Source organism: Perca fluviatilis, chromosome 5 (genome assembly GCF_010015445.1).
Source record: "Perca fluviatilis chromosome 5, GENO_Pfluv_1.0, whole genome shotgun sequence".
NCBI classification, from domain to species: Eukaryota; Metazoa; Chordata; class Actinopteri; order Perciformes; family Percidae; genus Perca; species Perca fluviatilis.
In genome coordinates this window covers 27562020-27627564 of record NC_053116.1, presented here as the reverse complement: position 1 = coordinate 27627564, position 65545 = coordinate 27562020, and the positions used below count along the sequence as shown (strand labels likewise).

Genomic DNA, 65545 nt, shown 5'->3' with positions numbered 1-65545 from the left:
CTGCCACAGCCTAATATAGTTATGTTATTGTGTGCCAAGATGGTATTAACTGATCCACTACTCTGCCTGACCTTATGTGTTTGTGACCCAGTTTCACCTTCACACATGGAGTATGGGGAGGATTGCATCCTCAAGTGTTTATTCCAAAACAGGACAGGGAGGCACTTTCTGTTATAAAACCGCTCAATGAGCTGTAGAATGTTTGGAAACCGCTGTAAAATAGAATGTGTTCAGATAAAGTGGGACACATTTTGCATTTCTGAAAATCCACCAACCTCTTTCTAAATGACAGTCCAGAATACAGTATAGTTTTTGGAGATGCAGTATATTTGTAACTGCAAACTATTAAAATTAGGTCATATTGATACCACAGTTACAGGATCCATCATACACCGGTTTGTTTTTTAACCGTGGTGGAAAGTGACCAAGTACATATACTCAAATACTGTACGAAAGTACGATTTTTAGATTGAGTTTTTCCATTTACTGCTACCTTATACTTATTCTACACCAGGCTACATTTCCGAGGGAAATGTTGAACTGTTTACTCGTTGATTTAAAAAACATTAGTTATGTGGCCGGATTGGCTCAGTGGGTAGAGCAGGCGCACACTTGGAGGTTTATTCCTCGACGCAGAGGTCCAGGGTTTGAATCCGACGTGTGATGATTTACTGCATGCCTTCCTCCTCTCTCTCCCCTTTCTCACCTAGCTGTCATAACAAATAAATGCGTAAAAAAAAAAATACGATTAACTCATGAATAATGACGTATTATCATAGAATAAACTGTCCAGCAGTATAAAGTACTTGGGACATTCTACCAGAAACGTACATTATCTGTCCTGGAATTGTTACAGTGAATTTAACTTGTATAATCAAAAACTGACAGAAAATGACTAAATGGGTGATTTCTGTGAGTTGCGCTTTAAAGGAATATGTAATTTATTAGGTCCTTAGATGTTTTATTCTTAATTAAAAACACTTTTGAAAATTACAAATTCTGAAAAATGGTCTGTCCTCAGCCAATTTTGAACTACCTCCTCCAAAATTTTGTTATTCTGAAAACTGTTATTTAGAAAAAAAAAAACTATGAATTAAAAGTTTAAGTTGTTATCATTCACATTAACTGATTAAAAACATAAAATGCTACATAAATTCCACAAATAAATCGTATTTTACAACTGTCCCCATGTTTTCGGTCAGCCCTGTCACATTATATAAAAAAACGACATAAAAAGTGTGTAATACGCCTTTAAGGGTATGACTCAGAGGACGTGACATCATTTGACTGAGTTGATGCTGACACTGATGAAGGGTAAGTTTTTCTCAATGCATTTTATGATTTAAAGCTAGTTTTTGCATGTTTCCTTTGAGGAGGACGAGCTAAAGGGTCAGTCACTGTCACACTAAAATATCCTAGAATAGAATGAAAGTTTTGGAAAACCAAAACATGTCTAAAATGTTACTGAAATGCCTTGCTTATAAGCTAACAGTTTTTTATGCTTGGAAGCTAGCATGCTGAGTAATGGCAGTTAAAATGGCCGACTGTCAGGCCCCGTCACGTCAGGCCCTGTCACGGCTGGTCACGGCCCTGTGTGACAGGGCCTGACAGCCCTATGACAGGGCCTGACAAATTAATGATACTGTTTCTTTTTATTACCTTAATTGCATATAATATGTATTTAAAACATGCCGTAGTAAAACATTTTATAAATATATTACATTACAAACATACACTGTGAATGTATAGCTTTTTATGCTTTTATAACAAACGTTTTGAATATGTTCCCTCTTTAGGCCTATGACTGCTTTTGAGATTGCATTTTGTATATGAATAAAATTGCAATACATATATAATTCTAATAAGTAAAAGCTTTGAGTAATAATGACTGTAAATATTTCAATTTATACAGATTACAGTTAGATGGCTCCAGTTAGTGCAGCTGAGAGACAAAGCGCGAATCGCACGACAAAATGCAGATCCTGAGAGAAAGGAGAAACATCTTCAGAAAGAAAGGGAGCAATGGAGGCAGAAAAAGGATAGGAGGAAAAGAGTTCATGAGTTGAATAAGAGAGACCAAAGGCATAGGCGAAATTATGGAGAGAGCAACAGAGAAGTTCTAGGCTCAAGAGAGAGGCCACAGTTCCAGAGCCAGTTCCAGAGCAAGGTCCAGAGCCAGGGCTTTCAAGGTTAGAAACAACTACCCTCATGGTGCCACTTCATATTAACGTTTGGTAATAAAGGTAATACCATTGTAATATCTACATTATTACCAAGGATATGACATGCACATATGTCATTACCATATAATAATGTAAATATTAGCATGGTTATTACTAAGCTGTATTATGATGTGGTACCACAGTTACATTGTACACAGTTACATGTCTATTGATTAAATTTGCTGTATCATAGTAAATAGCCTAGCCTACCCTTTATACATTTTGAAGTCATATTTCCATTTCCAACTACACAGTAACTTAATAGAGTAGTGTTAGCTTTTAATGACTAAAAAAGGATTCCAAGCTGGGACGTGGAATTTTTTTGAGGCCAGCCACGGGAAAGGGGCGCCAGATGGGGTTGGAGGTGTTGTAAAGAGGTGTGCGGATCGCTTGGTGAGCCACGGACGCGACATCAAAAGTGCAATGGATCTGTTTGAGGCCTTGGTGCACACAGGCACCACTCTGAAACTGTTCTATGTAAGTGAAGTGTCCATTGACAGGGCAATGAAGGACATGCCAGACGGCATCCCCCAAGTCCCATCCACTATGAGGATACACCAGGTGGTCACTACCTCTCCTGGGCAGATGGTGTACCGCGATGTGAGCTGCATGTGCACTGTAGACAAGATTCTACAGTGCACATGCTATAACACCAAGGCCTTCAGCTTTGCCACAACAAGCTCACCACCAACAACAGAAGAAATTGAATGTGGTCCAGAAGTCATAGAAAAGTGGTGTGTAATAAAATATGACGAAGACCTCTACCCAGGCATCATTACTGCCATTGATGAGGTTCAGGTACAAGTAAGATGCATGCACCGTGTAGGAGTGAACCGCTTCTTCTGGCCCACTAGAGAGGACATGATCTGGTACTTATTTGAGCACTCATTCAGTTCATTCCACCTCCTGACCACCCGTCACCATGAGATCCAAAAGACATTTGGGCAAAGCTTGCGGAGTATAAAGATTAAAATGTGTGTGTGTGTGTGTGTGTGTGTGTGTGTGTGTGTGTGCAAGTGAGGAGCTCTACCAATAGCAATACATTGGCATTAGTTTCCAATACAACTCAGCTGGGCTGAAAGGAAATCACTAAAGTGGAGCTGCACCGCAAACTAGTGAAATCAATGACAGAGGCACAAAATCACCACTTCCGGCCCCAATGCAGTTTATTTATGAATGCATTTCTTTATGTAGTAATTTTGAAACAACTTCAACTCCTCACCCTACTTGTTTCAAATGCTTATGTCACATAACATTCTTGAAACAAGGTTGCGACTGTCGTTTTAAAACTAACCACTCTGAAGTTCCACCATGTTACATGTTACAAGTTACATGTTTAAGGAGACAAATGTGACTGATTCTCCCTCCGCAACAATGGCGTTCACATTTGGTGCCGGCGGCACGTGAAGTCACATACCACACACTTCACATTCCTACCACACTGACCCACCCAAATAGTGTGTGTGTGTGTGTGTGTGTGTGTGTGTGTGTGTGTTGTGTTGTGTGTGTGTGTGTGTGTGTGTGTGTGTGTGTGTGTGTGTGTGTGTTTGTGTGTTTGTGTGTGTGTGTGTGTGTGTGTGTCAACATAACATGTTTTTGTTTTTATGTAATACATTTATGGAATTCTAATTGTTCATTGTTATCATTAGTGTGTGTGTGTTGTGTATATACGTTATGAAATTAATGTTAAATGAAATTTCAGTGAATTGTTAAATGAACTGTTAAAGGAAATTCGATGAATTGTTAAATGAATTGTTAAATGAAATTTCGAAGAATTTTAAAGAAATTGTTAAATCATTTCTAAATGAAAGTTGTTATATTGAATATTCTTATTGAATTAAAATGTTTGGACTATATCAGTTATTAAATTAAAAAAGATGTTTCAACTATCAGTTGTTGGTCATGTTTTAATAAATTAGGTTTCATATTATGTTATATTGGCTGAACATGACCATATTAGTCTCATAACATTAACAATAAAATAATAATAATTTCAAATAGGAATACCATTTCCTGCATCAAGAAAATCCTGTCAAGTCAGTCCTGTCACGTCACGGTCAGTCCTGTCACGTCACGGTCAGTCCTGTCACACATCACATTATGATATAAAAGTTGACTATTTAAGAAATGATTCATGAATTAATCTCTTTAAATGTGTACACAAAGGCGGGGTATATATCCACTATTGCATATTTGTAAAAATCTGGGATGTAAAGGAAGATTTTTTACAATCTTATAGTAGCGTCGGTTATTCTGTGCTTAACCATCTATACAATTAACCAAAAGTCACTTGTATTTATTATAGGAGTTACAAAATCATGCCAGATACAATCAGGGACATGTGATCAATAAGAAAATGCTATTTCTATCAAAGAAAGTCATTAGGAAACCTTTCTGACATTTAGAGATTTGTCCGTGACAGGGCCTGACATTATAGGGGGTGAAATGCTGTTTAAATGTTTTTTATTCTGGCATAAAAACATGCTGAGAATGTACGATATGTGTTTCTCATAGTTTAACATGTCCTTCATATGGCTTAATGTTCAGATTTAAAAAAAAAACTTTTTACTTCAAAGATTTTTAGAAGTGGAAATGTACCTTTCTGGTAGAATGTCCCACTTAATGAGCTCCACCTTTACCCGCTACAACATAAATCAATAATTAATCAACCTTATAATAAAAGGAGCCATTCTGCTTTATAAGTACATTCACTTGTGATACTTAAAAATTGTGTTTTGATGCTAATTCTTGTGTAAGTAAATGATATTTTGAATGCAGGACTTTTATACCTGTTTTTTATTTTAATTTTTGGGCATTTCTGCCTTTATTGGATAGGAAAGCTGAGATATGAAAGGGGTAGGACTTGAACGCTGGACCTTCTGCATCGAGAAATAAACCTCTGCTTATGTGCGTCCGCTCTACCAACTGAGCTAACCGGCCACTCCGCACCTGATTTAGCCAAATAGCAGTACTATATGTACTGTGACGCAAAGCATGCAGGGATCTTGAGCTCTGTATGTTCCACTGAGGTGACTTTTCTTCAGATATGACTGTAAAATAGTAATTACTTCACATTTTCAATAACTTTAATATTGTATAATAATAAAAGCTTTGATCTCTCTGTAATGATAAAAAAATGTGGGGGTGAGTCGGCCGGACGTGACGTCAGGCTCGGAAACGCTGTCAGACGGGAATAATGCACGTGTCTGAGGAACTGTAGGAAGAGCAGCGCTCAGCTTTGGCTGGCATAGAGGCCTGAAAAGGCATACATACCGTCATACCGACATTTTTTGTTCAGTTCCCGGCCGTTAACAGAGAGTCCGGACAGAACTATTCCCGGCTGCTCAGAGGCGCACGGAGCAGGACGACGGGTGGGTAGCAGCACACGGGGCGAAAGAAGAAAGTTCTGGCTCTCTGTTCCCGGGCCTCTGTGTTGTCTGTCTGTGTATCCGCAGGAGCTTGTTAAATTCATTTCTTAATAGTTTAAAACTGAAGGACTGGCTAGGGCTTATTGGACGTCATGGCGGACTACCTGATCAGCGGGCAGACCGGTTACATCCCCGATGATGGGCTGTCGGGACAGCAGCTGTTCAACGGAGGAGACGGGCTCACTTACAAGTAAAGACCCCACGCTGAACCAATGTCTAGTTTTGTAACGTAACGTAGCTTTATGTGCTAACTAGCCCCCTGCCCTTGATGTGTTTTTCACTTACTGATGTAGAATGTTTGTCAGTTGTCCAGCAACTGGATCTGGTGTTACCAAAGCAAACCGTTATTTGGGGACAGCCGGTGACCGTTTAGTTATTAATGAATCGATCTGTTATTAATCGATCTGTTAATGGCTAAAAGAAACATTTACAACCATTTTAAATGGATAGAATCAAGCTCCAAAAACACTGGATGTTACATGTCCCATAATGCAAGCAATAGCATTTGTCCTCACATTATGACTTATTAAACATTAGAAAGCTCCGTCAGAGCCAGAGAAGACAATTATTATTATTATTATTATTATTATTATTATTATTATTATTATTGGTATACGTGCAGTTTAGTGTCCCAAATTCCCCCATACAATGTCATTAATTATGAACCTGCTAAACCACCTGTTTAACAGGTGTTAGGGTTAGGGCAACCTGTCTCAAATTAGACCCTCATCATTTGGGACACTCAGTTTTTGGAAAATTATTTGGGACACTAAACTGCACGTAAACCATTATTATTATTATTATTATTATTATTATTATTATTATTATTATTACTACTACTACTATAACTGTAATCACACGTTGAGTAAGTTAATACTTGTAGCAAGTAAACTGAACTTAATGTTTAAAATGGGTGGAAAATCCCTTTAAATGTCCAGAGTAATCACTAATTTACTTAAGAAGTCACCAGAGCCCAAACTGGTGGTTTAAAATTAAAAATCAAAAATATGCAATTTTATAACATGAAACTGTGGTGAGACAAAAAATCTTATTTTCTTTATAATATGAAACAGAAGCTACATTGTTAATCCACTGTCTAGTTTGGTTATAAGGACATCCTTTGATCACAGTTGACAGTTTTGGCCATCAGTGAAGTTTTATGACTGTTTTGAACTTTACCTTCAGACAGTTCATTGTTTTCACCTTTTTAAATGACACACTGCTAGCCAAAAATGATTGCTGATAAGTCCAGCTTTTCTTTTCTTTTTTTTTTCTTTTTAAACAAAACAAAAAAACAACAACACTTGTGTGGTCTCAATTACAGTGGGGGGGGGGACATTCCTTCTGTACACACACTGGTTCCAAATTTAGGTCCTGGCCTACACAGTCCTGTGTTGTAATTCTGGGCTGTGTGGACCTGACTATATTTAAAGCATCTGCTTGGTAGTCCTCCTATACAACAAAGCAAACATAGTAATGTCATGTACTAATTAGATGCTGTCATCTTTTCATGTCCAAAATCCTAGATTATATTTTTGACATTAATATTTTGCTATATGTACCAGTTCTACAAAGTGATTGCCACATTTTTCACTGTTTTCTGACATTTTATAGACCAAATGATTTATTGATAAATCAGAAAAAAAGGCCCCTCAGATCCTCCAACTTTTCTCTTTTAGCTGTTCCACAAAGCAGAACAAAAACCTCTGGCGATGCTGCTTTTAGCTACTATGCACCGAGATGTTGGAACAGCCTCCCTGAGGAGCTGAGAGGAGCTGGAAACATAAATACCTTTTTAAACAGAGACTAAAAACCTACTTATTCAGTCTGGCTTTCATTTAGTGTCTTATACTTTTAATTAATATTTTTATTATTTCATTGTTTTTTTTAGTGTTTATTTGTTTTAACTTGGTATAAAAAAAGCAGTTTTTATATTTGATATTATTAGTATATTTGATTCATTTTTTATTTTTCTTAGTGTGCATTGGTCTCTAAATCATTTATTTATTTTTCTTATTATTGCTTTGTCTTGTCTGTATTTTAATCATTGTTCAGCACTTGGAGAAAAAAATATAGAATTTAATAGAATGTGGAATAAACAATAAGTGTGTGAATACACTACATATATACAGTATTAACAATGGTATGAATAAGCTAAGATATACAGTAGAACATAGTAAGCAGCGCAGGTATAGTGCAGAAAGTACAAATTGTGCTTATAGTAAACATTATATACAGAATAACAGCTGGAGGTATGATATGAATATGTGTGGCCTATACACTATAGATCCAGTATGTACAATGTAGACAGTGGTATAAATACTCTATAGGTCTATATATGTACAGTATAAGCTTTAGTATTAAATGTACGGGTATGCAATAGAGCTGCAACGATTAGTAGACTAATCGATTAGTCGACTGACAGAAAAATAATTTGCCAATATTGTGATCGATTAATCACTAAAGTAATTCTTAATGTAGAAGTGGCAGAATATGCTGTTTTCAGCCTCTCAAATATGGAGGTTTCCTGCTTTTCTCTGTTTTATATCAAATTAAACTGGATATCTTTGGGTTTTGGATTGACAAAACAAGACCTCACCTTGGACCTTGAGAAACTGGGATGGACATTTTTCACTATTTTCTGACATTTGCTAGACCAATCGATTAATTGAGAAAATAATTTGCTGATTAAATGATAATGAAAATAATTGTTAGTTGCAGCCCTAGTATGTGAGAGTGTGTATGGTTCATTAAGTAAGTGAATATGTAGCTGGCAGTGTAGGATACGTAAGAGCCAGCAGCCAGTGAGGCACTGACCGTTCTAGGGCAAAAGTTAAGTGGTGGTGTGTCAGTTCAAAGTGGTTACTCATTGCTTTTGAAATTATAATCCATTTCATTTATATAGCGCTTTTTTTTTTTAGAACACTCACAGACACTTTACGGAGTCTAAAAAAAGAAAAGAAATCCACACTAAAAAATCCACACACATTAATCAAACATTGCAAAGCAAAGACTTTGTTTATTAAAGTATAGTTCGTTAATGACTGACAGTCACTCATGTCACATGCTAGAATCTGCTGCCCTGTCTCTTTTTGGTCTCATCTCCACATGTGCCTCGCGGCCACTCATATGCCACATGGATCGACATGCCTTGCATTTAAGAAGTTGTTTGCAAAACATTTCTCACACCCACACACTTGTACTGTAACATGACACCTTCTGAAGATTCCCAAGAAAGAAATGCCTGTCCTGTTTGGAGTAGTTAAGTCACATTTTCCTTGAATACCTTCTTGGTTTTCTATTTCTGAACTAGAAATATGTGTTAGGTGCATGTCTACTCATCACATTTTATTTGTTTACAATCTCTTAACTGTACAGTGAAGCCCCATCGGTCAAACGGAAAGAGTGTTTCTCTTAAGGTTTTAGTTCTCAGTTTTGGAATGTGAAGTTCCAGATTATGAATTAAATCTTTCATGTTTGATTGGCTGAAACACGTTTAAAGATGTTAGGATGGACAGGTCTTGTAAGGAGTTGCTCTAACCTCATCTTTCTCGTCTCTCCTTCAGTGACATCCTGATTCTGCCGGGCTACATCGACTTCACATCAGACCAAGTGGTGAGTCGTGATGAAGGAAAAATATTTACCAACATGTGAAATCCGATTAATGCTGCTGTTGTGGTATTAAACTAATCTGAATGTGGCATGATGTCCGGGATGGGAGCACATGAGGCGAGAGTAAGGATTACCAGCTGTGTACCTCCCATCACAAATATTCCCTGAAATAGGCTCACAATGCGTCCAGCCATTGCACTAAATCATGGCCTCCCACTGTGACATTTATGGGATAATGGTAAGTTCTTAAATGTTGTGTAACAGTAGCACAAGAAGATGAGTCATAAAGTGAAAAAACTTTACCAACATCAAGTACAATAGAAAAAAGGCCTTAAAGGTCCAATGGCCCTCATTTATCAACCTAACGTAGAAACCAGCGCAGAAATCATCTTACGACAGGCTTCACGTGGGATTCATGAAAAGTTCGTATCACACCAATCAGAGCGTAAGAATGGTCGTACATTGATAAATGCGGCGGCTGGAAACGATCGTCATTTAAATATCACGCTCCAATATATTCTCGGTTTTGAGGCCTCGCCCCTACAATTTACGACATGGCGAGACGTAATCCGGCTGAGAAGCGGAGCTTTTCATAGGTGGAGATTGAAACCCTGATATCTCCGTTTTTTTATTTGGCAGCCTGAAAACTGCTATTAAAGGCTGTAGAAAGAATGCGGGATGGAAGGAGATCACTGATGCGGTCAACAGTGTTGCCGTAGTAAATCGGCCTCCAGCTGAAGTTTAGCCTATTTAATTTATACATCCTTGACACATTTTTCTATAGTCCTAATAGTTATATACAGGCTTCTATTGCAATCTATTAGGCCTACATGTAGGTGTACCTATAATTAAATAAACACACGGTAGCGGAGTTTATGCAGTGTCTTTTATTTCACTGGTCAGAACGAGGCAAAAGCTGAGGGAGAGGCGCGTATCCCCCGTGCTGGACCACCACCTCGACCCTGTCTCCTGACAGCAGAGGGGCTGGAAAAACAAGCCGAAATAACTCGGTCAATGGCAGAAATAAATCATTCACTTGAAAGAGAAACAAAAACCTGAAGAATAAATAAAAATGTTGTGCATCGTCATGTTTCCTGTATTGAATATCATTGCCAAACGTAACACTATAGGCTACCTTTTAAAGTGAGGAATAATATCCTGTCTCCTTCGTATAGCCCCCAGTTGGGTCTGTTCTGGACACTTCTCTCTGGGCATCGGGTCATCTGGCTCCATCGTTACATTTATGGCACCGTGTTTTCCTGTGCGATGTTGTGCAGAACCCAACAGGCTAAAACAATGTTGCAGACCGGCGCATAGAGGTCTTCTAAAAGAGCCAGATCTGCCATTGCTGATACGTGATCAACTGATGACTTCTCCTTCTCCTGTTAAACTGATTATATGCTGCACCGCAAGTCCACACTGAATCGAAAACTTGCGTACACGAGTTCAGACCAGACGTGAGATTTGATCGCAGCCTACGCTCACGTCCAAATTGATAAATGCCGAGCTTTGTGTAGGAATTGGCGTACGCCTGTTTTAGGTCGTACGCACGTTTTATAAATGAGGGCCATTGTGTGGGAATTTCTCCCATCTATCGTTGAGCTCGTATATCGCAATCAACTCTCTCGCACCACGCAGTTCAAAGTACGTATTATTGCTACGGTAGCCTTCACGGTTCAAAAAGACGGTCTCTTGCTCTTTTCAATATCTTCAATATCTTTTTCTGGGCGAAGAAATTTGGATTATGAATACGTGTGGTCCTCCATGTTTCCTTCTTCAAACTTGCCGGGCCGGGAAGCTACGATACCCATTAGCAGCATTAGCAGCACCTGTGAGTTTATCATGTGACAGCGAAAACGTGAAAGGCGGAGCAGTATGTCCTGTATGTCCCTTACCGGCTAACGTATTTCAAGATGGCGCATGAATATGGCGCGTCTACCCCAGTTCATGCGAATGCAAATGTAAATTTTCAAGCCAAAAGGAATACTTGGAATTGATGGTGGTGGTAAATATTCATGAAAAAGGACAAGTTTGTGAACGGCCAAAACACAGATTTTGATAATGAACAACTAAACGCGTTACACACTGGACCTTTCAGCCTAACTATTATACATGTAGTATTCCAAAGTAAACCTCTTAAACAGTTTCCAGCTTTTCAGATGTTTGACTCTGATTCATCCGCTGTAACAAATTTTGCTTTGAATATCGTAATGATCGTAGAGTAGTTCATCAAGTGTCCATGTGTGCCTAATATCCTCCTGATGTCTTTTGTCCAGGACCTGACCTCAGCGCTCACCAAACAAATCACCATGAAAACTCCCTTAGTCTCCTCTCCCATGGACACGGTCTCAGAGGCCAACATGGCCATCGCTATGGCAGTAAGTAGGACACACAGACGCACGCTTTCCTTGGATTATCAGATTGTTTATTGTTCCTGCTGCTATCATGTTAGTACACTGCCACGCTCACTCACGCACACCTGATGTATTGTCTCCTCCCAGCTAACGGGTGGCATCGGCTTCATCCACCACAACTGCACTCCAGAGTTCCAGGCCAATGAAGTTCGCAAAGTCAAGGTAGTGATGATGACTGTCTGTACGGTTTTATTTTCTCTTTACACTCCTTCATCCCTTTTCCCGTTCTTTAATTTTATTCTTTTGCTCATCTTGTTTCTTCTTTTATTGAAAGTTTTTTTGCTCTTGCGTGATCATTTTCTTTCCTTTTTCTCTTCGTCGTTTTGAGGCTTATCTTTTTTCTGTCCTCTAACGTTGGCTTCTCTTTGTCTTTCTCTATTTTTATTTGCTGCTCTCAGTTTGAAAGCTGTAAAAGTATGTTATTTCCCTGCATCCCTTGCTCCTCTGCTCTCGAGTGTCGGCAGTGAAACGCTCACATATTCTTTATCCAACCCTCCTTATTGAATCCCTTACACCCTTTCCCCCGGCTGTTACTCTCCCTTTCTTTCCCATGCTGGCTCTTAAATCCACTTCCTTTTTTTTATTTTTATTTTTTTTTACACCATCCTTCTCCTGCCCCTCTTTATTCTTCCACACCCCTCCTTTTCCTCACCTCACCCCCCCCCCACCCCTCCCACACCCCACCCCACTCCAGCGTTATGAGCAGGGCTTCATCACAGACCCTGTAGTGATGAGCCCCAACGAGCGCGTTCGGGATGTCTTCCAGGCCAAGGCTCGCCACGGCTTCTGTGGAATCCCCATCACAGACGACGGCAAAATGGGCGGCAAGCTGGTGGGCATCATCTCTTCCAGAGACATCGACTTCCTGAAGGAGGAGGACCACAACTTGCCACTAAGCGAGGTGGGCGCATTAGTCATTAGTAACTCAAAGTACCATGGTGTTGGATGGGTTTGGAATGAATGAATCAAGATTTTATGATTCATATTGATATTCTAATGGAAATCGGTAGACTTATTCAATAGCTATGAATTTCAGTGGGGGCCTGATCCCTACCGAATCTTTGAGACTGCTATAGGAATGTTTTACTGCTGAGTAATAACATCACCTTTCACTGGAAAGTATTTTGAATAGCTAAAAATAACATAACATATAACAGTATGTTAACATTAAAACAATAATAAAATGGTAGCATAGACTTAAATGCATGCAGTGCGTCATATTAGCCAGGCTCAATTTCAAATAATTCATTCAAGAACTGCAACGATTAGTCGAATAATCAAGTAGTTCTAAGTATGTAAGAATGTGATAGAAACTATTTATAAACTATTTTGATAAGTAGTTAATTGTTTGTCATTTTTCAACCAAAAATACCAAACCGATTTTCTGCTTTCAGCTTCCCAAATGTTAACAAACCTGATTTTCTGCTTTTCTTTTGGTCATATATGATAGTAAACTGAATAACATTTATTTATTTATTTTTTTCAAATTTAGGACATATGGTAGACTAAAACAAGCTTAATACCATCTCGGGCTGTGAGAAATAACGGGCATTCACTATTTTCATTTGTGCCAGAGGGTGTTTCTAATTTGTTGATATCATCGGGTCCAGGGTCTACAATGTTAAAGTGTCACATTTTACTACTCCAAGAAATACTAAAAGTTTCTACATTCTCTGAAACCTCTGCATTGAGTGTTGATGCTTCCTTTTATTTATGTTCTGTGTCACCGCGTTGACAGGTGATGACAAAGAAAGAGGATCTCGTGGTCGCCCCTGCTGGAGTGACGCTGAAAGAAGCCAATGAAATCCTCCAGAGGAGTAAGAAAGGTGAGGAGGACATTAGATGTATTATTCATGATTTGCATGATTTTTACTTCCAGTGGAAAAAATATGGCATAAAACGGATTAACTTGCATCCAGGTGTGAACATCTGTACGTGTCTAACCTCTCTGATTCCCTGCTGCAGGTAAGCTGCCTATAGTGAATGAAGAGGGGTCCCTGGTGTCCATCATCGCCCGCACAGACCTGAAGAAGAACAGAGACTTCCCTCTGGCCTCCAAAGACTCGCGCAAACAGCTGCTGTGTGGCGCCGCCATCGGCACCCACAACGACGACAAGTACCGACTGGACCTGCTGGTGCAGAGCGGGGTGGATGTAGTTGTACTGGTAAGGAGGACTTCAGTACAGGTTTTAGAGGTGGAGACTCTTGTTTTCCATAGTGGGCCCTTTTCTACTGGGATCAGTTTCTGACTTTGTGGTGCAGATTAGAGAGCTTTATTACTGCGGAATTGGTACTGGCACTGTTGGTGGAGAGCAGACTGGAGGTCAGCTCTTTCACACATTTGTAACGGGTTAACTGGGTATACTGTGGTACTCGAGTGCACGACAGACAAAATCTATGGAGCAGACGGCAGAGGCGATCTTGTTGATGAAGTTACAGATGTGGGATGAAAACCTTGATCTCTCAACTGTGGGAGCACATTTTAGAATGTGCGGTTGATGTGCTCTGGATGAACTTCATTTGACTTTAGGCTGTCTAAAAGCTGTGAAGTGTACGAATTCAAAGTAATGATGCTCTGTAAATAACAATGTCCTGTGTTCCATCTGTACCTCCAGGACTCATCTCAGGGCAACTCGATCTTCCAGATCAACATGATCAAATATATCAAAGAAAAGCATCCAAGCCTACAGGTCATCGGAGGCAATGGTAATGACTCTTTTCTTTACCTAATAACCAAAAAAATATATATTTCCAATTGATCCCAGCTACCCATCCCAAGTGGTCATGTTGCCTCCAGTTAGAGATGCACACATTGAGAGAGCGTTGTCATTGTCCAGCTCTAACAGCCTCTCTCTCTCTCCCCCTCTCCACTGCAGTGGTGACTGCAGCTCAGGCTAAGAACCTGATAGATGCAGGAGTGGACGGACTTAGAGTGGGGATGGGCAGCGGCTCCATCTGCATCACACAGGAAGGTGAGTGACTGACCGGCAAACTCATCACACCCCATCTACCTCGCTAAATGCTCCCACCCAAAAAGCAGCCATCAGCCATTCTGGAGCCTCTAATGTGGTTAATGAATTTGCCAGTCAAAGGGGAGGGAAAGGGAAATCTTAGTGAAATTATGTGTAGTTTGTCTTTTTGTTGAACAATTTGATTGACTTTGGTTTGGCAGTAAAAAACCGTCCAAGTCTAAATGTCCGGTTTGCTTGATAACGTGGCATGAAAATAATGGTTTGGTTCAACAGTTTAGTTGTCTGTGTAGTGTGTCTAATTGGAAGACAACCAGTTGTGTGTCCAAGACTCCTCAGGAGGCTCAGATTGAAAAACGAGCATATTAGAATTATTTAGTCTTCTTTTGTATAGTCTTTGGCAGTGTGTATTGACATTTCTGACCCCGGGAGTCTGTCTCTGGCACCTCCTGCCTGATTACCTTTGCAAGTCATGGAGGTTGTTAAAAGTGCATGAGCTATGATTGGTCGTGGGTCAGTGTCTAATCTGACATTTCGCTCAACCAAGTCACGTCCGGTACGATGATCACCTGATCGGACATTGTGACCACCCAGAAAACTAAGTTTGGATTTTAAATCTAAGTTTTCATTGGGATACATTTAGGTGTGATTTCTGTGGCATAGTTATACGTTTACAGTAGATATTGTTTCTGTGCTTTTTGTTGTCTCCGTGTGGTCTCTCTTCATCTCATCTTAAGATTTCTCTCAAATCAGTATTTGTATTTTTTCTTTTGCTTACGGTCATCTTCATCTTGTTGTCTTCCTACCTGCCTCCTCCCCTTCTTTCTCTCTGCTTCCTCTCTCTTAAATTCTCTCCCCTACATCCCACTCTGATGTTTGTGTTTGTGTGTGTGTCCGTGTCCATGTCCAGCTCACACAGTTACAGGATACTCCAGTAAGTTTTCCCCGTCCCATTTGGTCTTCGACCGGGCTCCAATTTGCTCTACTATCAGTGTGCCCGCCCTTCCCACTTCACAGCCTGCTGCACTGATTGGTTAACAGCTTTGCATCAGTAGAAGTATTAGAGGTAGTTGTCGTAGGTTTTTCGTTTGTTTTGAGAGCTGGCCTTAGGTGTTTTGGGGTTTTGCTTGTTCCTGTGTCCTCACTAATCTGCCCATCATCTTGGGTGAATGTTCCTCTTCCTCCACCCTCTTTACTGACCTTTTAGTCTCTGGTCTTGATGAAGTCATCAGATTGAGACACTAGCCATTTGTGTCCTTGGGTTGCCTATGGATACCATTGATCAGATGGTGGCTGGTTTAAGGCCAAACTCTTTGTGTGCTGCCTCTGTGACAGGATTGTGATTTATTGACTCTTTCGCCATTGTATCAGTTAAAGATCACAGCTCTCATCCATTTTTAACACCCATTCCTAACCTATGGCATTCAAATGAGTAATGTAGTTTGCAGCCACAGGGTGTCTCTGTCTAGCTGAGGTGGTGAAGCTGCTGAATTGGGTGGGACCAGACAGGTTATATTTCAGCCGGCACCTTTGCGTCATAATTAATCATCACCGCCGAGGAGGCCTTGATGAGATATGTATCTTTGTTCAGCGGTTTGTTCCATATTCGGATTTCTGTGACTTACTTTCTAGTAGTCAACATATATATTCAAAGTCTGATAGTGCTCCCAACTGATTGTTTTACCTAAATTGACATACTTTTGAATAGTAGCGTGTGTGTGTGTGTGTGTGTGTGTGTGTGTGTGTGTGTGTGTGTGTGTGTGTGTGTGTGTGTGTGTGTGTGTGTGTGTGTGTGTGTGTGTGTGTGTGTGTGTGTGTGTGTGTGTGTGTGTGTGTGTGTGTGTGTGTGTGTGTGTGTTCTGAAATGATATACAGAACAGTAAAATACATGTCTTGTAGCTTGAACATATGGGGCTGCACAGTTTATGACATACACACTGTATATTCTAACACTTTTCCCTAAAGAAAGATAAAATAGCAGCACTCTCACCTCAAACAGCAATGTTCTAAATTATAATTTAGAAGTTAGGATTAGACAGGCTCTTCAGCTGCTGTGGTTCAAAATTAAAGTTACAATCTTTAGGATTTCTTTAGGAAGTCAAACCCATTTATTTTATAACTTTTTCCAACAATAGCCATTTAAAGCATTTACATTATATAAAACCTCCCAGTTGCTCCTCTGTTGTATTTCTGATAAAGTAGCTGCTAAAGGAGTGTTTGCTCCCTTCAGAATTCGCGGTCAGCGAGCTTGTTACGCCAGCAATCTCTTACCACAGTTCCAGTTAATCTTTTATTGTGTGTAATTATAATGTGTTGAGTTATTTAAACAAACTATTGGGGAAATAAACGCTGCTTGTCCGTCTCATCGATAGAGCCTGCGGCTGGATGTAGCTCTATCAATGAGAGCTAGTCTCTTAGAATTCCTCTGAAATTCACAAATATTCATTAACTTGAAATCGGACACCGTTGTAAGCTTTATAAGACATTTAGCTAGATGTTGTATACGTGGCGTGACGAAATTCAAACTGTAAATATACTCAAATTACGCCGAAAATAAAGCTGACTATCCGTGATTTGTAGCTACACAGGTAGCTAGGATTGAAGGGACAGTTGCAGCTAACGAAAGCCGTAATCTTCACAAATATTCATTAATTTGAAATCGGACACCGTTGTTAGCGTTATAAGACATTTGGCTAGATGTTGTATACGTGGCGTTACGAAATTCAAACTGTAAATATACTCGAATTATTTCGAAAATTAAGGTAACTATCTGTGATTTGTAGCTACGAATCACGGGCTACATCCAGCCGCAGGCTCAATCAATGAGACTCGCGGACAAGCAGTGTTTATTTCCCCAATCGTTTGTTTAAATAACTCAACACATTATAATTACACACATTAAACGATTAACTGGAACTGTGGTAAGAGATTGCTGGCGTAACAAGCTCGCTGACCGCGCTCTCGCTCACATACACGGGCCATTTAGCTAGCAGTAAGAGGGGAGCTGCAGGCCTTGGAGCTCTGTCAGGGCAGCAGCGTTTGGTTGTCCATTAGCGCAAAAAAACGGTGACTTTGCGCGGGTATGGAGTGCTGTGGGCTGCCGTCACGGAGCTCCAAGTACCTCATAGCAGGCCAGGGTCTATGAAGGAAGGAAGGCAGGCAGGCCGGGCGGCGAGGCAGCAACACAGGCAGCACCGGCCGCTGAACTCCGACACACACACGTGTAAGACACGTCTTACCAAATTTGCAATTGGCCATCAATTTTCGTAAAACGGCCCATATTTGAGCTTTATATAGTTGATTTCTCGCTAAAAAAAGTCTCAGAAGTGAATTTAATAAGGAAATAGCCCGATAAACAATGTATAACTTTGCAGTGTCTGAAATATGAGACCTGCTGTCGAGTCTCCCATGTGTTTCTATGTAGTTTGCTCAAACCAATCAGCGCGTAGCTCATTCTGAATATTAATATATAATATATATACCATATTTGGAAGAAAAGCTCTTGTTCCAAATACAGCCATATTCACAGGGTAGTTAAGGGCCTAATAAAATAGCATTCGGGCAATTTTCAATTAGGAGACCTTAAGGAACCGTGTAAAATATCCTATATAATCATTCTATCACCCCTTTAAATTGCATTAGCAGACAACCACCAGTACCCATTGGTGATTATAACTTTAAAGATCCCGATAACATGTACAAAGGGTCCTATGCAACATTTCGTCGCTTCAACATGGCCATCAATACATAGCAGGATAATTAAGACTACTAGTTTGGTAAGTACCATGCAGTCCTGAGTTCCCAGGAAGCAAAACAACCTTACTGGTAAAAAAGGATTTCTCTTTGGTGGTAAATTTGAACACCATTGCCCCTTACTTAATGGTGAGAAAGATTAGTGGTTGAAATCTTAGAGATGTAATTGAAATGTAGATCTGGTTGATGGAGGAAGGATATATTTTGAGAGATGGATTTAGAGTCTGGGATTTGTCTGCTGATGTGACAAGTTTAACTTCCTCATTCTCACTTATCTTTAACATGACAACAGAAAGCCTGTCTGCTCATTCACTGTTTGTTTTTTTAACATCACTTGGATCACTGGGAGTTTCCACTGTGCATGCCTATGAAAACTCAGTTGAACTCTCTGAGCTCAATTGGGAAGTTTTATTTATTTATTTATTTTGTTTATGTCAAGTTTATCAAATTATCAGTATAAGCCGACTGAGGATTCCTTTATACTGTATATGTTGAAGAAGAAAGAATAATTGTCTGGTAAAGATGACAATGTCAGCATTTTATTTTGTAGTTACGATGACTACATTCAACAGATGTACTAATTTTCTCACATCCTTTTATCCTTCTCTTTTTCCTCCCTTCAGTGCTGGCGTGCGGCAGACCCCAGGCGACGGCTGTCTATAAGGTATCGGAATACGCCAGGCGTTTTGGTGTGCCTGTCATCGCCGATGGTGGCATCCAGACTGTCGGGCACATTGCCAAAGCCCTGGCACTGGGAGCATCCACAGGTATGGCTAGATGGGCCTGAGTGCGAGAGTTCATAATTCAAATATTTAGATGATGGATGAGACACGCACCACATTGTAATAACTACTAGTAAACTATTTTATTGCAGAATTAGTAAATATTAAAGATCAGTTTTTTTTTGCTGTGGACATCCAACATGTTTTGTTTTTTTTATTTCAAGTTACAGAAAGGATTATAAACTGAACAGTAGATTTTCCGATTTAGATTATGGTGTTTACTTCCCTTGGTGTGAAATGGGATTTATGGTGGGGGGGAAGCAAAAACAACAGCCTTTTTCCCACTTTCACTTCATTTAAGCCTTTCAGTAGTCACCATTCATTTCTAGTCTTCAAACTTAACTTCTACTTACTAATCTCTCTCTAGTGATGATGGGCTCTCTGCTGGCTGCCACCAGCGAAGCTCCTGGTGAATATTTCTTCTCGGACGGCATCAGGCTGAAGAAATACCGCGGCATGGGCTCCCTGGATGCCATGGACAAAAACCTGGGCTCCCAGACCAGATACTTCAGGTACAGAAACAGTCAAACTTGGCTAACAGACTGTATCGTTCAAGTTGATAAGAGTTTATACTGTAGTTGGCGAACGTTAGTAGTGACTGTGTCTGCAGGTTGAATCGTAACGAAGCAATGGTCTAACCCTTACCCCAAAAGAGAACTCAATGAATGCACACTGTTCCCTTGTACACAGTATAGCCTCGTCTCACCACAATGTCATTCTAGACAATTCTTTGCCAGTTTTTCCCAGATGACAACACTTCTTCCTCATTCGATTTTCAGTGGTTTTCAGAACAAATTACTCACAGACATTACTCCCTTGTGGTGAAGAATGATGAGCCTACTAGAAAAGAACAGAGCGGCTGACATTTTACCCAATAATACTTAAATCTTTGTTTTGGTTGTAAAGTAAATGTCACAACACTCTCAAAAGGTAGAGTATTCAAAAGACAAACTACGTTATTCACCTTACTATGGATTTTTAGCCACAAGGTGGCAGTACACAGGTTGTACAAGATCATCTGCTTTAAATGTCATTGAGAGACGGGAGCTTCATAAGTGAAGAAGAAGACGCACTTTATTGATCCCTTTTTAAATTCAAAATTTAGCTACCACTCCGTATAATCGGTCAATACGGGGACTTGAACCGGTGACCCTCCGGTTCCCAAGCCAAGTCCCCACGGACTGAGCTTCTGCCACCCCTGTGTGTACTCTTTCTATGCCACTACCACCATCATATCACTCACTCCTTTTCTTCTTCCTCTCCCCTCACAGTGAGTGCGATAAGATTAAAGTTGCTCAGGGTGTTTCTGGAGCGGTGCAGGACAAAGGCTCCATCCACAAGTTTGTTCCCTACCTGCTGGCTGGCATTCAGCACTCGTGTCAGGACATCGGAGCCAAGAGCCTCACACAACTCAGGTAAAAACACACATCAGACAGATTATGTAAAACTGCCTTTGATTGAGTCCTCAAACGTCACAGAAGAAAGAATAATCGTTATGGAAATGTGTGCACACAGAATAGTAAAATATAAGTGGATTTTTCTCTGTGATGTAAGACCTTCTTCAGAATAGTGGGGAATTCTAATGTAATTAAGTATTGTTATACAACCTTCATGATACCGTGGACTAATAACTAGTGTCAGAAAAATGGTTAACATGCACTCAGTGTCCTTATTAGTACACCTGTACAATATACAACAGCCACAAATTCTACTTTAAATGATGTTTATAATGTTCACCTTTTGGTTAAATTGTTGTTAATGTTTATTATTGAGGTCGTAGTTAATGTTAAAGTTGTATGGGACTTCATTATTTTGAGCAGTATTGCTAATATTTTGTCCTCCCTATCTACTTACACGAGGGGGGGAATATTGCAAACACCTCTGAATATAACACAGTCCAGAAAAACACCACCACTAACTTTGATCCCAAATGGTAATACATATTTAACTAACATAAATGTAGACTTGGTAGAGAACAGTTGTATTGGAATTCATTAGATATTACAGGTGTACCAAATAAATTGGCCACTGAGTATGTTTCAATATACTGTTTGTATACTTGACATTAAGCAATATAACGTACACAAGCCAAAAGGGCTATTTCGACATAGTCATAGTATGCCATAAGTCAGTCATTTTACAGTATACCATAAATGTCATCAAAACATCATGGTATAGTATATCATAAAATGGGATAAAAGTTATAGTATAGAAAATGCCATGTCATTTTAAAATTCATAATATAATATGCCATAAACATATCATTACAACAAGTTAATTATTAATTTAAAACCGTGTACGAGGATTTTTGTGTGTACTTACTGCTAAAATAGTAAACTATGACGATTAGTATCAAGTACATGTACAATTAGTATGTAGTATAGATTTGGGACTTTAAAGTGATGGTTCGATAATTTCATACCAACGCCAAATATTTTCAATTATCTGTCGAACATTGGGGAGTTAGGGAGTAGAGTATCAGCTGAATAGCTAGTTAGGGGGGCTAATGGATTCGGTTATTAATTTCATTACCCACTAATGTTCGAATATATAATACGCGTCTACAGTAGTACAAATAGGTTATGCACTCATAAAACGATGGATTGTAAGTTTAAGTAGTACACCAGAAGTTTATGAACACTTGCCTGCTGGCTTCTGCTCTCTTCTGTTGTTATTGCTGCTCTAAGACGAGTGCTTAGGTCTACAAATTACAACACCGAAAAGAGATGCAACAAAAATATTTTTTAATTTTACTTATTTTTTAAAGTAAGTACTGTAGAATAACTAGCAGGAGACAAGTTATAATTGAGGTAAGTTTGGAGACATTACCTTATTTAATCATTAAATTAATAAATATTTTTGTTGCATCTCTTTTCGGTGTTGTAATTTGTAGACGGCCCTAAGCACTCTTACTGCCCGGTAGTAACAGCAGCAGCAGCAGAGAGCAGAAGCCAGCAGGCAAGTGTTCATAAACTTCTGGTGTACTTACAAACTTTACAATCCATCGTTTTTTGGGCATAACCTATTTGTACTACTGTAGACGTTTGGTATCATTTCGGGCATTATTAGTGGGGTAATGTTAAGAGACACTTCGGATCCATTAGCCCCTGCGCTAAGCTATTCAGCTGATAACGCTACTCTACGCTAACTCTCCCAATGTTCGACCCAGCTGAAAAAAGCTTCTGGGTGAGTGTTTGGCTCGAGGTCATGGTGCAAAGGACCCTAGGGTGAAATTACTCCGAACCATCACTTTAACCTTAGTACTTGCCCAGCATTTGTGTCGCACTATATTCTTTTCCTAGTGCTTGGGTTGTATTTCTTCCCCTTGATGTCTGGTGTGTGTAATGGAATTTCTTTCCGCCTGGCAGAGCCATGATGTACTCTGGAGATCTGAAATTTGAAAAGAGAACCACGTCAGCCCAAATGGAGGGTGGCGTCCACAGCCTTCACAGGTAAACAAGAGCAACACAAACTGGCCTTTCTTAGCACAGATCCACTCGACTAAGTAGATACAACTTTTGTTCCGTTTTCATATTCCATCATCTTAAAAAGTTTCATGTCTCGCTCCAACCACACAAACTTTCAGTTAAACTTCCTCTTTAGCGCCTCCAGTCTATGTTAAGAGGAAACCTCAGGGAGCATCATGGATCACGGTGTAATCTTTTCCTCACTGACTGACTCCTCCTCTTTCTCCCACAGTTATGAGAAACGTCTATTTTAAAAAGAAGACCAGCCGTTCAGCCTGCAGATGGAGAAACCTTCCAACTGACACATTATGCAAACACTACATGCCAGATCCTCTTAAATGTATTCTCCACACACACACACACACACACACACACACACACACACACACACACACACACACACACACACACACAACAGAAAAATACATACAAGCGTTCACCCACTCTACCCTTCCAAGGATTCATCAAGTCTTCCTGCCAGTGTCATCTATGCATTTTTCATGTTTAGTGTAGCTGTGTGTGTTTGTGTGTGAAGGAGGGGAACCAAGCATTTATCAATCAGTGCACGTGTGATTGAGTCCTCCAATGCCTTTTCATGTTGTGATTAAAATAAATGTCTGGCGTGTCCATTTTAAGGAAAAAAAGTTGTCCAATAATAAAGCTTATGTGTTTTTCCACGAGCTGCTGTAGTCTGAGTCTTTTTATATTTGTGTATATCTAGTATGAGACATTTGAATAACATTTACTGTTTTAGATAAAAATTCTACAGCGTTGATAATACAATGTGAAGACAATTTATCAACGGAACAAGCGCTGGATTCTCATTACCTGCAGAGGAGAAGCACATCCCAAGAAGACGTGCTGCAGCTTGTGGTCTCTGAGAAACTCCCCAACAAGAGATCTAGTTTCTGTTCATCTGATCCTTTACTTAAGTAAAACTACAAATACTTCATACAGGTAGAAGTCCTGAATTCCAAATGTTACTTAAGTGAAAGTACAGAAGCAAAATGTTCTTAAAGTATTAAAAGTACTCATTATGCAGTTATACATTCAGTTTATTTATCACTAACAGAATACTTGCAGGTCATCAATGTGGAGACCATTTCAGATACTTTGCATACTACTTGGTAGATTATATCAAAGTCATAGGATGGTATGTCGATAAAAGTCATAGTATAGAATGTTTCAAAAAATCATTATAGTATAGCTAAAAAAAACCATAGTATATCTAATAAAAATCATAGTATAGTATGTCGAAAAAAAATTGTGTATGTCGAAAGAAGTAAAGTCATGGTTTAGTATGTTAAAGTTATTAAACAAAAAACCATAGTATGTTGAAAAAAAAGTCATAGTATTTTAATCGAAAAAGTCATAGTATGTCTAAAAAAGTGATAAAGTCGTAGTATGTATGTCGAAAATATTCATAGTATAGTATGTTGATAAAAAGTGATGGTATGGTATGTCGAAAAAAGTCTCATTATAGTAATCGAAAAGTCATAGTAGTATGTCAAAAATAGTCATAGTATAGTATGTCAAAAAAAAAAACGTCATGAAAAGATCCACCCTGCATTGGGTATCAAACCTGGGTCAGAGTCTGCAATGACTACTTGCCAGTTGCCTGTTAGTAGCATTGATAACCACTGGGCCAGTGTACCACCACAGAATTTATGTTGAAAACACTAATAGCATAGTATGTCTTAAAAAGTCATAGTATGGTATGTCACAAAACAAATTATAGTCATAGTATAGTATGTTGAAAAAAGTCAAAGTGTAGTGTATTGAAAAAACTCATGGTATAGTATGTCAAAAAAAAAGTTATAATATTGTATATCAAAGTAAACGTCATGAAAAGGGCCAGCCTGGACTGGTTCTCAAACCTGGATCTGTAGTGAATACTGGCAGGTTGGTCTGTTGGCAGCCGTGCTAACCACTGAGCCAGCATGCCACTGAAGAATTTATATTGAAAACTTTAACAGTACAGAATGTGTCGAAAAAAGTCATAGTATGGTATGTCGAAAAAATCCTAGTATGGAATATTAAAAAAAAAATCCTAGTATAGTATATCAAAAAAAGTCATAGTATAGTATGTCAAAAAAGTCATAATATAGAATGTTTAAAGAAATCATAATATATCAAAAAAGTCATAGTATATATATATATATATATATATATATATATATATATATATGTCGAAAAAAGTCATAGTAAAGCATGTCGGGAAAAAGTGATTAAAAAAAGTCATAGTATAACATGTCGAAACAAACGTCATGAAAAGGGCCAGCCTGGACTGGGTATTAAACCTGAATCTGAGTCCACAGCTACTACTTGCTGGATGCCAGCCATGCCAACCACTGAGCCAGTGTGTCAGCAAAGAATTAATGTTAAAACAGTAATAGCATAGAATGCCGAAAAAAGCCATAAAAAAAGTCATAGTAAGGTATGTTGAAAAAAAGTTTTAAAAAAGTAATAGTATAGTATGTTGAAAAAAAGTGTTAAAAAGTAATAGTATAGCATGTCAAAAGAGGCATAGTGAATCATGTTGAAAAAAGTGATAAAAAAAAGTCATAGAATAGCATTTTGAAAAAAACGTCATGAAAAGGGCCAGCCTGGACTGGATATCAAACCTGTGTCAGTCTGCAGTGAATACTGGCTGGTTGGCCTGTTGGCAGCCGTGCTGGCACCAAAGAGTTAACTTTGAAAACAGTTATAGCATAATATGTCGAAAAAAGTCATTCAAAAGTCAAGTATAGTATTATGAAAAAAGTGATGAAAAAGTCAGTGTAGTATTTCAAAAAAGTCCTAGTATAGAATGTTTAAAAAAAAAGTCATAGTATGTCGAAATTTGTTTTAAGTTATAGGGTGTCAAAAAAAGTGTTAAAAAGTCATAATATAGTATGTCAAAAAAGTCATAGTATAGAATGTTTGAAAAAATCATAGTATATCAAAAAAGTCATAGTATATACAGTATATAGTACATAGTATATTAATTGAAAAAGTCATAGTATATTATGTTAAAAATGGTCATAGTATGTTGAAAAAAGTGATGTATGGTATGTCGAAAAGAGTCAAAGTATGGTAAGAGTAGTATGAGAAGTAAGAACTGTGGCTGTGAGAGCAAGTTAAAGAGAGTTTTAGGACGACGAGGTTCTCTCTCCTCTGCACTGTAGCGTGACATCACCCACACTGAGCAGCCTTTAAAAATGCAGAAAAAAAGCCTAAAGCAGCACTCAACTTAAACAGTGATAACAAAAAACTGCAAAAGATATCAAAAAGCTGAATCATTTTCTGTCTAACAGCTGAACGTTTTGAGAATATTTTAAAGTTTGAATGACGTCTGTATGTGAAAGTATGTGGGCGCAGTAGCATTTAGAAGTGGAAGATGCCTGAAGAGGATTTAAAGATTGCTGCATTGACTTTCAATGTAAAAAGAAAAAAAGCTTAATATTTTAAAAACTATAAATGGTGGAGAAAAGTTGACGCAAAAATATCCTTAAAGAGCTGAACATTTTGATATATGAATGGGTTTTGTAGCTACAAAGTATGCAGTAGTAGTAGGAGACCCTTAATAATGGCCCGCTTGACTGTAGACACATTTTACATTTTTAAATAATCAGCTGACCTGCTGCACCAACAATTACTAACGATATCAGTTTCTTTTTTTGGAAAAGATAAGGAAACGAGGGGTCCTGTAAAAGAAATCGTTTGAAAATAGTCAAGAGAGTGGCCGGGTTGGCTCAGTGGTAGAGCAGGCGCACATGTACTGAGAGGTTTTATGCCTCGACGCAGAGGTTGAGGGTTCGAATCCGACCTGTGACGATTTCCTGCATGTCTTCTCCCGTTTCTCACCAAGCTGTCCTGTCAAAAATTAAAGGCGGAAAAGCCCAAAAAACAAATAAAAAAATAGTCAAGCAATGCTACAGTTAGTGTTTGGTACAACAAAACTGTCAAATGAGCTTTTAAAAAGGAGTTTCCTTGAGAAGCTAAGGTTAACACAGAAACTAAATTCATACCCTTATCATAATCATAACTAAAAGTCTGCCACGTTGCACGTGTATTTCCACATTTATTTTAGAGAAGTAGGAAGCCAGTTGTTCAGTTGGTTGCCAGTCCATCCAATCAGATAGCAAACTGCATTGCTGTTAAACTGTTAATTACTGAGTTACGTTCCGGGACAAAATGTGGGAAGTGATGCGCAGGTTTCCTCCATCAGAGGAGAACCAGCAGCCATCTTCTCTCCAACCCCCCCCCCTCACCTTCCTTCTGCCTGCACCAGGTCTCTAGGGAGGATCAGGTACTCTGCCAAATCCACCGGACTTTCCAGGCTAAACCCCAGAAGGACTGATGTGGTCACACTCTGTTGGTCACACCTGTCTCCCATCATCCATCATGTCACATGCTAATTGACACACAAGGAAAGAGTCAGCTTACAGGCCTCAATTAGCACAACTGAAAGATCAGGTTTTTACATGGCAAACAAAACAATGATTCATGGAATAATAGATCTACCAAACTTTTAACCCTCCCGTTGTCCTCGGGTCCAATTTGACCCATTTTCATACGTTTCTACATCAGACATTTTGTCTTTCTGTCAACCAAATCGCCCCAAAATTCACAAGTGAAATTAGGGATCAGATCTTTACTTTCATTGAATTTTCTATTAATAATTAACTTTTATAGCATTATTCTGATGAAACTAAACTTTGACATATCTGAGATTATCCATTACCTTCCTTCCTCTGGTCTTAACTTTTAGTCGAAATCATTCATAATTTCAACTTTTTTCTAACACAAAAATTAGATGATTTCCTATAAATGAGTGTAAAACTAGTGTTAATAAGTTAGTTCTAGTGGTGAATATACTGGTGGTAATGGAAAAAAAAAGTGCCAAAAATGTTAAAACAAACGCCAAAAACATTGAATGCAAAACATGGGGATAAAACCTGTTCATTTTGACCCGGTAGGACAACACAAGGGTTAAATGTCTAGGTTGCATAAAACTTATGTTTTTATTGCATTTAAATACTACTAGATTTCAATGTCAATCAGTTGCTGATGAGCTATTGAATTATAGTATTGAAATGCTGTTGAAACCATGGTAACTTACATGTCTAAAAAAATAAAAAACCTCACTTTCAAACCCAATTTTTCCCATTCTATACCAAAACAACGGACGACTTTTGACACGCAAATCACCAAATTAAAGCTGACTGGCAACCACTGCTGTCACCGCTATGGTCATAACTTGTATTAATGTCAGTACTACTACCATTACCAGTGGTGGAAAGTTACTAAGTACATTAGTTAAGTACTCTACTTAATAATCATTCAATTTTCTGTTACTTTATAATTCTGCCTCACTACATTTCAGAATGAAATATTATACTCTTTGAATTGTACTGTACTGTGTGGAATCCCAATGAGAAATACTTCTTTTTAATAGGGCTGCACAATTAATCGCAATTGTATCGAAATCGCAATATGGACTAGTACAATATCCAAATTGCGGGGGGGATGCAATATTTGTTAATGGCAAAATATGTGTCAAATTCTGAATGAAGTATTGTGGTGCTGCAGAGATGTCCCGGCCTACTAATCCTATCCTACAAACTAAAGAAAAAAAAATCTTTGTTTGGTGATTTATTTATTTTTTGATCCTCGCAAAAATCACACTATAAGCATTTTAATTTCTTTCAATGTTAATCATTTTCAATGAAAATAATTACACAAAAACGATCATTCATATATCGTGAATCATATCGCAATTGCAATATCAGTCAAAATAATTGCAATTAGATATTCTCCTCATATCGTGCAGCCATACTTTTTAATGATGATGTAATATTATAGATTAAACTACCCAGCAGTGAATAAAGTTCAACTTAGCTCTAACATTAGATGAACACATTAATACATTCATCGATAATTAGAATCCAATGCTATATTGTATATTATTCTGAAATGAGTACTTTGACTTTTGATACTTTAGTATATTGTGATTACTTAAGTGACATTTGGATTGCAGGACTTTTACTTGCAACAGAATATTTCTACACTGTGGTTTTGCTACTTACTAAAGATCTAAGTCCTTCTTCCTCCACTGACCATTACTTTAACCATTACTATACCAACCACCAGCACTAGAAAAACTACTACTAATACTACTAATATTCCTGATAACAATGGATGGGTTTTGTATGCCACATATTTAAAGGCAGACTTAACTTGAAAACTTAAACTGAACTGAACAATTAAAAAGAAAAAGAAATTTGAAGTGTATTTCAAAAATGAAATAGTCTGTTGTCAAAATGTAGGGTTAAAAAAAAGGGTAGTTTTCAAGGCAGTCCTAGCAAATAAAGTAACATCACAGACAAAACATTGGACCAAAACTAGAGGATACTTTCAGAATCTGATTTACTATGGAATTTCCAAGAGGGTTTTCTGGAGCCCACAATGTCATTTTCTAAATTACATAGAAAAACTGGGCAAATTGCTAAAAAAACAAAACAAAATCACATATACAATGACGCATTGTACGAGGGACTAAAAAGACCAGCAAAGGAGCGGGGAGCAACAAATATTAAAGCGAGCTGGATCACTCAAATTACAATGAAACGTTTACTTACTTACCTCGGGTCTCTGGAATTTGGTTTGCGGTGGTTCACAGCTCTGAAAAATGACATTTAGAAACATTAAACACCAACATCTTTCCAGGAACAGTGCTGGCGTTATTCTGGATGATTCACTAAACAGTCTCAACAGTTCTCATAGGGTAACTACGTATATCAGTATTTCCAGTGATAACTCTTCGCAGTCGGGACTCTTTTGCCATTTAAAAAAATAAATAAAAGAAACAATGCTGTTGGATAAAAAAGAACAAAGAAAAGAAACTATATTCTGCATGGCTAGATACAGCTTTATGTGAACAAATATGTTTTTTTTTGTAATTTGGGTGAACTGGCCCTTTATAAAATGTCACTAGATTTAAATCTTCATGTTAACTAAGGGCAGACATGTAACAAGTGGCGAAAGGCTACACTGAGAAAAGACCTGAATAAAACAGCAAATCTGTGAAGATGCACATACTGTATCCAAAATAAATACATTAAGTCATAAGACAAAACCATTAAGACAATCAGAGATCAGTTGACATAATGAACTGATTTTTCTTCTCTTGTCTATCCTTAAGATATTAAAACAATAATGTCTTATTATCTTATTATATGTGCAACTTTTAATTCAAATGATATCTAATCGGTACAGGTTTAATAAATAACTTGAAAGTACTTCAAGACAAGAAAAGAAACTTCACATCACTGCTAAAAATTGTAAAGATGTAAACCAAATGAGCATTTGAGTTGACCTAGAATGATCTGAAATAAAGAGAACTAAATAAATAAATAAAAAGACAACAGTGTAGTAGTTGTGTCTCTCCAGCAGGGAGATGGGGACGAGGAGGGGGTGGATAAAGGAAGGAAAGGAGGAGTTTTGTCTGAGCAGGAGAAGTGAAAGTGAAATGAATCTCTTGAGTATTTAAAGAGGAAGTTTGGTGACTCGGAGCTGTTGGCAGACGGGACGACAGAGGAGGACAGGACACGCTGCTCTGAGAGGTTGGTGAGCTGGAGAACTTTCAGACTCTAATTCTTCAAACTTAATCAACTGAATCATTTATACTGATGTCTTTTTGTACTTTCACTTTGTCTACACACTGTTGTCTTCAAGTGCCAAGTCCTCATTTCACCTCTCTCTTTGATCCTGCTTTGGCTTCTTGAACTTTGTCCTCACATTCTTCTCATAAAATCTTATTTTACTGCTTGTAAAACTGCTTTGGGTTGTTCCATTGTGTGTCTCTTTGTTGGAAAAAGTCTTCAGGCTCTCTTATCAAGGGTTGAAGTATAGGTGACAAACTGAAAGTTTATCTAAGTCCTCTCTTGTTTTTACAACTGCCTCTTATCTTTCGGTTCTTATTTTTCAGGGTTTTTGAAGCCTTTGTTATGCTTTAAATCAGGATTTAAAAGCTATATTTTAGATCCACAGAAAGAGTCCCGCAATGTGAATGTCTTCCTTAATATTTCTTTTTGCAGCTCTCTCCTTCCTTTTATCGTTCTATCAGCTCTTCCTTGTCAGGCTGACCTCTCGTGTCTCTTCTTGCTTGCGTTTTCTTTCTTTCGCTCAACAGATGACACACAACAGGTTTTTCAAGATGGAGCAACGATACAAAGAGCTATTTTTAAGTGATGTGATTGTATACTTGATAGCTCAACATTTCCTGCTCCAATGATTAATACATTGATAAAGCTTTAGTGTTGGCATTTCAAAAGCTGACAAATCCTTGAATTATTCCTGGTTTTTAAAAATGTAAGCTTTCAAAAAATTAAGAGCAACTTTATGTCTTTGGTTGGTTTTAATTCCTGCAGCTTAAAAGGTGCAGTAGGTAAGACTTATAAAACTAACTTTTATGTCATATTTGCTGAAACTGACCCTATGTTCCAGTAGAACTACATGAAGGAGGTAATTTAAAAAAAATCCAGCTCCTCTGGCAGCACCAACAGCCTGTCTAACTGCATGTCAATCACTGCTCATGCACACACATTCATTCTCCCCTGTGGGGGGAGGGGCTTAGGAGACCATTTTGGGCTTTAGCAGAAAGGGGGGAGGGACTGAGAAGTTGTCGATGTTCAAATTCTTTGGCTAAGTCCTGGATCTTCCCAATACCTACAGCACCTTTAAATAGGAGCTGCAAAGCATTGATTCGTTTTATCATAAGCATTTTTTTTTCTTGAAGAGTCGTAATCAGGCAGCTGTCGGGTGTTCACAAGGTGCTTTGTCTTATTTTGAATGATTTCTTTGAGCAAAAACAAACTGCAATTCGTGGATGCACTCAAGAAGTGACTTTTAAACCACTAAGTTACAGCTGAGTGGATGGATGATTTTTTTTAATGGTTGTCTTGTTTTAGGTTACACCAGAATCCAGTGAACTTGGATAACACTGCTGTTCCGTTTCTGCAGCGGACGTAAATTAAGGTTAGTGTAACGTAAGGTGAGGGGACTGAGAAGTTGTTGGTGTTAAATTTTTTTGGCTAAGTCCTACATCTTCGCAATCCTACCTACAGCACCTTTAACTGATTCTTCTGTTCCTTCTGTTCAAATGCATGTTGCTCTTTAGTTTTCCTTATTTTAAAAAGCTGCGACTTACAGAACGGATTGTAAAAACGTTACAAATTCTTTCAGGACTTGCAGATCAAACCATAGAATTTTGGTCCATTAGTTTGTAAAGTCACCTTTTTCCACGTTAATAACCTTTCTTCCCCGCCCTTTTAGCTGCGTTAGCCTGACCAGACCTGAGGCCGGACCTGAAGCTCGTTTTGGTGGGTGGGATTGTAACGGAACCCATAATGCAGCTGTGATTCTGAGCTCCAGCTGGTTATGTGGTCCGTTTCCATCCCACAGTGCACAGGACGTCCTGAGCAGACGGGTGGACGTCGAGCGCTTCTCCTTCAACAAGAAAACACTTAAACATCACAAATTAGGTATCGTATCAGATTAGTCTGCATTTCTTAAATCAGCTTGTTTGAAAATTGATTCATATTATTTCAGTTAAAAACTTTATTGTTCCTTAAAAGGAAAAACAAAAATTAAAACAATGGTATTAACAGTATAGAACAATATCAAAGTATTTACAGTAAAAATACACCTCCCAGCTGAGTGAGCCACAAGTATAAAACCATAGCCTATTTAGCTTATATTCTACCCGTTCTGATTCAGATGGTCCATTCAATGTGGAATTACAGTTTTGTTTCTCTCAAATTAATAAGGAAAGTGAAACTAACACCAGTAATGCCTATGTTTAATGCTGTGTTGCCACTTTGAACAGGATATATTGGAGTGCAATGACTGATTTTTAGTTTGTCAGATACAGAAGGTGATTTTCCTCAATGACACGTTTTCTCCCGGATTGCTGACAACCGTAAATGCAACCGGGAATTTCGTGTCAGCCAAGAATGACACCAGAACCACAAGCTTTTACTGCAAATTATTTTAGATTCTCAGTTTGTAAAATGTAAATTGTTCCTGTTTTCTGTATAGTATTTCTAAATGGATATTTCTAATAAATCTCAGAATTTTAAACTAATCAGTTAAGCTGTATATTTTTCTTACAATATCAATCACCATGAATTACCTGTGCTACAAATAGACTCCCATTCATGAACCACTGAAGAGCAGCTTCTCTTCTACTACAGTGTTCAGGTTACATATATACACACACATACATATACACACACATATACAGTATATACACACATACATACAGTATATATACACATACATATTCACACACACACACGCAGATACACACACACACGCAGATACACACACACACGCAGACACACACACCTGAATTTACATCAATGTTTGACAAAGCAACACTTTCTCTAAATTCCAAAAATATTACCAGGAACTGGTATCATTTACTGGCGCCCCACTTCAGATCAGCTGTAACCGCATAATGATCCCAAATGAAAGCTAGAGCTTAGTAACGACTTTCCTACAACAAAAGACCGCAGCTTTGTGTGGTGCTTGGTGTGATTTGTGTGGTTTACACCAACGTGCTCAGATGAGGTGGCAGGAGAGGTGCAGTACATCCATCCATGCCCTTTGTGGGACTCATTCATCAGCTTTCATGTAAACTGAAAGCTCACACTGCAGCTGTTAATTCTCCAAATTCTCTACAGATGTGATGCTGTGATTAACACATTCAGATATTTTTAAGAGTATGTAAATCCACCAATTTATAGTCTAGCAAACTAATTTAAATGGACTTCATAATTTGGAGTTTATAGTTATAAATGTGAGCAGTGACCCAGAATGGAGCATGAAGGCCTGTAGTGTGAAAATAAAATAAAGGAATTTGGGCAAACGTCAGCTGGTGGAGGAGAGCGGGACAGAGGTGTTCCCTACACCTGCATAACCCTGTCGTACGTCGTCGTCGCCGCTCACACAGGAAGTGTCAGTTAGTGACCCGAAGGTGCTGAAGGTGAAGGGAACCTAGACAGTATCCTGTCCACGAGTTCAAGGTTTCTTTCGTGGTTTTCTCGGCTGATCCTTTCATGCATGGTCACCAGCTGGCTCATTAGATTGTTCTGCATTTCCTTCTCATGGTCCATCAACCTCTGTAGTCGGGCGTCCTCCTGCACCTGCATGGACGCGTCCATCTCTCGGAGCTGGCTGACCGTCGCTGACACTAACGTAGAGACTTGCTCCATCACCGTCGTTTTCCTTTTCTTCGATGGAATTTTGTACGCTAGATAACAAAAGAGACAGCCAGTCAGTAACAGGACACAAACTGTTTTTCAGTGTACTGTCTCTGTGCTTCAACACACTGGAAATAAAACAATGACTATGAGGTTAAAGTGCCAACTTTCGGCTGTAGGGGTGTTTACATCCATTAAACATTATTGTCAAGGCGAGGCCCTGTGTGAACTTGAGTTGACTTGAGGCCCCTTTATGAATTTGAGTTGACTTGAGGCCCTGCTCAGGCCCGCTTCTGTGAGGGTGAGGGTGTAAAAGCATGCATTGCACCCTCAGTTGAAATTTGAATAATAAACCCCAAGCACATGATGGTAGGTCTTGAGGCCTGGCGACAAATGCTTCCTCATTCTGCAGCCGTCGGTGGCAGCAGCACACAGTTTCAGAAGGTTTTAAACCTTAACCCTTGTGTTGACTTAGGGTCAGATTGACCCGTTTTCAATTTTTGTTTTATATCAGAAAATATGGGACGTAGAAATAAGTGCTGAAAATGTAAAGAAGAAAAATTTTACAATTTAAAACGTTGGAAAAACCAAAAACAAACTGAAAAAACGGCATCAAAAACGTCAAAAAAAAGTGTTTTTTTTTTCAAGGTTGAAGGGAAGACAACACAAGGCTTAAATATGTGGACTGTTTTTCTCACTCCATGTGAGAAGACTTAAAAACTACCAAAGGGCAGTGTTGTATACTTTGGTGTGTAGTGATGTCTGTTTTTGCCATATTTTAAAGTGCCCATATTATGAGAAAAAGAAAAAAAGTGTTATTTTGTGTCTCTGGTGCTTCCACACACATACAAACTTGGAAAAAAAAAACCATTCATGCTGTTTTGAGTAAGATACGCGTTTCTGAATGTAACCTGCCTTCAGTCTCCGGGTGAGCTGGTCAAAATCCGCAGGGCTATCTAGCTACGTCATCGGCCGAACGATTTGGTGTGTGCTAACCACTTCAGCTAATACCACATCAGCTAGCCGTTTCTCCAACTTCAGTCAGTACAAGGCAGGAGAGACTTCTTCTAAACGAAGGCACACTTTACGTTGAATACCTGCAGCGAGTGACATGTAAGTATTTCTATACAATTTCTTTTGTAGATTAGGGTGAACTTGTGTGTGTTGTAGCAGTGTTTTGCCATTGAGAACGAGGTGGCTAACCGCTAGCAGCATTAGCTTCTAGCTAGTAGCCCAGTACCTAGCTACTGTGCATGTGTGACTTCCAACAAAGATGGGATATAAGTGTGATGCCTCACTCTGTAGCTAAAACAGAGAGCTCAACAAAAAGAGGAGCTGCAGCAATGTGTAGTACAACAAATATATGGTGTTTTTTGAAAATTAAACATGTAAACCTATTCTGATATAACCTCTAAATACAATTATGAACCTGAAAATGAGCATAATAAGGGCGCTTTAAGTCATAGCACATGGTGCACAGTTCCCCCAGACAGAAAGGTTGTAGGACCCCCCCCAGATGCTGGTGCAGCAACCAAAGCTTGCATCTTTCCAGGCCAATAGGCTCCAGGCTCAGCAACCGACCCACATTCATCAGCGGAAAAAAGGTTGACATACAAGTGCATGACGACAGTTGGTTTGGAAAGGTGTCTCTGGTGCTCCAAAGTCCCTTGGTAGGGTTTGGCTATGATAGCAGGTTTGACTTTTGATCTGGTTATAAGTTGGTAAAACACCCAGGTTCAATTCACTGTCTGGCAAATCTCTTTTAAAATAATTTATCTTCTCTCTCTGTTTTAGCCTATATAAAAAGAATAAAATATTAAGCTAAATGTCAATTATGTCACTAACCAGCCATACACATTTATATCTTGTAAAACTAGTAGTTCTTTGAATGTCATTATTTGATATGTACATCTAGTTACATACAACCCTTGTTCACTTCAAATGGGTTTAATAAGGGCTCCAACACTTTGCTCAACACAGTAGTTCTCTAAACTAGCAAGTTTCACTTGAGTGAATTAAATAGCTAGCCAGCCAGCCAGCTAACATTAATTCCATTCATCAAAAGGGCTGATACATAATGGACTGATAAACTTTCAATTAAAATTGAAAATGCTTTTCTTTTAAATTCAAATTGAGTAAAGCGTTGAAATTCAGGTTAAAATGAGGCACCCCTGTATATTTATTTTCATTTGCAAGATTAACTTTACATATCAACCTATCAACAACTGACCCTGAGTTTTTTCACACTTTGTCAGTCAAAGCTCAGCTTTGGGAAGGGAAGAGATGATCAACATGAGGAGACTGAGGGAAAAAGAAAGAGAAGGTGATGAAGATGAGAGAGGAAGAGCAGGTACGGGCCACTGCCCAGGATAGGATAGCATTATGTCTCAGTACTGTTCAACACAAACAAACTGAAATGGTCTAATTCAAACTATGTAATAACCAGAGATATTATATGTATATGTTGGTATACAATTTGACTAAATTACACTTCGGCAGGAAAGACAAGTGAGGAGTCACATAGAAAGGGAAGTGGTGTCTGTAGTACACGTTCCATCCATAGACAGTATATAAGAGTGGACCAACAGATCCCGTTGCTCTGGACGGAGACCAGTGAAGGATATTAGAAGCACTTTTCCGGTGATCACTTGCTTTACTGCGCAGCATCCAACTGAGAGAGACAATGTAAATGTGACGTGAGCAACGTGTCTGAAAGTTTGAAGTCTTCTGGTAGCTGTGCCAAGAGAAATCTCAATCATTCCCAATCTTACAGAGACGAGAGCCTAGGTATATGTAAGGAGATAACATGGGCACAGGCTAATTATTGCTAACTAAAATGCTAGTTAACATCAGTAATTAAACCTAAACAGCTGTAAGTCCAAGCTGCATGCGAGCTTCTCCTGTACTATACAGTAATTCCTCTACTCTGCGACAGTAAGTCGCTTGGTTATGACACAATCGTTAGCCTATTTTTACAAAAACGTCTGCTAAGGAGCCATAACGTGAGGTACAAGATAATGGAGCCTTTTATACATTCTCCTGTTTCTTTAGAAATGAACAATGGACAAAAAAAGTCTTTAAAACGCTTTAGATGTAAAGTTATTCGCTGTCAAAGTGACGTCAAAATGAATGACAGTCAATGGAATGTTAACGGCGGGTGATCACTTGTTAGCATCAAAATGGCGCCATAGGAGCTACGCATTCCAGACGCTCGCTTACCCCCTTGGTTCCACCAGGACAAGTTCCTTCCTGAGGCTATTTTGAAGAGGCGCTTAGCGCCGCCCAAGACAATTGTGATTGGTTTAAAGAAATGCCAATAAACCAGAGCACGTTTTTCTCCCATCACGGAATGCTGTGTGGACTAGGCAGACCCTCCTTCGCAGCGCTGTGGAGGAAGGTCTGGCAATGCCAAACTAATGCTTGACAGATAATTGAATTGAATATGAATTTTATTAGGGCTGCAACTAACATTTATTTTCATTGTTAATGAATATGTTGATTATTTATAGTCAGGTCATCATGAACAGGAATCCATTAGAAATGTCAGCTAACCTATGAAGGAAACGTTTCATGTGACAGGTCAAAGATGATTTTGATAAGATACATTTTAAACTCCCTTTTTAAATAAAAACAGTACAGTAGAATTACTTTTATTGCATTTGGATTTCATTTAATCTGTAAAACAATGTCGTTTTCACTTGGTGTATGTCAAATGTATAAATTATTTCTTGACATCGTTTTTGGCCGCTTCAAGCACCCGTACCGTAACATCATGAATAGACGCGCATCAAACTCCAAGCGGCGGCTGGTTTGACCTTCTTATATACCGTCTATGGGTTTGACTCAGTTTTGTATTTTGACAGTTTTCCCGCAAACGACGGCTCTATTGACCGCAGTGTGTTGTCTGGGACCTCAAGACACTGGACACACGAAAATGCAGGTCATCCAGGTATCTTCCCTCAACACAGTAATAAGTGAAACGCATATGCTTACTGGTGTTAATGGGCTGCAACTGTTCTGGTGGGCTGTACTGCTCGTCCTCGTCCTCTGCCTCCATTGAACCCAGATGCTTGTTAAGCTCCCTGTCGTCAACTTCGTCCCAAAGCCCGACTACAACCTCCTGATGCTCCTCGCTGACGTCAGGCGGCAGAGGTGGAGGAGGAGGAGGGGGCGACGGTGGAGGTGTGGGAGTCCTTTGACGTTTCACCGGGTTCCCCGCGGGGGCATTCCCGAAAACCCGGTGGCACAGCTCATAAAACGGCCAGTCGACGCGGTCGCTCCCGCAGCGGGTCTTCTGCTGGTGGTACTTGGTGTACTGCTTCCTCAGCGCCTTCAGTTTGCTGATCACCTGCATGTGTGATCTGTACACCCCCCTCTCCGCCAGCAGTTTGGTCATCCTGTTGTAAACTACAGAGTCCTTCACCGTCCCCGTCATCTGGTCACGGATCGCCTCCGACCCCCGGATGATCAAAAGTTCTTTGATTTCGTTCTCCTGCCAGTTGTGCATCTTCTCCATGGATGCAAGCTTTTCTCTTTTGCTCCAGCGTCTCAACTTATTACAAACACCTCCCTTGTTGTATATTTGCGCCCTTTACGTCACATGTCTGCGCCGGAAGAAGACGTGCTCAAAGCTGGTCTATTGAGGATATGAGGATCACTCACTCAGCTAAAAAAAAAATCAAAAAATCAAAAATACTTCCATCAATCAAGCATGAAAGTATTATAATATTTTCTTGTTTATGCTGGTGCTCTTTTAAAGTACATCTTTAAAAGAAAAATACATTTCAAGTGTTTGCCATATTAGTATTAATTACAACAAAGTCTTAGTGGTATTAACTCATTGCAATACATTATAAACCACTTTACTAATAGTTTAAGATCACACATATTAACCGCTGGACACTTCAATGAAAAGTCCATTCTCAGTGTATATGACCAGGACTTTTACATTTTCCACATGACATTTGTGTAAGACCATTGACTGTAAATATGAATAATGATACTGGAACTTGATTGGCTCCCACACTTTGTGATATCACAAAGTAATTGTGCTTTACACTGAGATTTAAGGTGACCACAGAGAAACTTTCCCTGCTTACAATTGTTGCTTTCTGTTGATCTATTGTTGAATTGATTCATTAAAGGGGTGATAGAATGCAAAACCGATTTTACCTTGTCATAGTTGAAAAACAACAGTTTGGAGGGTAAATAGAACATACATACAACCTCAAAATGTCATTGACACCTCTTTCCTCTGCAAATCTCACAATTTGAAACGGCTGCTGATAACGGGCGAATCTCAACAAAGCTAAAAGTTGACGTCAACTCCTACCTTATTTGGCTCTAGTCTTTGTCACGCCCCAACATTTACATAGGCTACACCACTGACCTGAGGTCAGCTAGTCTTCTGAATAGGTCGCGCAGATCTCAGAAATTGTATACATTGTTCATCTGCTATTTAATTACTAAATTCACTTCTAGACTTTTATGCGAGAAATCAGCTATGTAGAGCTCAAACAAAATTGATGGCTAATCGCAGATTTTGTCCGACTGTGTGTCGGAGTTCAACAGGAGATCAGCAGGCTAACGTGACAGCGGCCGATGCTGCCTCGCCGCCTGTCGTGTCCTCCTTCACAGACCCCAGCCCGCTGTGAGCTAGATGGATCTCCGTCACGGCCGGCAAAAGTGTTAGCTAAGCTTTGTAAGACCTTAGGGTAGCTGTAATATAAGTGATTTGACGAAATTCAAACTGTAAATATACTATAGTTATGTCGGCAGCCAGCAGCCGGCCAGCTCCGCGGAGCCCCAGTAGTCCAGTAACCCAGAAACTATGACTTTCTCCTGGGTATGGAGCGCAGCTGGGCTGCCGCTGTCTCGTCAGACTGTGTGGACCTCCTGAAGTCCGACACGTTTTACCATTACCAACATTACCAAATTTGCCATCAATTTTCGTAAAATGGCCCATATTTGAGCTTTATATAGTTGATTTCTCGCATAAAAAAGTCTGAGAAGTGAATTTAGTAATGAAACATTGCATTGTCTGAAATATGAGACCTGCTGTCTTGTCTCCAATGTATGTGTATGTGATTCGCTCAACCAATCAGTGCACAGCTCAACTAAATATTCATGAGCATACCATATTTGGAAGAAAAGCTCTCGTTCCAAATAGGGCCAAAATACAGGGATGCATAAGGGCCCATAAAATAGCAACCGGGCCATTTTCAGCCCAATCAATGTTACATACCCTATTAGGAGACCTTAAGGAACCCTATCTAATCATTCTATCACCCCTTTAAGTATCACTTCATCTGTATAAAATGCTATTCAAAGAGCATTACTATTTGAATTAGTAGTGAAATTAGTTTTGGCAGAATTTACATATTTCTGTTATGCTACATAGTATAGACACCACATGGCCAAAAAAATAAAAACATTACACACTCATATGCAAAACATCTCATTTCAAAACCATGTATGCTGTTAAAAAAGCCTCCACTCTTCAGGATTTTATTCCTATTTAGTAACAAGAGCTTCAGTGAAGTCGGGCCTGACCATTTAGGCCTAGCCAACCTGATATGGAGGAACTGACAGGTTGTCTAATTTTCTCAATTCTGTCAGTAATAAATAAGGCAAATTCATTGCATGATTTAGTGGATAAACGTTAATGGGCTACTGACAAAGGGGGTTTGTCAGCCTGTCAACAGCAGCAATTAGCATTGTTTTTGGCAATGATGTCAGAGGCATTTCTCGGTTTTAAATAAAAAAATGTTTGTGATAGTCATCTCAATGAAACACAGGAATGATTAGAAAGAGTAACTTCAGCCTTAACAACCTTAGAAACAGCAGGTCAGTAATATTTAGGTGGCTTGAGGTTAAATGCAGCTCATCATGAGGAATTCAACAGAAGAGCAACATTTCCTTTGCTTTTCTAAACTCTTGAGCTGCTGTTAAATGTGTATTTCCCCAGTTTGGGATCAATACCTTTTATCTTATCTTATGTAAAAAAAAAAAAAAAAAAAATAAGAAGCAACTTTTCCATTAGTGCTTGCACTAGAAATAATAATCAAACATAAACATATTACAGACAAGTAGCCATGTCCACATACTTTTGGCCAGTGCAGTTACTCTACCACAAACTGGATGGCGCTATTAGGCATATTCCATTGGTCCAACACGGAAATTTACCTCGGAAGAAACACGGATTGTACTTCACTAGTTCCGCAAAGAAAGAAACAGCCAATGCAGTCCCCATTTACAGCCAATATCTGACATCGATCAGTGATTACCCGTACGGCTGGAAATTGGCTTGTAATTCGACAGTGTTGGAACGTAGCATAGCCTGCATCAGCACCGATCAGTGAGACAGCGTTGGAACAGAAGATATGAGCAGGGTGTGGATGTGCTGTTGATAGCCTGGTAGTAAGCTCACCTGTGTAGCTATATTTTGTGGTGGTGATGGAGAATATCGAGGAGTCTTCGCCCCTCCGGATCACCCCTACCGTCCGGGCGCTGAGCTCCGCACTGCGGGGGAAGCGTGAAAATGTCCCCGATTCCAGCCGGGAAAACGGCGACAGGATCTTCCCTGAACCGGAGAAGCTTTGGTTCAAGGAGAGCAGCGCTAAAAACCTGCGTAACAGGGACTTCTTGTCGCCGACCACGATGCTTAACACGCTGTATGCAGACGGACAGGTTGGTTTGAGGGCTACTTGTTGGGTTTTCCAGTATATATTTTTTTAACTGGTTATTGCTTATTTCGAGGTGTTTTAGACCGTATCATTTTCTGTTAACGCTACAGATGCACCGAAAGAGCCATCTTTAAAACCCGTTTCATGAAACGCAATAGCGCCGATGTTAAACATTGCTGGTTAACACGCCAAACTTGTTACACTTTGACATTTTATTCGTCTATGTCACTCAGCAGTGTTCCTGGACAGTTGCTAAAGGTGTACTGTTTGCTGCGGTGCGAGTGATTTGTTTCGCGCAGTAATAGCTATATAACGTGACTCGGCCAATAGGAACTAGGGACCCCGGAACTATCTGCTTTAACGCTCAGCTGAGTCCAATAACCTGCCTCATTAACATGTTGAAGTTGACTCGAATCATAAAATAAATACCCAAATCATGAATATATGTTTGAGTGATACCCCGAATTGATCAGTGGCCGCTGACTTTGCCCCATCGTGATCGACCAGACATTAACAGCCTGCAGCAGTAATTATTAACCCATGAGTTTGCAGATGCAATATGGGTCAAACAACACGCACAGCTGCAAGTCAGAGACGCGAAGCTAGCTGTGCTGCGACTGAAACACACGAAGGCCTCTTCCAGCGCTCGTTCATGTCAGTCTCTCATATATGACGTTAACAAGTTTATGTCCAAGTGTAAACTGTGGGCGTGTTTATGCATCCTTGTGTATGATGATTTTTTTTTTTTACAGATGCACTGATGTGGTTTGAAGCAGATAACAAACATCTGATATTTTCCCACTGACATTGATATGCATTTTTGTAATGTGAGCACACATGCATGTGCAGTTTTTCAGACAGGCATATCTTAAGGTCAGAGCTATTAAGTATATTATTGCTATTGAATGACATACTAGTACAATATCAACTGATATCAATTGCATGTCAGTATACTGTATTAGACCACCTCCAGTACTAGTAATTACCTGAAATTCATAAATATTTCCCCCTTCTCACACACCCACATATAGTTTTGTGCATGAATACTAGTCTCTAATCGCTAGCTCCCTTTATCCATCAAGGTCCCTCCAGCAGTGATGTCCAGGGTCCTGTCCCTCCGTGGCAGTGGGGTTCTCCCTGTGGCTGGTGGGGAGGTAATGGGTGAGGGGTTGAGGGTGAGGGTGGACCGGGCCGCAGCCTTCCGGTCTGTCCTGGCGGATGGAGCCACAGAGTACCTGAAGCCCTCTAGTCAGAGGCAAGGCTGTGTGGTGCTCAACTGCCCTGCACTGCACCCTAAACCCAACACACCCACTCCTGAAACACTGACTCTGGGCCAGCTGAGGACTGTTCTGTTGGCTGACCACATGGGGGAGCTGTTGAGAAGACAGGGGTGAGTCTGTGGATTAATTCCAAATTCATAAATTGTCCACACACATCCACTTCCTATAGTTTCTCTCACCTCTCCTAAACAATCTGTGCTTTATATTTGACTTCTTTATAACAATAAATCTAGTGCAAAATTGTTTTAATCGTTTACCAAGGACAATTTAGAGACATGTTGGCTGGTTGGTATCTGCTCGTAAAATGGGAAAATTTGCTGCTTTTGCTGTTTTATCATTGTAAATTGAATATCTTTGGTTTTTTACTTTGTTGCTTTGTCAAAATAAGCAATTTGTATATGTCACCTTGGGCTCTGGGAAACTTTAATGGGCATTTTTTTATATTTTCGGACGTATAAAGACCAAATGATCAGTCAGTTAATTGAAAAAGTAATTAACGGATGAATTGCTTATGCAAAACATGTTAATTGCAGCCATACATTAAAACTGCTGCAGGGATCAGTACCAATCTCCTTATCTGTCTCAGATTTGCAGTCTCTTATTGCCCCACTCTTCCTGAGGAAAGCGACATCGTCACCTTTCTCCGAGCTCTGGGCATCGATTGGCCGACAGCCCCGGCCAACTGGACCAATGAGGAGCGGGAGGAGAAGATTCAGGATGCGCTGGAGAACTCCCTGTACAGAGAAAGGGAAACAGAAAGAGGCAGGAGGACCAGCGGAGGAGGAGGAGGGAGCAAGGTGGAGGAGGGGGAGAACGAGGGAGCACTCAGGGTCAACCTGAAACGAGTGTTCCAGGAGGAGGGGCTGCTGGGATACGACCCCAGCCTTGGTACCTGCATAGGTAAGGCCACAAGAAGATTTTGGTTTCATGTTTTGAGATATCTGTCTGAGATTATTGCTTGCTACCCCAAAACAATAGAGCCAGTAGTGCTAAAAGCTTTCAAAAGGGCATTTGAGAAACTTAACAGCAACATGTCTTTACAGAAGCAATGAACTGGTTAGTTAAATATATACAGAGAAGAAAAAAAAGTTGTGGTTTTACGGGAAGCTACATGCTAAAACACGTCATCTGTGTGGGTTCTCATGCCTTGTGTCTAATTTAAAACTAACTGCTCCATAGAGCTCCTAGAGGTCAAAACTCTACAGGGAACCTTACACGGACAAATAAGAGAGTGGTTAACTCACACCTAACTCTCTGCAAAAAAACCAATTAAGTGTAGTTCCCAAAATCTGTCAATTCCATTGACTTACATTACCTTGCGATTGCGTGTAAATTTACACTGTAGCGAGTAGTATGAAATCCCGAAAATCAAACAACACAGGACTTTCACCCAGGATCGTGTCACGTTTCCTAAACCCAAACCTGTTATTGTTTTCCTAAAAATAACCGCCCCGTTCTTCTTTTCCTAAACCCAACCCGTTCGCCGTGATGCTAATTCCTCGAGCCATCTTTCCTGCTCCGTCTCTGTGTCGCTCTTACACTGTTGCCCCTGGCAACCGATAGCGTTGGATCCCAAAATGGTGGGCGGACTCAGACACGTCCCAAATCGTCACGTGACAGCAAGCTACCATTCTCAATACGGCGTAGACATACACGCGGATAGCTCAAAATGCGTACAGATAACACGCCACTTGGCTTTAGAAAGTGGTGTGTATGTTTACGCGAAGTCATGATCTCACGTTCCCAAAATGCTGAATACTTCAATACATTTGCAGTGTTGTTACCACACCTTTTTAAGAGAAAATATTAGTAGGATAACAGTTAGTTGGTACTGTATATTTACTGTACTGGTAAGACATTGTTGGTGTATCTGTTTCAGTACACAGAGACAGTGTTTCCCACCTGGCTCAACTGGACCTCGCCACTGCCGACTACACAGTAAGACACGCACACACACACAAAAACGCACACACACTATGCTACACTATGCAGTATTCGCACACACATTGAGGATTTTCTTTTTTCTCATTAAAAATAGAAACAAAGCATTGATTCCTATGTCCTTGCTGCCTTTTTATAGGTAGCCATGGCAACAGCATTACATGTGACTTCCTGTCAGGATGAGTTCCGCCAGCAGCAGATAGCAGTGCTGTGGAGAGCCAGTGGAGCGACACACACACAGGTACACACACACACACACACACACACACACCACACACACACACACAACACACAAAAACACACACACACACACACACACACACACACTGCATTGTGTTCTTGTTTTTACATGCTCTGCTCTCTGCATCTGCAGAGACATCTGGTGTGTGGGCCTGTAAAGACTCCTGGTTCTCACCTCACTGCTGCACAATATCTGCAGTAAGAAACATCACTTTATTTGTCTACTATTTTTCTCAGCATTTCTGTCTTTAGGTTCTTTCCAGTCTTATTCCTTCCCCTTCTTTTCTCTGCCTACACTTGCTCTGCCCAGCTCTCCACCAGACAGATCTTTATTATCACTCTTGCTAGGATCTTGCACTGTGGAATCGCAGTTCTAATTAAACTAAATTAAAAGAACACTAGTGGGCGTTGGTGGTGCTTTTCTTCATCTCTATGTCATCACTGTATTTTTAGCCCAGCTGCCTGTGCACTGCAAATTATGCTCCCATTGTTTCTTCCTTCTTCCTCTATTCCAGGCTGAGAAGAGGTCAGATGAAGGAGGCCTCAGAGATGAAGTATGGAGATCAAGTAGAAGGTGTGTGTGTGTGTGTGTGTGTGTGTGTGTGTGTGTGTGTGTTGGTGTGTGTGTGTGTGTGTGTGTGTGTGTGTGTGTGTGTGTACATTGTTAATCATATTCTCCTTACTTATCTAACTGACCTGACTGACACTAATGAGCATTCATTATAGATAAAGTTAGTTAACTGGAGTAAAATACCGCCTTCTCCTCGTCCTCTTGTAGGTCAGACATGGGATGACATCATCAGGGTCATGACCTCTGCCACTGTAAGATTTGAGCTGCTGTCAACGGTCCACACCAGTCCTGTGAGTCATCATTACAGCTGTGTGTTTGCACCTGAAGGTGGTGATGTGCTATGTGTGTATTTGTCCAAAACGGCCATATTGATTAGTGAAAAACTAAGAACTGTTTGACCTGACAAACCTGTCTCAGAAATTGATTACAGTTTGCTCTTTGATGTAATGAGTCGAGTCAGAATGATTGATAGCTGTCTGTTTAGGTGACACTGGATGTCCAGAGGGAAGGGGGAGTGTCTACCAAAGGGCCGCGAGGAGGAGTGTTTGTGATGTATAACTGTGCCAGACTACACACTCTTTTCGACAGCTACGAGAGAGGAGTAGAGAAGGGTGAGAGTCGTGCTCTGCAAGAGATTCATGTTTCATTTCTCTGATCAACAACGTTACAAACAACCAATAACTCAGACCGCTGGGGCCTGGCGGTATTCCCTTAACCTCAGAACGGAAGACAAACACACACTTAATAAAAGAAAATCCATATTTCAATTGAAAAGAAGCAGGGACAGCAAATGCGGGAGTTAACTATCATAAAAGTTCAGCAGGAGTGTGATGACATTTTTTGATAAGTTACAGCCTGATTCAATTGCTGTCAAGTAAAAGTGTCTTATTAAGCACATTTTAAAAATCAATACAGACAACTAAATGTGATAAGCTTGTATTATATAATCATCACTGTAAACAAATAAGACCATGATAGATTTTCTGCCAGTGTGGTCCTGTTGGTAAACCGTGTAAAATGCAGGATGAGGGTCAGTGGTGGTTTATGGAAATTCCACTGTCTCAAATCAATGTCATAATTACCTATAGGTGTTAAATGCTGCACAAATGATAATTATTTTTTTCTTACGGTACATGTTCTTACGAGAAGACGTCTGTGATGTTTAAATAGAGATTATGAAAATGCAGTCTTCAGCTGTTCTTATTGTTCGAAATCACTCCCTTTTCTGCTACTTCATATTCAGCTACATTTATTTGATAACTTTATATACTTTGCAGATTTAGATTAATAATACAGTATATAATTATGATGTAATATTAGAGATTAAGATAAAACTTTTGATCCTGGGGGAGGGGGAATTCACAAGCTACCCAGCAGATAAAGTATACATAAAGTGCGATATCATCATCCGTCGTGATGGCTGGTCGACATCACGATGGAGAGCCACCATCGTGATGCCACGCCCCCCACCCTGTCAGACACACACTAATATCCTAGTCGCGGGCGCTGGACGGGAAATTGACAAGTGCGTCGGTCTTAAACTAGCAAAGACACTTGCGTCGGGCTTTGCACTGTGCTGCGCAGGGTGCAAAATAGGGCCCCTTAAGTGGAAGCTACGTTTTTCCCCCTTACGTGCAGCCTATTTGTGAAAAAGACCATCGCTTTGAGCAGACTGGATTGGCTGTAGTGATACATTCTCTCTCTCTCTCTCCCTGTCAGTTGTAGCGCGCTCTACCTTCTAGTAACGTTGGACACAGAGAAAAAAGCATTAACCCCCCATCCCCCCACCCTCCGACGACGATATCATCGTCCATCGCCATGTTTTACTGTAAACATCGTCAACTGCCAATTTAGGGGACATCGCCCAACCCTACAACATAGTTTCAAAGGTGCGGTAGAGACGCAGCTAAACATGTCCAAGTTTTTGTAAGAGTATTTTCTTTTCTTTTTTTAGAATAAAACTGATTTATAAAAGTCTTTGTTTTAGGATTGTGTCGTATTACATTGATCATTTTTCTGACTGTTTATTTAATAATAATAATAATAAATTGAATTTATATTTGTAGGTCTATACCCAGAAATCCCTGAAGGCTCCCAGCTAGACTTCTCTGCTCTGAAAGAAGAGGTACCATATCATTCTCTTCTATGCTATTCTGTTGTCACTCCTTTCATTTCTTTAGATTTCCTTTTGTTTTTCTTTCTTTCCATTAAAAAAGGTGTGAGACTATTAACTGTCCGCTTTAGAAGTCCTCAGAGCAACATTTCAGTGTTGATCCTATGGGCGTCTCTGTGTTTTGACTGACAGGGCGAGTGGCTTCTCCTGTTCAATTACCTCATACCGTTCTCCGAGCTGCTGGACCAATCAGGACAAGCGTTAGACTGTGAAGGGGGAGGAGCCAGAGTCAATATTAAGACTGAGCAGGTCAGGGGATTGAGATGAACTGATTACTGATCAAAGATGTGTGTAAAACCAAACTCGGCTGTTAAAGGTGTTTAACAAACTCGTGTTTGTGTTCTTCAGATCTGTAAATTTCTCGTGTCTCTCAGTAAAGACTTCAGCTCGTACTACAACAGAGTCCATGTGCTGGGGGTGAGGATATATTTTCTGTATATATTCATATACGCTCATAAATAAAGTAGGTCTTGTGTTTGTATAGTATATGTTTCAATGTATTTGATGTGTGTATTTATTCACTGAAGAGGAATTGTGAGCACAGGAGATGATGTGTGTGTGTGTGTGTGTGTGTGTGTGTGTGTGTGTGTGTGTGTGTGTGTGTGTGTGTGTGTGTGTGTGTGTGTGTCCGTGTGTCCTTCCTTCCTGTTGTACAACATATGGAGATTAGAATGTGATTACTGTCGCACAAAAACTTAGCCAAAAAAACACCAGTTCAGTATGAGTTTAGCAATATTAAAACATTTTCTTTGTCTTTCTCTCTTTCTAAATGGGCCTTTTTTGCCAACATCCCCATTTTTCCTTCCTTTTTTTCTTTAACTCTTTCTCTTGTCTTTCTTTCTAGGAGCCGTTGCCTCACCTCTTCAACCAGATGTTTTGTCGTTTGCATCTGTTGAGAGTGTTGAGAGAGCTCTACCACAGCGCGCTGGACACCCTTAACCTTCCCCCCATCAGGCAACTATAGCCTCGATATATTTCACTCATCTTGTGATCACTGTTGGCCCTACATCCCCACCCATCTCACACAAACACACACTCGCTTATGTTTTGCAATTGTAGTTCATCACATACACACTTCTTTTAGCAATGAAAATGTATTCGATATAGACACATAGTCAGTCACCTTTCCCTCTTTTTGACAATGTTACAGCACAGTTTGTGGCTGTTGGTCAATAATGAGATATTGTTTTACCTGCCCACTGTCAGTGATAACTACAGCTTGACATACTGTAACTGTTAAAATATTTAAAGGATGTCATTACCCACAAATAATGTAATGTGACGTCCGCGAACTCAGCACACTGTGAGTTCAGTTTGATCTGGGCAGATTGGTTTTCCTGGAAAATATGAGCTGTTTGTATGTTAAAGAAATAGTTTGACATTTTAAGAAGTATACTTCTTTGTTTCTAACTGAGAGTTGGAGGAAAAGGTGAATACCTATCTGATGTCTGTGCAGTAAATATGAAGCTACACCCAGCAGCCGGTTGACTTGGCTTAGCATAAAGACTGGAAGCAGGGGAAAACAGCTAGCCTGTCTCTTTGTCCAAAGGTAGCAATCAGCAGTTAGCACGTTACATCTTGTAATTTGTACAAAAAGTGAAAACATTGGGCACTCAGAGAGCGCAGACCTCCGCCAAGGCATGCCCTCACAATGTAAATGCAGTGTGACTTTTCCCAGTCAGGAACTTATTTTTCAGATTATTCTGACACCACATGAATGCAGCACAAATGCCCTATCTCACAATGTCAACGAAAGTGAAAACTAATTTGTGTATCCACCCTGTGATTCAGATCCGCTCCAAAATGTAACGGTTTCTTCCTTGGCCCGTGCTACACCCTTCCACCATGTTTCATGAAAATCGGGCCAGTAGTTTTTTTTACAGACGGGCAGGCAAACAGATATATATATTTTCCAAAATGTCAAATTATTTCTTTTAAGTTTGGATTTCTTTGTTAAATTTGTACGGAAAAGATTTCCCTCTCATAAGCGTACCAACTGCCAAACAGGCCAAATCTAGAGTGTCTCAGTTAGCAAAGCTGGGCTGCTTTTTTTTTCTGTTGAATCCCTACTTTTTTCAATTCTGCTTTAATCATGTCACCATACAGGACATTCATATGCCCTTTGAGCGAACAACCCACAAAACTGTGCCAGACAACTTGTTACTTTACTGATTTTTGGTGCCAAAATCCCACCAGTTGTCAAGACACCCCATTTAAACTGTAATAAGTATTGTTAAACCTTCTAAATTGCTTCATTATTATCACAGTAACCCCCCCACAGCCTGATGCTAACAATCTCTCCTCTTTGAAACACGTCTTAGTCACTGCTTGTACAAAATTGTTTTGCTTTTATTAAGCCTTTAATAAACTTTTGAAGGTCCCATTTCATGTATGTTACCCACCATGTATTTATCAGTGCCACACAAATATTTATTGTCATTTTAAAAAGTACAGAATATAGTCTGCTTATTGAGTCTTAATTGTTGTGTTCATGTGATTATTCAGAGCCCTCAAATCACAGTTATCCTGCTTGACCAATCACAAATGTTCACTATCAAACATGTACCAGATATATAACCGGTGTTCATAAGTTATTGACAAAAAACAGTACCTAGCAGCATTTAGGGCATTGTGCCATAATGTTAGGAAATGCATGAAAATAATATATATGAAAAGTTTTATGCCAAAAAATGTTATTTATAAATTTTGGTAATAAAAATGGATCCTTGAAATGTGAAATGTGTTCCCATTTCAGTTACCTGCTGTCTTAAAATGTGCCATAGCTTGTTTTAACTTTCTGCTCCACATTATTTTGTAAGTTGGTGTGTTTTTTTGTTTTTTTAAAGTGAATATCTCATGTTGGAACTAAACGGTTAACGTACACAGGAATCAAATATCTTACTCACTTCTCACTGCATGAAATGTTTGACCCCTTGCAAATGTTGCTTGTCCCTGAATGGTCTATGGATTTTTTAATGAACTTTTTTTTTTTTACATTTTACTTTCTATAGAAAAGGGAATGGGATGTTTACAATATGTTCATTTATTTACAGTAACTGTCTTATTATCCAAGCTGTAATTACCACAGTATTAAAGCAGGAGAGATGCAGAATGAAAGACTTTGTTTTTTTTCTTCCCTACCTTATACTGTTCATTGTCTCACTGTATCTGTAACACATATACTATATAATACATACAGTATGTTCACTTTAGCCATTGGTGTGTTTCTCTTGCTGCCGTGTTTTCACCCCTCAGGTCTCAACATCTCTGACCTCCCATCTCTCATTCTTTTCTCCCTCCTCTCTGCTACCCTAATAACTCCTATACCTCTCTGCTAAGAGCCCTCATATGCCTCATATATCCTGTACTGTATTATTCCACTGGTTTTTGGAAATTTAAGTACTTTCATATCCTTTTTCTTCAAGGACATGATGAAAATCAGAATGAAGAGTTTTCAGCTGGAAACCAAATAGCTACAAGATGACTCAATAGCTTATAGACATGTTTGCTGTATATCACACATACTGTAATGCAACATTTTGTGAGTAAACCAGTATCAAAACAGAAATAACACACACGCACATAGCTGTGCCTCTTACCCTCAACCTATCCCCTTCTCAGCATAGTATCAAATCTGTACTTTCCAAGCTGTGTTAATTGTACACATGTCAATTCATTGTTACTGACTACACTAACCGGTTGATGTTGTTGATCTGTAACATTTTGGCTTCTTTATACAGTGTTCGACTAAAACAAAAAGTCAGAGGCATGTGTTTAGCCATAATGGTTGTATGATAACACCATAGCTGGAATAATTGGTTCTGTTTTAATTAACTAAGCACATTCAGATCAGTTAATTACCATAATAATATTTGCTATCAGTGGAGAATTCCACCATGGTTAAGGTCACTAGCAGCAATTAGCATGTAGCCTAGATAGGAGACCATGCAGGCAATTACTAAATCTCTAGATTTCATGGAGAGAAGATGGTAACTGAGCGTTATTGGTTCATGCCTACGGTAATCCTGCTGCACAGCTGATTCCCAATTAGCTCAACTTAACAATGAAGGAATTAAACATTTTAATTATCCATTAAAAAAGATCATCAGAAGCAACTTAGGAGGCTCATTGTGTTACAATTGCCAATTACTTAAATTGTCCAATTTGTTTATGTAAAACCATAACATCTCACATATTCAATTAAGTATTCAATTAAAGCTCCTGTCCCTAAAATTTTACAACAGTACTTTGTTATTTTCTGCATCTGTGTATACGTTTATATTCAGTGTCTCCATGCTATCAGTATGTTTGCAGACAGAACTTTTTTTCTTTAAAAAGAAAATTATTTACTTGATTTATGGAGTTTCCACAGACAAGACACCCTCCACCTGTTGTGGCTGTCAGCTTCTTCTTCCAGCATTTCTTCCAGGAAAGTCAGGAGAGTGAGATATGGTCCAAGACAACGCAGTCATGATACATCTTCCTGCCAACACAGCACACAGAGTACTGACTGACAGTTAATGGTAATAGTACAAGATGTCAGAAAAAAACTGCATTACGACAGAATACAGAGTAATTGACTGACAGTTAACAATATAGTACAAGATCTCAGAAAAGAAACTGCATTACAGCAGAATACCAAGTCCAACCTTTGATATTCGATTTGGAATAATGTTTTTAACTCCTGACATTTACAGCCCTAAACGACGGCCAATATATGTGGCGAGCCCAGTTTAATGATGTTTCCTTCTTCCCCCAACCTGGCCTGTCCTGCAGTAATGAGCTGCTGTCAGCTGTGTCTGTCTCTTTTAATAGATGAGGTAGTTCACAAATTCTCTCTCTCACACACACACACACACACACACACACACACACACACACACACACACACACACACACACACACACACACACACACACACACACACACACACACACACATTAAAGACAAGATATGGACAAAATAAACAGATGTAGGTTTTAAAAATGGGCACTAAGTGAGCAGGTAAAACTAGATTATTTTTAATGTAACCCAAATTTCCCAAATTAGCTCTTTACCTGGATTTCTCTTAGACTTGACTTCCTTGAGATGGAAAATGATTTAAGTCAACAAGATGGAAATGTTTTGTCATGTTTTGCCCTTAAATCGTTAAATCTTGGAACAATAAAAAGAAATAAGATAGGGTCAGGCAGGCCTTGCTTAGCCATACACCCAGAAGCATGAAAGGACTTGATCTCAGTTATGTAACAAGAGTCTATAGCAATGTTAGTGGCTCTGTGAGGCTGTACTACAGCTTTGAAAGGAAAATTCAATTGTGCATTGGTGCTTGCGTGCGCGCGTGCACACATACACACACACACACACACACACACACACACACACACACACACACACACACACACACACACACACACACACACACACAGATGCATGAGTCAGGTGATAAAGAGGTCACTGTTAGATTCTCATTTGTGCAATCATGTGTTCCCGGTTCCGTTGTTGTGTGCTTAACAAGAGCAACAACACAGCTGTTTCCAGGGTTTTTCTGCATATTTACATGAGTTATATTCACATACAGCTTACTTCAGTTTGAATAATACAGCTTACTTCAGTTTGAATATTCTATTATCAAGCATGGCTGCACTGTAAATGCTCTCAATGCTGTTTGCTTCTTTTGTTGTCTATTATTTACAGATTGTGTATAGGCTACGAGCACAGCGCAGGAAATGCCTTTATATGCATACTACAGAAGTTCACGGAATATATACTGTATATTTTAAAATATATTTTTGTGTGTATTATGTACATTTGTACCTTATGATGGCATGTTCAATCTGTTCTTGTCATGTGTGTGCTGTCTCTGGGTATGAAATCTCCCACAATACTCATCAAACCTGACATTAAACCATGCATTAAACACAGATGAAACACAACTGACTAGAAGGCATGTAGAGCAATGATGTAATGTCACTGCAGTACAACATGTTCACCACATGGTGGCGATGTTTGGACAGGTTTTCAATCAGCTGACACCCTGACACCCAAGGCCTGAACCCAGTCAGACACACTGCAAAAAAATCCCAAGCTGTAAAGGTGATGTACAGTAGTCTTTTTATTAGCTGTATAGTTTCAGGTCAGATGTTGTCTTAAATGCAGTTCAAATGGTTTAAATACATGTTATATAGGCTTAAGATCATTAAAATATATATGGAAGCCCACTCCAATAAATTGTACTATGAGTGCAGCATTTGTTTTTTTAAGATTCTTTTGTTGTGGCATTTTAGGCCTTCATTTAGCTTAGACATGAAAGGGGAGAGAGAGGGAACGACATGCAGCAAAGGACCGCAAGTCGGAATTGAACATGCAGCTGCTGCAGCAAGGACTGAGCCTCAGTACATGGGGTGCATGTGCTACCAGGTGAGCTAACCAGGCACCGCAATTGTAACATTTCTTTGAACATTTTAAATTATCATCATATATAGGCTATATATTTAAATTTTGGTAAAAACGGGAGGAGGGCAAAAAACCTGAATTATTAACCTGTGACTCTAGCTAAGTGTGATACATGTGATGGCCTTGTCGACCCTCTTCTTCTTTGGTGTAAGTAGCTAAATATAAGTGTGGTTCGGATCATGAGCTCATTTTGTTTACTGGTATCTGTAGCGGAACATCTCTAAATACAAGCACAAAGGCATATAGAACAGAACAGAATACACACAAAAGGGTTAGAGCAGCTGCTCAGGTTGCAATGTGTTTCAATTTGCACTTTTGAATGGTTTCCATTTCCATTTTAAATAGTAACTCCACTTACATGTTGATCAGTTAGACATTTCAGTTTTGGATGACATTGTCCTCACCTGGACAAGCAGCAAACTACAGCAGTAAGCGCTGCTGACTTCAAACATGCTTGATGTGAATGCCCCTTCAGACTGAGTGCAAGATAAATTACAATGAATCTTTTTTTGCAGTGCAGTTAGGGCAGGTCCATGAGGGTTTATCCTTTTCATCTCCCTCACTACCAATCAGAAACTCCCCCTTGCAAGACCCCCGCTTGCTTGTCAATCACTCCCCTCGGGCTATAGGTTGGAGCGAGACAAAAGAGGGAAGAGAGCGGAGAAAGGGAGAGAGGATAAAACAGGACGGAGGGGGTGGGGGGGTGTACGTGAAAGTGGTTGATAAACACAGGGATGGGATGTTAGAGAGAGCGGAGCATGTAGTAGGCTAATCGCTGAGAGTGGATCCACTGTCTTGAAGAGGGATGAATGAATGGGGTCAGGGACGCCCCTGAGAATAAAGAGAGAGGGAGAGAAGGCTTGATAGAGTGAGAGAAAGGGGAATAACAGAAGGTAGGATAGAGTATATGCATGGGGTGGAAATGGACTGACGGCGACAGCAGCGAGAAATTAAATAACAGAGAGAAATGGAGAGGAAACATGGAAATGAGGAGCGTGCAAGACAGAGAGGAAGAGTTAGCAAGAAAGAAGCAGATAAAAACAGGAGAATGCTGAGAGAGCATGAGACAAAGTGTAACTGGGTGGAAGACAGGAAAGTGAGAGGAGGAGCTTAAAAGAGCTAGGGAATGAGAGGAATGAGAGTTGAAAAAAAGGAAGGGAAGCATTATAAAATAGTTTAATGAGACAGAGAGGGAAATAGAGTGAGAGAGAGCGACAGAGAGAGAGAGAGAGAGAGAGAGAGAGAGAGATAAGGCTGTACAAGTGACTTGCTACTAGGAAATGAAACTAGACTAATGATGACAGGTGCTGTTTAATGACAAATAGAGTTGTAAAGTAACCGCATATTCTTTTTTTTCTCATGCCAGGCCTAGTAGCTCGTCAGACCAGATCCTACCATGCCTCCTAAAGGAAACTCCAACAACAATTCAGAGGACATCATTTCTATGGCTCAGGTGCATGAATTAACTTGAACAGATGGATAGATAGATCAAATTCTTATTGACAACAGGAGAACAATTTCAAATCCTGTGTTGAAATTCTAGTTGATTCCTCTAATAAACGTGTGGGGGAGCCCCTGAGAGAAGTCAATAATCTCAGAGTCAGTGTGGAATTTAACCAAAAGGAATTACATGACTTTAAAAACTACTGCAAGACATAGGGTGATGACTGCAAAGAGGCCAAGAATAATGTGGAAACCGTCTGCAAAAGCCTTATCCAAATCAATGATCAAAATGATTATAGTGAAGGCCAATCTTGAAGGAATAATATTGTCATTCACGCCACAGACGAATCAGTCAGTGAAAAATGGTCTGATTGTGAGGATAAAGTAAGGAAGCTTCTACCTGAGAAACTACAAATAAACCACTGCAAAACTGAACCGGTGCAGGCCCACAGGACTGGAAAGCCTTCCCCATTCTCTACCAAGCCCAGCCCTATTGTTGTCAAGTTTCTGCGTTATAAGGACAAACTGGAAGGCGGGGGGAGATTGCTTATGACAAACTCATCGTACACCCACCATCCCAGAAACCTGCTCTGAAGCCTAGGCAGAATAATGTCATGCCTCAGAGCTCTGAACAGTAGACACAATGCACCCATCTCAACATCTCTTAAATTCTACTTCTTATTGTTCCTGCTGTAAAAAAGTGTTACCATCTGAGATGCACACCATTTCATCATATTTACATAAGAAAATAAAAAGTATTGCAATTCAAAATCTTGTCTTTACATTGGAAATTATTTATTTATACAGGTGTCATCTACAGATTTTCTTGGAATCCTGATAGATAACAGAGTAAGCTGGAAGAAGCATATTCATTTGCACTTTGTTTTTGAGTTCTAAATCCACTGGAATTATTGGCAAATTCCAAAGTTTGGTTTATCAGAAATGTTTACTAACTCTTTATTATAGCCTAAATGTATCCATACCTCATATACAGTATTGCAATGTTATTTTGGGGAGCTACTTATCCCACCTACCTTTATAAACTATATACTCTGCTTTTACTTTTTTTTTACTATTTAGCAGCAGGACTGGCCATTCAGCCCCTCTCTTTAAAGAGCTCAAGATCCTGTCAATCTTTAACATAAATTAGTACCAAACTTGTGTTTTAATTTTCAATTTTTTGCACCAGCCAGTTTCCCTTCTGATGCCTTGTGTAGGATTTTTTCAGTCTAATGCTGACGTACATGGCTATAATACAAGACATGCCAAATATTTACACCTTCCAATGTTCCCTACAGGGCTCCGTCAACTCTCTATTAGATACAGGGGAGCACAGCTATGGAAGAGTTATATCCACACTGCATTTCAGTCAACTTCTGTCAAAAATCATAAAAATAGGCTTAGGACCTGTCTGATGAACCAAACTTAACTGTCTGTACTTATCTGAACTGTTCATATCTGATTTAGTTTGGCCTGACATATAAGTCCACACATCCTCATTATGTCTATATTCTTGTAATTTATTTTATGCTTTTGTTGTTTCATGTAGCCAACATTATGCTTGTTTTTGAATTTCATGCTTACTTGTGTTTCATTTGTAAATTTCAGAACATTTGTAATAGCTCATAATACATATTTCTTTTTCTCTTCCTTAGGTGAGATTCCTTCTATTAGCCCCTAGGGGTTTTCTTAATCTCACCTGCTCAATCTTTCTTTTCATTTTATTTTCTTGTGGTGTTTTTGTTGCCTTGATTTTATTATGCAAATAAAAAAGTCCCCAAAAAATAATCAAACAACTTCTGGACATGCTGCCAGCTTTGTTGGAGCTTTGCTGAAAAGCTGATAAAAAAAGCAACTCTGCCAAACCCTTGTGCATTCCTGTAATTATACCTGCTACAAATGTCACCACTACTGTATCCATAGGCGCCGATACTGTGGGTGCTCCAGAGCTCGAGCACCCACGGAAAATACTGAGCACCCACATGTGCCAGACTGCCAGTAGGCTACAATCATTTAAAATTAAACATTGGAGTTGGTGCTAAGTGGAGTGGTGGCATTGATTCTTAATTTCCCACAAAGCTGATCGCGGTTACGTGTCAGTTACATTTTTCATCTCCAATCCTATCTGCATTTGTGAGAAGTGGCGCTGTCCTTTATTATCGAGTTAATAGGCATGTGTGTTTGTGTCGGTCGCTGTCCTAAGGTTCTGAAATGCAAAATATTTTTGACGACTTTTTTTTTTTTTAAAGGGCGTGTATCAAGAAAACATACCATGTTAATACCAGGTGCAAATGTGAGTTTCTGTGTGTTTCAGAAAGTGTGACTGTGTTTTCCTGCCTACATGAGTATGTGTATGTATTATTGTGTATGTTTGTGAAACACAGACACGCAAACACAAGATAAAAGAAACTATGACAATGCAGTACGATGGGCTGTGAAACATTCATATCCTCCGATCTCTACCAGCAGTCAACAGTCAGGTTTATCTCCTCTCTCCATTTGAGGAGATGCAGCCGGGTGTGACGTCCGCTTCATTGAGGCCTCTGACACATTCATGTCAACAGATTAAACACACTATTCAAGACTGCACGCTGCTCATATCTTGGCAGCGTGGAAGCTAAGACACTCTATTTTGAGCTGTTTTCATCCTCCACAAGCCTTCCTTATGGACTCAGCAGGAAAGCTCAGAGACAGAAAGAGGAGGCTGCTAGAAAGGCTGGAGCAGTCAGGCAGGTGGTGAACTACTGCTGGTTTGGCCAGCCACACACTTTACATAATAACCTAATCACCTAAAGGATTATTAGGAACACCTGTAAGATTTCTCGTTAATGCAATGATCTAATCAACCAATCACATGGCAGCTGCTTCAATGCAGTTAGGGGTGTGGTCCAGGTCTAGACAATCTCCTGAACTCCAAACTTAATGTCAGAATGGGAAAGAAAGGTGATCTAAGCAACTTTGAGCGTGGCGTGGTTGTTGGTGCCAGATGGGCTGGTCTGAGTATTTCACAATCTGCTCAGTTACTGGGATTTTCACACACAACCATTTCTAGGGTTTACAAAGAATGGTCTGAAACAGGAAAAACATCCAGGATGCTGCAGTCCTCTGGGTGAAAATACCTTGTTGATGCTAGAGGTCAGAGGAGAATGGGCCGACTGATTCCAGCTGATAGAAGATCAACTTTGACTCAAATAACCACTCGTTACAACCGAGGTATGCAGCACAGCATTTGTGAAGCCACAACACGCACAGCCTTGAGGCGGATGGGCTACACCAGCAGAAGACCCCACCGGGTACCTCTCATCTCCACTAAAAATAGGAAAATGAGGCTGCAATTTGCACAAGCTCACCAAAATTGGACAGTTGAAGACTGGAAAAATGTTGCCTGGTCTGATGAGTATCGATTTCTGTTGAGACATTCAGATGGTAGAGTCAGAATTTGGCGTAAACAGAATGAGAACAGGGATGCCTTGTTACCACTGGGCAGGCTGGTGGTGGTGGTGGTGGTGTAATGGTGTGGGGGATGTTTTTTGGCACACTTTAGGCCCCTTAGTACCAATTGGGCATTGTTTAAATGCCACAGCCTACCTGAGCATTGTTCTGCCCATCCTTTTATGACCACCATGTACCCATCCTCTGATGGCTACTTCCAGCAGGATACTGCTAGCCTCGTGAGACCGTCCTGGCATCTTGAGATAGAGAAAATTTGGAGCCGTTCGCCAAACGACCGACCAATCAGCGTTGGTTTTGAGGCGGGTTTAGGTGTGACGCAACGAGAAGCGACTGTTCAGTCTAAACAACATGGCAGCTTCCACGGATGAGATGAGCGTACCTATCTTGAGTTGCGATGATGTGAAGATGTGTGGAGGAGGAAATTCGCTTGACACTGAACTTAATCATAAAGGTTTTATTACATCAAGTTTTCAGCATCAATAACGTGTCCTGCAGAACCCGCAGAGTACAAGGCCAATGAACATGCTCTCCTCTTGCTCTAAAACCCATAGCTTACATTGGGTATGTTTAGGTAACATGTTAGATAACATAGGATCATGTAAGTTGACATAGCATGGGTTAGTGTCCTCTTGGGGGCTCCCTGGCCATACACTATAGTTCATTAACCCCTCAGCATCCAATCCTAGACCTCCTATTGAACATCCCAGCGAAATCCCGCCACTGAGAGTTTAATCATTAAACCACTGCACTGCTATACTTTCTCATGAGGACTAAGCTTATTTGAGCTTTATACAAACTTAAAATCTTTGGGATGTGGTGGAACGGGAGCTTCGTGCCCTTGGACGTGCATCCCACTAATCATCAACTGCAAGATGCTATCCTATTAATAAGGGCCAACATATCTAAAGAATGCTTCCAGCACCTTGTGGAATCAGTGCCATGAGAATTAAGGCAGTTCTGAAGGCGTAACAGGGTCAAACACAGTATTAGTAGGGTGTTCCTAATAATTCTTTAAGTGAGTGTAGATTATTGCTTGTAATTTTCTTGATTCACATCTTGAGCCATTCCTGACTGGAGCTAACATTATGGAAGTACATTGACTACAAAAGATTTGAGAGCACAAAACTGAAAGTTAACATTTGAGAACGCACAGGCACAGACTCACTGTGCGGATCCACATGGCCGTGCAACGCTTCTGTCGAGCCGCGCTCCACTTTATTCCTATGGGTGATGTCAAGCGACTTTAACACACCCGCAAAGCATCTAGGAAGGCGGCGCTGCATTTGAAAAAATGTGTCCAAAAAGCTGGCCGATGCCCATCTTTATGCAAATTAATCCGTTGAACGCGACAATCAAATAGAAGTAGACGAAAATCTTTCAAACTGACCTTTGTCGATTTCTGAAATGAAAACAGATTCAGCAACTGTATGGCCTATTTCTCACTTAAAATGTTTTCAGAAACACGTTTCGGTGAACTATTTTCGGAAAATACGAGATCGTATATTCTCAACGAGCCACCATGATGGTCGTTTCGAAAATCGGGAGTAGGCAGACCCACGTGACGCATTCGTCCAGTCCGCTGCCGGTCAAGGGCGTGGAGCATCAACCATGGATGTATGATGTCGCGACACAATGCTTCAGTCGTGTCGCAAAAATGTATCTGTATGGTCATAAGAGCACAATCAGATTTAGGCGTGCAATTCTGATCAAATATGCAACCACCATGTTTTTAACTCAGACTGCTGAAGTCCACCTTCACTTAAATCGCAATGTATTAGGAAGGGATCTTTTAATGGCCACTATTAAAGATGCAGTAGGTAAGTCTTATAAAACTAACTTTCTGTCATATTTGCTGAAACTGACCCTATGTTCCAGTAGAACTACATGAATTATGTAAAATAAAAAAATAAAACTCCTCTGGCACCACCTACAGCCTGTAGTGCCATTGGCATAATTCCACTGCTCCCGGTAGATTTTCTCCATTCAGGGCCACAAGGGGTGTCTATCTGCCTGTCAATCACTGCAAGGCACGTACACGCATATAAGAGCGTTCTCCCCTCCCCGTGCACGAGCTGCAGAAAGGTTTCCCAAAACTCCGGTGAATATTGGAGTGGCTTTTCAGAGGTGGCGTGAGCTGCGGGATTTTAAAGATCTGAAGAACGATGCAGATGTAGCCACATTTCCTCTCAACAGGTAACATAATTACCATGAATGATTAATCTTTCACTTGGTTATTAGTAGTCAAAAGTCCACAAAGCTATGTTGGTGAGGATAATAGTAACGTTTGCACAGTGGTCGGTCTGATATGATGCTGAAATTCGTTTGAAAATCGTTTTATTGTTGGTGAGTAAAGTTAACGTTGTGTTAGTGTTTAGTTACATGTTGTCTGACATGCCGGCAGTTCTGTCAAACTCCCTTGTGTGGTAGGGGCTTAGGAGACGGTTTGGGCTGCAGCAGAAAGGGGGGAGGGACTGAGAAGTTGTCGATGTTCAAATTTGTTGGCAAAGTCCTGGATCTTCACAATCTTACCTACTGCAGCTTTAACAGGACGAATGATTACAGCAAGCATTACCTGTTTCCATGTTCATTTGGGTACCTGACTATTGTTTTAAACAAACTTGAACAAGCGCGATTTCGCAATAGCTGCGTCCAGGTAAGCGCAAGCATCCACGCGTTCATGCATACATACACACACAACCTCACAAACACTTGCCCTACATGCCAAATTTCAGCCTCCAAGGGCAAAAACTGTGTCTGCCAATGGGTGGGGAAGCGAGTGCACTATACAGCTGCTGTTTGCAGCTACAAATTGTGAACGTACCCTTTAAGTGTTGCATATTATTCTGAGAGTCTAATGGCGTTTTTCCATTACATGGTACCTGCTCGACTCGCCTCGACTCTACTCGCCTTTTTTGGTTTTCCATCATGAAAAAAAAGTCCCTGGTACCTGCTAACATGTACTTTTTTCAGTACAACCTCCGTCCAGGTTCCAAGCGAGCTGAGCCGAAACCAAAAAGGTGACGTGAAAACCTGCAGACTACTGATTGGTCAGAGAGAATCGTCACTAATCACTGCGTCATCATTGCTAGCGACCATAGCGACAGACGGGGGTGTCCTGAACAAAACCGCCATTTTGGCGACAGCCACATGCCGAGAGTAAAAAAAAAACCCACCTTCGATGTTCTATGTGTGTGTCACGTTAGGTCCTGCGGCGTCGCCATGACGACCAGCCATGCTCGCCTCAGGCATGAGGCGGTACTAAATCTGCAATGGAAAATGGTGGACGGGGCACCGCGGCCGAGTAGAATAGAGCAGGTACCATGTAATGGAAAAACGCCATAAGTGGTATTATGGTATTCCAGACTGATCTCTTGAAGTGGCGTATGTATGACATGCCAATTCGTATGCCATTATTGCCGTGTTATCAAGAAGCATACTCGCTTTTTAGCGTGTTTATCAACGACGTTTGGCCTCCATTGACTTACATTACCTTGCGATTGCGCGTGAATTGACGCCGTAGCACAACACGGCATCATGACTTTGCGTAAACATACACGCCACTTTCCTAAAGCCAAATGGCGTGTTATCTGTACGCATTGTGAGCTATCCACGTGTATGTCTACGCTGTATACAGCGGATGTAAACATACGCATTGCCACGTTGCGTGTTATAGCGAGAACGTCCCTTACTATCGCGAGAATAACGTCACACGCGTGTAAAAAAAAAAAGGTTGGGTTTAGGAAAAGAACATTGGGAGAGGCTTTAGTAACACAAAAACAAAACACAACGGTGACCAAGACTTAGGAAAAAAAAATATACGGTTGGGTTTAGGAAAGAAATATTTGGTAAGGCTTAAAAAAAAAAAAAAGACAACGGTTGCAAAACGCCACACGCGATCCCGAAGCAAAGTCATGATGTCATGTTTGGTATTCGGCATTTATCATGCATTTGTTTAGGATTATTTTCAGCCACAGATTAATGCACATTTGATGCACTCATGGGTTTTCTATGGCTGCAGGTCAGTGTGTGTGAGATTGCAAAACATGGGATTGATTAAAAATATTGAATATCGTCATATTATTTTTTTCTGCTTTGAATACTAATTTGTGTCTGACATGGTTTTTCCAAAAAAGTTCAATTACCTTGTTAATAATTATTAAAACAGCATCCATTCATTCTACCCCATTAAAGAAATCCAGAATCTATGAATATGTAAATATCCCTTATTCAAAAGTGTTACCGCTGGACACAAGATCTCTCCTACATCACTCAAAGGTCAATTCTAAGTATAGGAGGCTTTTCTACTTTTCTAAGGAAGTTTCTACATCACACTTTTCTAAGTTGCATATTGGACACTGATTGGTTTACAAACTACTTGTGCTGTCACAAAACATCACTCGTCACCTAAAACTGAGATTTAAGGTGAGCACAGAGAAACTTCCCCCTTCGACAGATAAATATTATAGTAGTAATATTCTTCTAGTGTCAAACTCGGCACATACATCATTCTGCACAGTGAAGCTCAAACATCTTTGTGATGTAACAATAACCGAAACACACTTCTGAATGGAGGGGGACTTTAAGATCTCTATGATGTTGCATCATTAATGTGTAGTCTCAATAAGCCACCAAACAAATCTGAACTAGAAAAGCAATGTACAGTGTTAATCTTCTCCTTTAATCTGTATCAATTCAGAGTGCTAATATGGAGTTGTTTGGTGTACTGATGCACTGGAGCATGGGCATGGCTGCATACATACATACCGGAACCTCCAACAGCTATTTCATAACATTTCTGTCAGAAAGCACACGTGAATTCAGCAGAAACAGCACTGCACTTAAAATTGATTTAGTACGAGGATGAGAGTGAAACTGAAGGCAAACTGCTGATATCACCGTGGCTGCTAGTGTGTAATAATCTCTTAACAGCAGAGACTCAGCATTCTGCTGGATTCAACATGTGGAGTATTTTGTGAACCGTGCCCCTTCAATTAATTTCCAAAACAGTTGCAAATGCGCCTGTCAAGTGCAGCATCGGTGTAAGTGACAGGCAGGAGATTGGTGGGGGTTTGGTCATGACGGGGATTAAGGAGGGGAGGGTGAGTATCAGAAGCAGGGCCTGTGTCATACAATAATTGAATAAATTCAGAATTGAATTAAATTAAATCGTATAAATTAGGATTCTGGGTATACCTAATTGCTGTGAACTGCAGTTACTTGCCCAAGGCTATGGCTCGTGGTTGAGATGGGGGCTGGGTGGAGGAGAGGCAGTGTGGCAGTGATGTTCTGCCCTTGGGAGAAATATTTTGCAATGTTTTGTTCTTTTATAGACATCAAAAGGCAAAGGAACAGCCTGTCATCCGTTCATTATAGGGTAAACGAGGGTTAAATCCACTTTTAAAAATCCTGTGCCTTTTCTGTTGTTTGGTGCACTTACACAGACAACATGATGTTGCTTGAAAGTAGAAAATATTTCTCCTACAGCTACAATGGAAAAAGATTTCAGTGGTCAGATCTGATACTCAGAATCAAAGAGGGAGGGGTTTCTAGACACATCTTTGCACTGATGTTTAACATAACCTTCATACAGAAGGAAATCCATCATAAAACCAATTGCTGCACCCACGTGACAGAATATTGCCCCAAATGCAATGCAGCCACAAGGACATGCTATAATCTTGAGTCAGAGACAGAGCCTGACCAAATTCTCACTAATTTCTTAATAAAGTATCGTTATAACCATTTGAATCTATGCATGAACAAAACTAACAGCAAAAAAGTGATCTTATGAGCATGTGCACATTGTTTAATTGCAGCAGATGTAAACAAGCAAGGTCAAAGGAAAATGGATACTGAAAAAGTAATTCAGCACAAAAATATAGTGGAAGCAGAGTTGAATTAAATATTGTTTCGCAAATTCTGAATGTAATTTTAAAATCTAAATCAAAATGATGATGGTAAGCTTTAAACTTTACAGAAGACACTAAATATGTCAGCCTGTTTACTGCTGTTGATGTTTATAAGGTAGCTGTGCTCTCCACAGTTGGTAACTGGGTTTTAGGGAGACAGCCAGATTTTGGCAGTCTGATTTCATCCATAGCTGCCATCCTCGAGAGGAAATGTTTGGCAAGATAAAGAGTTGCTCCTGTGTCAGCCATCAGAACCTATAAGGAACACATCAGCAAGTAGCTGGTTTAGATCCACTGAAATGTAGGCCTACAATATAAACAATTGGAAAATAGCACCCAATATTGAATAATCTAATATGCTAATCTGAAAACTTTTACATTTATGAAAATGTGGGCAAACCCGGTTAATAAACAGTGTATTCAGTCATTAGGAGGGGATATTGTTCTCTTTTGCTACTTTAGGATTTATTTTTTTTATGTCTTTTTAAAAAAAAAAAATTT

The 65545-nt window shown here is 39.8% G+C and overlaps 3 protein-coding genes across 3 annotated transcripts; 2 read left to right on the top strand and 1 right to left on the bottom strand.

The window, feature by feature from the left end:
• The first annotated feature begins 5394 nt into the window (after positions 1-5394).
• On the top strand, positions 5395-23327 carry impdh2 (IMP (inosine 5'-monophosphate) dehydrogenase 2). The gene is made up of 14 exons (XM_039800045.1): positions 5395-5840; positions 9217-9265; positions 11539-11640; positions 11764-11838; positions 12371-12577; positions 13415-13502; positions 13642-13841; positions 14292-14382; positions 14553-14648; positions 19022-19165; positions 19548-19692; positions 20452-20595; positions 22549-22632; positions 22880-23327. The coding sequence occupies exons 1-14, from the start codon at positions 5743-5745 to the stop codon at positions 22899-22901; spliced, it is 1545 nt and encodes a 514-aa protein (XP_039655979.1). The 5' UTR covers positions 5395-5742; the 3' UTR covers positions 22902-23327.
• An 8908-nt stretch (positions 23328-32235) lies between these two features.
• LOC120559343 lies at positions 32236-41415 on the bottom strand. Its single transcript, XM_039800993.1, has 3 exons — positions 41326-41415; positions 37890-38562; positions 32236-33946 (listed from the first exon to the last, which is right to left on the bottom strand). The coding sequence occupies exons 2-3, from the start codon at positions 38410-38412 to the stop codon at positions 33657-33659; spliced, it is 813 nt and encodes a 270-aa protein (XP_039656927.1). The 5' UTR covers positions 38413-38562; positions 41326-41415; the 3' UTR covers positions 32236-33656.
• On the top strand, positions 41064-51391 carry dalrd3 (DALR anticodon binding domain containing 3). The gene is made up of 13 exons (XM_039800992.1): positions 41064-41585; positions 42664-42971; positions 43448-43761; positions 44741-44799; positions 44942-45043; positions 45176-45240; positions 45558-45616; positions 45821-45903; positions 46098-46224; positions 47680-47738; positions 47919-48035; positions 48135-48203; positions 48631-51391. The coding sequence occupies exons 1-13, from the start codon at positions 41352-41354 to the stop codon at positions 48748-48750; spliced, it is 1716 nt and encodes a 571-aa protein (XP_039656926.1). The 5' UTR covers positions 41064-41351; the 3' UTR covers positions 48751-51391.
• Positions 51392-65545: the final 14154 nt, after the last annotated feature.

Bases quoted from the DNA above. Each gene is read 5' to 3' on its own strand.
- impdh2 (XM_039800045.1), top strand. From the start codon at position 5,743: ATGGCGGACTACCTGATCAGCGGGCAGACCGGTTACATCCCCGATGAT. The intron at 11,641-11,763 runs GTAAGTAGGACA...GTCTCCTCCCAG, and splicing joins ACATGGCCATCGCTATGGCA to CTAACGGGTGGCATCGGCTT. The intron at 19,693-20,451 runs GTACAGAAACAG...CTCCCCTCACAG, and splicing joins TCCCAGACCAGATACTTCAG to TGAGTGCGATAAGATTAAAG.
- LOC120559343 (XM_039800993.1), bottom strand. From the start codon at position 38,412: ATGGAGAAGATGCACAACTGGCAGGAGAACGAAATCAAAGAACTTTTG. The intron at 33,947-37,889 runs GTAAGCATATGC...TTTGTTATCTAG, and splicing joins GTTGCAGCCCATTAACACCA to CGTACAAAATTCCATCGAAG.
- dalrd3 (XM_039800992.1), top strand. From the start codon at position 41,352: ATGGAGAATATCGAGGAGTCTTCGCCCCTCCGGATCACCCCTACCGTC. The intron at 45,044-45,175 runs GTACACACACAC...CTGCATCTGCAG, and splicing joins GTGGAGCGACACACACACAG to AGACATCTGGTGTGTGGGCC. The intron at 45,617-45,820 runs GTGTGTGTGTGT...GTCCTCTTGTAG, and splicing joins GTATGGAGATCAAGTAGAAG to GTCAGACATGGGATGACATC.